This window comes from Rhinolophus sinicus, chromosome 5 (assembly GCF_057876585.1).
Source record: "Rhinolophus sinicus isolate RSI-liver-muscle chromosome 5, RSI-T2T, whole genome shotgun sequence".
NCBI lineage: Eukaryota > Metazoa > Chordata > Mammalia > Chiroptera > Rhinolophidae > Rhinolophus > Rhinolophus sinicus.
In genome coordinates this window covers 10371440-10432387 of record NC_142505.1, presented here as the reverse complement: position 1 = coordinate 10432387, position 60948 = coordinate 10371440, and the positions used below count along the sequence as shown (strand labels likewise).

Below are 60948 nucleotides of genomic sequence, written 5' to 3'. Positions count from 1 at the left end.
ATGGGTCAGAGACAGCAGACTTTGTTACTCATTGCGTAGCAATAGGTGTGAGCTCCATGTTTATGTCAGTTCCCCCTTGCCCCCATGTCCCAAGGGGTCAACATGAAGCAGCCCAGGTACATCCTGTACACCCAATGGGTTTGCATCATAGCTAAGAATCCCTGGTCTTTTAAGGGGGCTGTTCGCAAGCCTACTCAACCTTACCTCTGAGGGACACATTATCCTTATTTTCCTAGACAGACTACACATCTGCCCTCTGCTCCATAAGGATAAATCAGCTCTATCTTGAAGGCTGTTTGGTATGCAAACATCCTTCTAAAGATAGTCTGGAACAAAGGGTGTCATTGCCTTTACTCAGAAGATCAGCAGACACACAAAAGACCCATGGAGAATTATCTCCCCACAATTAGGAGAATTAGGAGTAGCCTTGCTACCAGCACAAATCATAAGTTTTCCCAGCAAAAGTATATTCTATAGCTTACGCAGATAGCAGACCTGCAGAACTACACAGACTTTGTAAGAGGACAAAAAATTACTGGCTTTCCTTTTTACATATCTTCTTAAAAAAAAAAAAGGTTAAATAGATAACATAGACACTTAGTACAAAAGTAAAAGCTATAGGAGAGTAGACAGTGAAAAGTAGGTCCCTTTCCCTGTCCCCAAACCACTCAGCCTCTCTCCCTAAAAGAAACCAGCTTATTTTTAATTTTCTGGGGATTTTATATCTATCTATATACTTATCTATCTCTATCATCTGTCTATCCATCCATCTAACCAAACACACACACAAGAAAGGGTTGGGGTGTATGTATACTCATGTCTTTCCTCTCCCTAAAATTCTTGTCTACTTCTCCACACATCCCCACCCACTGGAAACAATCAAAATGAAGACAGAGGAAAAATCTAAAACCAAAAACACTTCCGTTTCATCCAGTGACTTTCAAAACTCCTGCATTCCTGTATTCATTGGAATAAAGGAATAATTCACTGGTGACCACGCACTGAACTCATACATTATTATAAGATAAAGAATGATTACAGCAGGACAAATAAATGCACTATAGGAAATCAGAGGAGGGATAAATTACTCAGGAGCTAGGGGGACTGCTGGGAGGATGGATGGCAGATGTGACGCCCAAGCTGGACTTGATGAAAGGAGAGGATGAGGTCTTGTGGACATGTCTGAGCTGACGGGAGTGGGAAGCGGAGGAGCAGACAGGTATTCAGGAGGAAGAAAGACGTGAGCGAATGTACAGAGGCAGGAAGGCAAAGCGTACACTAGGGAAACAAGGAATAGTCTGTGGAGCTGGGGCGGAAGGGATACGAGGAACACAAGGAGGGAAGGAGGAGTCATTCCCGGTGAGGGCCTCAAATGTGGGGCTGCTGCCACTTATGGTTTTCCTGGGGATCTTGTCTGGTCCCACTGCTGCAAGACAACAAGGGTGCAGAACCCACGTGCAACAACTCATGCACCATTTAGAACTCCTTTTTGCTGGCATCTATTTCCTTCCTTCCTAGCAAGCAAAACATGCTGAACCAAACTTGACCTCCCAAGACCAGGCGTCCAATTGTAGCTCACCATTCACGTCAAATGTTAGTGCTCCGGACCCTGGAAGGCCCTGCACGTTCCTTCAAGTCCTCTTTCATGTATTCTCGACAGAAATAAAATTCTTACATCTGACTTAGCTTCCAATATACCCTATAGATGTTACTCTGCTATGTAAGTATTGCCTAGTACACCTAAGGCCATAGGTGAAAACAAAATTGTGACATAAAACAAATACAGTTCTTTACTCTATATGACGTAATAGAAAATGGTCACTGTTTTAAAGGTCTTTGATTTCATCTGACATTATAGTTTTGGTTTATTTTGTTCCTATAAGTTGGAGAAGTCTGATGCCTTCTCTTTGAGTAGTCCAGTATGTAAGAGGTAAATATTTTTATAGGGTGAATCCTTAACAAACGAAAAATAAAAACCATAAACCCATAAAACAGTGTGGGTTTGTTTCTCCAAAGGCAGACCTTGAGATAAGGATTCGAGGGCAAGCGGTTTATTTGGGAGAAAAGCCAGGGAGCACAGGTAGGCGAGTGAAGAATGGAGAACGAAGGGTGTGTTTTCGAGCAGATGGCTCCTGTGGGTGGCTGGGGCTGAACTGCACTGGGCAACTCTGGGCATCCGAGGAGAATCCACCCGAGCTTCCTGTCTGATGGGTGAGGCAGCTGGCTGAGGACTGCTGGCCGAAGGCGGGTAGTTCTCTGGTTACTTCTGGCTGCTGTGTCTGTGGGGAGCGAGGGCTGCTGCCACTAGAGGCGCCCTCAGGTGAGGCGTGACGCTGGCTGTTGGAAGTCGGGTTAGGTGCAGCTGCTACAAGTGTCGTTACAGGGCCGGGGGAGTCCTTTGGCTCGTAAGGATAACCTTCCAACTTCCACTACAATTCAGGAGACGAATAATTGAGAGAGAAATATTTTTGGCAAGCAAGAATTAGATGGTATTTGTTGGAATTATGCAATTTGTACTACCTTCTTTGATATCAATTTGTAAAAAGTTAAGAAGAGAAGCTTTTTCAAGATATTTTTATATGGTGTTAAGCAATACAAATTGGAAAATTTGGATTTTTCTATTAAAGCATTTGTCACTTTAATGGGATTTTTAACTATCAAAATCAAAACAATAAATGCATGTAGTCTGTTCGATGGGCTATGGATGGGATATGGTGACCAATCTTTTTTCCTACCTGAGTAGTTCTGAAAAATGAAATGCATGCTGAAATTGAAATGTGCATTTAAAGGGGTCAGGGTCTCACCTGAGGTTTCAGTCCCAATGTCAGCTAGGGCTGCGGTCATCTGAAGGCTGGACTCGGACTGCAGGACCAACTTCCAAGGTGGCTCTCTCACATGGCTGTTGGCAGGAGGCCTCAGCTCCTCACATGTGGACCTCTTCATAGGCCTGCTTACATGTCCTCCTGACGTGGCAGCTGGTGTCCAGCAGGGGGAGGAATCAGAAAGAGAGCAAGCCGGAAGCTGTAACACCTTCCCAAGTCACATGCCATCATTTCTGCTTTGTCCTACTTGTTAGAAGCAAGTCACTAAGTCCAGCCCACAGTCAAGGGGAAGGGAATTCGGTTCCATCTTTTGAAGGGAGGGTCAAAGAAGTTGACATTTTAAATCACAGCAGTGCAGCAAGCCCAGGGATCAGGTGACTCGGCCACCTTTCCCTCACATACCAGAGAATTCACATCCAGACCTTCCTATGGCAGGTGTTCGTGGTGTGTGCCTAACACTAATGTTTAAGACACAGATCCTAATGCTGTACATCTACAGTAAATGGAGGAATCAAAGTGTGGTGGAAGTATAGATGATTCTGCTTCTCCTGAAAGTAGGATCTGACGTGTTAGTACATTGATCCTGTTTGGCTAGCAGCCCTGTTCATTCAGAGAACCTCTCCAGCATTATTTAGTTATAGCAATACAACCAACTGAACTCATAGGAGTGTCCTGAGCCTGAGCAATCCCAGTCCTGAGAGATGGGGATATAGAAGTGTATATTGGGGTGACCAGGAGGGGAGGATACCGAGGGGGGCCTGTAAACAGTGATTCAGGACGGTCACTCCAAAATGAATCACTTCTCAACACTTTTCTTGAAGAACTGATATTTAAACCTATCAGTCATTAGACATACTTATATTTAATGGGTTTATATGTCATAGTAACTGTCACTATTGGTTGTGTGTTTTGAGGGGGTGGGGGAGACATGGTAGAAAAGTATACTCCCAGCTTACACTGTGGAAATAGTTTACTTCAAGCTGTTCCACTCAACCAACTCCATTCTCATGACATTCCAAACCAGCACAAAACATGGTAAAGATAAAGCACCTGATCAATGCTGACTGAATTAAAAAAAAATAATCTGGCCATGAGGCAAAGCATCACCCCTGGCCAGCAGAGAACTTGCCGTCTCTGCCTGGCACGGTTCATTCCACCTCCCCCACCACCACCCCAATCAGCATGCCCTGTCCTTCCAGGCCTCTGTTTACAGTGTTCATGGAGAGTGGGCACTTATCCCAGACACCAAAAAGACTCTGGAAGGTTTGCTTCCTACATTCCCATTTTCTCACCATGTAGCAGAAGGGTGGATTCAAACACACCCAAATAAAGGCGTGACTTTTTAAACTCAGTATTCTACTAAACGGAACTCTCTGAAAATACACTTTTCCGTTGCCACATTACCATGATAATTCATGTTCACAATAGTGACCTTGAAGGTCTATCAGATTCTGAGGAACCTAATGAATAATTAAGAGAATGAAATGGTTTTCAATACGATTTCATGCTTAGTGCGTTTTGTATTCTAACACTTTTGATGGATGGTCACAGGTGATTGTCTAATTCCCCAGTCACGTGAGTAAACAGAGGATTTGCTATCTTTCAATGGTCCTGCCGTGGTTAAGTTATTTGGGAGCATCTTAACCCAAAATCTGAGGTGTGCTGCAAATCCTCATCCAACCCCAGGCTAGACAAGCATGCTGCCACGTGAGCCGCTGCCACGTGAGCCGCTGCCACGTGAGCCGCAGCCACAGGGAGCTGCTGGGTAGCTGGAACCACTCAGAACCCATCCTCCGCCTTCGCGATTCAAAAGAAAACAATTGTTGGAATTAAGGACAATTATAAATAAAAACATATTGTGAAATATTGTTCTTAAACTTGAGGAACCATTTGGCCGTTGTCCATTCTAACATGCTTAAAGAACCTGACACAAGATAGATTTCAAAAAGTATCCTCTTCCAGGTGCCACCTCATATCTCAGTGAAGCCTTACTCCTGTCGCTTTCTCTTTCTGCTCGTGTTATTCTTAGATGCAAAGCCCTACTTGGAGAAAACTCAAAATCACAAAAACTTACAGTGGAAACAAATCATGTCCAATCCCTATATTTGGCAGTTGAAACACTAAGATCCCGAAAGGTGATATGACTTGCCCAAACCTATATAGCAAGTTAGTTAGAGAGCCCCAGTGAGAATCTGTATTTCCCAATTCCAAGGAAAGCTGTGCGAAAGCTAGTAACTTCTAACGAAAGCTCTTACCTATCACGGCCAAAGAAACTGAAAAGAAGCACTGGGAAATGGTATTTTGATAAACGCAATTGACTAGTAAGGTAGAAGTACCATGTGTTCTATTTTAAATATCTGAACTGAGAGGCTTTAAGTAGCTATAAGCAGAAAATTAAAGCACACATGGCACTGTCTATAGGATCTCAAAGCATTGGGGACATACGATTTAGTAATTTAGATCTTTTCATGAGTACTCTTCCAGGCTTTGGTTTGTCTTCGGCATGGAGGCCATGTCCACAAGAGAGTGTGGGCAGCTGGAGCCAACTCTTTCAAGGTTATGACAGATGCAGGAAAGGCGATTATTTGGTGCAATAATTAAACCCTTACCATTCACCTACCAACCCACTAACCCACATACACGTGTATATACACAGCTGAAGCATTTGAAAATAAATGGTAGACTCATGCCATTTCTTGCCTAAATATTTCAACATGCATCTCCTATGAATAAGCAAGGGCATTTTTGTAATTGGTGAGAAATTCTATTTAGAAACCAAGATTGGGGGCAAGGTGTGTTCACTTATACTAGGGTGACACGTTGGTTCTAGGCCCTTTCAGTGGACAGATCTAGGAAAGACATATATATTTTTAACAGATGAGTTCATATGGATATTCTCAATCCAAATTTAATCTCCCAGTGTTTTAATGTCTTTGATTTAACATTTATTTTTGCATGTCTTTCCTCTTACACCGAAAATCTTAGTTTGTAATAATATAATATTTTTTTCCTAATCCAGAATTACATATTTGTGTTCTTCTGGTTCAGAATTATTATGTTAACAATAAGTTTAAGATTTCTTTCTATTCATTTATCCTTAGATCATATTCCACAAAGGATGTAAAACGAGAACACTGATTCTGTTCTCTGTGTAGCTATGTTACCACATTTGAAATAAAATAAGTCCATTTGTCCCAATTTATTTTCCATTTTAGGAGTTTATTTTTGTCTTGATTTTAACTTTTTGAATATGTAAAACATTTACATGATCCCGTGTAAAAACTGTAGGGAAAGGTAACCAAACTCACGGAAATTTCACTTCCATCCGTCTTCCTTCACTTAATTCCTCCACCTCCTATAGGTAACCATTTTCATTGCTTCTTTTTGAAAATAAAAGCAAATACCTAAATACATTATGTCTTTTTTTCTTAAATACAAAATACTGCATATCGTATGTACTGCTATATACTAGCTTTTATAAAAAAAAATCTAAATGTATATTCTAGAGATGATTTCAGTTCACAGACATTTTACTTTGTTTTTTTTATGACTTTCTGGTCTCCAATTCGTGTATATACTACAGTTTATTTGCTCGCTTTGCTGTTGGTGGACATTTAGGTTGTTTCTAATCTTTAGCTACTACAAACAATGTTGTGTTGCACACACTTGTGTGAATTTTCGGGGATGTATGTTCAGGGTGGATTCTTAACAGTGGGATTGCTGGTTATACATAATTTTGCTAAAATTTTCTAAATCTACTTGCACAGGGTCTGTCCTATTTTTGTGCTTCCACTCTCAGTCTTAATATTCCAGGGTATTTTATCAAACTTTTAGATTCAGGAGAGTTTTAATTTGCATTTCTCTTATTAAAAGGGAAAGTGAGCATCATTTCACATGTGTGAGGGGCGACTTACGTTTCTTTTTCTCTGTTCTCACAGTTCTCTCTGTTCATGACTCTTGTCCATATTTCTATCGTTTGGGGGCTCATTTTGTACAAGTTTTTATGTGTAAGATAACTTGCAAATGTTCTCTCCCCATTTGTCATTTGTCTTTTTGACTTGCATATGGTGTTTCATTTTGTTTGTTTATTTTTAGGTGGTAAAATTTATCAATATTTTTCCAATTTTATTCCTGGATTTTGAGAGGCTTTCTTCACTTCCAGGTTATAAAGTAATTTACCTGTGCAATACTTCTTTGGTTTTACACTTTACATTTGGGTCTCTGATCCACTTGGAGTTTATTTCCATGTGAGATTTAGATTCAGTTTCACCCTTTTCCAAGTGACTTTCTATTTGTCACAACACCGCTTATTATTAAAAGCCCTTTTTTTCTCTCAGACAGAAATAACCTGATTTAGTTTTAGACACTGACTTGCTATAATGCAGCATACAGAAACTAAGGAACAACTAACCATCTGGGGAGAAATGAGATCCACAAATAGACACTTTTACTCTACTGTGGAACACACCCACTCCTTCACAATTTGGAATAGAGAGGAACAATGCTGAGAAAAGTGTATACGCATTGTCCTCCACTGGCCTCTCCACATCCAGGGTGTGCCCTGTTGCTTCCTCTGTCCCACCTATACCCCCGTAAAAGGCCTTCCTAAACCTTTTTCTTTTATGCCCTTTGGCTTTCAAGTGTGCCATGTTCGTCCTGCCAGAGGCTGCCTGACACCAACAGAATTACAATCACATATCAATCTATGAGCAAAAAGGCAGGCAACAAGGCCCTACCCCAAATTAGAGAGTTTACAGAGGAAAGCCAAAAAAAAAAAAAAAAAAGAAAAACCCCAAAAAAACAATAAACAAAAAGAAAAAAAAACAACACGGTCAATGAGGTCACACCTCATCTAGAAATCCAGACTGGTGTTATTTCTCTTGATTATCTCCCTTAGTCACTATGCAAGGCTCTAGTCTCATTTGTGATTGTTTTCGCAAATCAAGCCCATCCTCAAAGGTTTAAAGTTGAAATCCTTCTAGCACATCAAAGATCGAGTTCCCTGCCTTCAAAGACAATTCCATTGAAAGCATTCCTGAAATGTTTTAAGCTGGCATTGCTTTGAAGTCAGACACCAGCACGTGCAGACTCTGGTCTGTTGGCTTAAAAAACAAAAACACTATTCCCATTTCTTACAGCCAAGCCCAGAGTGTTACTTCTTGGGTATATTTCTTTACTCTAATATTTCTATACTTAGCTTTTAAAAGTCTCTAGCGAAGTTATCTAAGTACCTCTACCTGTTGTTGTAAGTTGCTTAGTTGACCAGTGGGAAACTTCCATTGGAGGTTTATTATTCTACTGCTGTGTCATGCTCAGAGTTATGACTTAGGTTTGTTTCCGTGAATACTAAACTTGGGAATAAATTTTAGCTGTCTCATTATGATATAATGTAAAAATGAAAGGCTCTATTTCCCATTTTATAAGGGGGACTCTACCCAGTGCCCTGTTTTGAGCAGCAGTGACAGTGGGAGAGAGCAGACAGAATGCATTCCTGCCTGGTACCTGTCCTGTTCCTTTTATGATCTCATCTTACAGCAAGTGTCTGATTTGGAATCTATCTTTGAGTTAAAGGATTAATATAACAATGTTATGGTGGAAGGGGCATTAAAAGTCATCTAATCTGGCCTCCATAGTTTACAGGGAGGAAGCTGTACCTCTACAAGGATGTTCAGAGAGCCATGGTCATGCCGAGTTAGAGGTTTCCAGTATGAACAGGTAAGAGTGTTTACTTCCAGCTCAGCTCTAAAAGGGGAAATTGGTACCTGGTCTCAAGTATTGCAGAGTTACCCCCGGGGGTACAATGTCTGGGAGGTAGGGACTTGCTTGTTGTGAAAGGTGGGAAAGAGGGAAAGTACTCTCCCTTCCCAAAGGAGAAAATTTTCTCTCACCTTCCAATTGTCAAAGTCTAGAATTCTGCCATTAGAGCATCATTCCTTCAACTATTGGGCCCAGTCCAGGAGACTGGACTACGCAGCATTCAAACATAGTCAAACCCCTCTACTGTCTAATTCCAAATTACTTTTCAGCCATCGCCCCTTGGGCTCTGGAAGGAGACAGAATACGGAGTTTTGGATTCTGATGCAATCACTTACCAGCAGTGTGACATGTGCATAGACTTAACTTTTCTGGGTCTCAGGTTCTTCATTCATAATTGGGGATAATAACAGCTCAGAACTCAGGGATTAAACAAGCTTAATACATGAACAGTGACTAGCATAGCTGTGGCTTCAATGACTACTTTCAACAAAGACTCATATTTCTGCATTTCAAAACTTAGTACAAAGCTATAGTAATCAAGATAGTGTGGTACTGGCAAAAGAATAGACAGATCAATGCAATAGGAGAATCTAGAGATATACACTTACATTTATGGTCAACTGATTTTTGGCACAGGAGCCAATGGGGGAAAGAACAGTTTTTTCAACAAATGGTGCTGGGACAAATAGATATATGAAAAATAATGAAGATGGACCCCTACCTCATACTATATACAAAAATGAACTAAAAATGGACCAAAGACATAATGTAAGAGCTACAATAACGAAATTCTTAGAGACGTACGAGGAAAACTAAAGTTTTATGACCTTGAATTACAAATGGCTTCCTAGGTATGACACTAAAAGCACAAGCAACAAAGAAAATATAGACAAATGAGTATTCATAAAAATTAAAACATTTTTGGCTGCAAATGATATCATCAACAAAGCTCTCATCCAGAATGGGGAATTTGCAAGTCATTTATCTGATAAGAGACTTACATCCAGAATTTATAAAGAACTCTTGCAAATCAACATAAAAAAGACAAATAACTCAATTTAAAATTAGACAAAGAATTTGAACAGATATTTCTTCACAGAAGTTATACAAATAGCTAATGAGCACATGAAAATATGCTCCATGTCATGAGTACTTAGAAAAACACTAATCAATACCATTATGAGATACTATTTCACATCCAGCAAGGTGGCTATAATGAAAAAGAAGGTCAATAACAAGTGTTTCCAAGGACGTGGAGAAACTGGAACCCCTATGAAATTCTGGTGGGGAATGTAAATAAAATACCGTGCCTGCTTTGGAGAATGCATTTTGCTATTCTTCAAAATGTTCAACACAGAGTTATTATGTGACCCAGAAATTCCACTCCTAAGTATATACCCAAGAGAACTGAAAGCCATACATCCACATAAAAATGTGTACATGAGTGTTCATAGCAGCATTATTCATCATAGCCAAAAAGAAAAAGAAAAAGAAAAAAACACAGCCCAAATGTCCACCATCTGTCAAATGGAAAAAAAAAATGTGGTATGTCCATACAATGGGATGTTATTTAGCCATAAAAAGGAGTCAAGTATTGATACATGATACAAAATGGATAAATACTAAGTTAAGGAAACAGACACAAAAGGCCAAATATTGTGTGATTGCATTTAAAGGAAATATCCCGAAAAGGTACATCTATAGAGACAAAAAAAAAAAGATTAGTGGTTGACTAAGGCTGGCAGGAGGCAGCATTCCTAATGGTTTCTTTTGGAGATGATGAAAATGTTCTGAAATTAGGAGTAGTGACAGACTCATAACATGGTGACTATACTAAACATCATTGACTTGGATACTTTTAAAGGATGAAGTTTATGGCATGTAGTTCATCTGTTAATAAATCTCTTTCAAAAGAAGAATGCACACTCTATATTACAGTATCTGATGCTGATGTCTACCTATACAACTAGTCTCTCATTCACTCCATTTAGTTAGGTGTGAACCCTGTTATGTGTTGCACACACACATTCCATATCAAGGTCCCTTTCACCCATATAGATACATAGCGTTCTGTGACTAACACGTACACCCACGTGAGAATAAAGACTATCACAAGAGTAGTTCAGTTGAGAGGTGAGAGGATGTGGAATTCACCAAGTGCAATAGAACCGGAGTAAGAGGCAGGGAGGCGTCAGGAATACCACAGGTAGGTAAAAGGACATTAATGGGTGCAAGATAAGACAAATAACAGCGAGTTGAAGGGAAACTGCTTTGTAAATTGAGAAAAACCATAGAGTTACTGAGCAAAATCATAAGGATATCAAAAAAGACATCGGGTGTCTCTTTTGGAGTGGTTATCAAAAGAAGCAACAGGAAATCAAACTTAAAAAAAATAAGCTGCAGTAACTTAAACTTCTTTTGTAAATCATAAAGAATCACAGGAAAACACATAATCAGAAATTATTTTGAAGAAGTCGAAAAACAACTTCAATGAAAAGTAAGACTGGCATCAAAAGGTTTCTGGTTAGTGATCAGGGCAGGACTTAGGGAAAAGTACACATGCAAGAAATAATTATCATAAGTCAGCTGTGTGCTACGTTGCTTCAGCTTCTTTTACTTCCCGTCTGATAAGATATGTGCATTAAGTTGTGCATATTAACATTAATATAATAAATGAGCAATGTACTATCTCCGAAAGAAGCCAACAGCCTCAAATGTACTATGAAAGTGTATTTATAATAACGGACACCTGTGTTAATCTCCTTTCACAAGGAATACAATAGCGTCTTCCTTGAAGCAGCACCTTTTGATAAAGTGAATAATAAAGCGCTCACCACATCATTTATTTCGTATTCCTCTGATGTACCAGTAAGTGTGTGTCCCTTTCAATTAATATTCTATTACTTGTACAAAACCATTTGCCAGTAAATGTATTTTGGAGGGCAGTAAAATTAGATGGAATAATGGATGCAAAATTTGGACAACATTTAAGATAGAAACACTACTCATAACACCTTTCAAAGATTTTATTCAACTCTAACCAATCCAAGTCTACAAATAAAGAATGAAAAACACTGTGTGTCCTACTCTGTCCTCACTTTCATGGAACTTAAACAATTGCACAGCAGAAAAACTTACATAAGAGGATTAAAAGAACAAAAGGGTACATGAGCATATGCCATAAAGAGGTGATGCAAAACTTTACAGAATTCCTCCCCTAAGAACAACGGCTGTGTTCAATTGTGAAGCGTGTGTCTACATCACGCCGAAAGGGGCACCATTCATGTGTTAGCTACAGTAGATTGGTAATTTATTACAATTTTTTGGAAGATGGGAGTAAAGTGTCTTAAGAAAGAAGTGGGTGTTTCTTCTAACTATCAGAGAAGCCACTGGGACGAGAGGCAGCGTGAGCAAAGCCATTTGATGCAGGCCAGGTAATGAACTCCTTGAGAACAGAGCTTTTCTCTTACTCAGCTTTATGCAAACAGGCTTATTGAAGTCTTACGTTCTAAGAGTTATAACTGAGTTATAAACAGGAAAACATTATTTTACTTTTCCAATCATGCTTCAAGCATCCTATGTCAGACCTTCCTTGCCTGATCCTTAACCTCAGGGGCAGGGTCTATCTCGTTCCAGTTCCTTTTAGTGATTGGTACTTAGTCCAATCCAGTTCAAAACCTAATGTCACCCCGACTCAAATCACTTCTTCCCTTCCACCGCACAGCCTACAGCTAGCTTGCTGCTGCAAGACTGCATTGTATGTCTTCTGGTTCAACTCCTCCGTTGGAAGTTGGAAGCAGTCCAGGAGAGAGAAAAGAAGGTGGCATTTCTTATAGAATAGGCTTCCTTTTTAAAGAAGATCTAAATTAATGGAAAGACATCCCATGTTCTTGGGTCTGAAGATTTAATACTGTAAAGATGGCAACATCCCCAAATTGATCTATAGACTCAATGTAATCACTGTCAGAATCCCAGCTGCCTTTTTTTTTTTTTTTTGCAGAAACTGATAAGTTGATCCTAAAATTCATATGGAAATGCAAGGGATTCATAATAGCCAACTATCATGCCAAAGAAGAACAGAGTTGGAGGGCTCACACTTCCTGATTTCTAAACTTCCTGCAAATACAGTATTCAAGAGAGTGTGATACTGACATAAAGATAGACATATAGATCAATGGAATAGAATTGAGAGTCCAGAAACAAACCATTACAGTTATAGTCAATTGATGTGAATTCCAAGACAATTCAATGGGGGAAAAGAACAGTCTTTTCAATAAATGGTACTCAGACAACGGGATATTCACAAGCAAAAGAATGAAGTTGGACCCCTACTTAACACCATATATAAAAATTAACTCAAAATAAATCATAGGTTTAAATGTAATCATTTGGGGGTGATGCAAATATTCTAAAAGTAGATAATGATGATGGTTATACAACTGCACGAATACACAAAAAAACCATTGGCTACTACACTTTAAATGGGTAGATTTTATGGTTTGTGAATTACATCTCAATAAGATGACTTAAAAAGGATTTAAATGAGTTACTAGAAAAAAAATAGAGTTGGATATTTATATAATCTACAAAGGCCTTTCTAAGCATGTTAGCAAGGTAAAATTATAACAAAAATGATTTATATATTTGATTTTGAATTATTTTTAAAGTCCCAGAACTCCAGAAAAGCTGATCCCCCATCTCCTCAGATAGAAGTTGGTTCATAGATAAGCATGACACTTAATATGGGTCAATGAGATACAAACAACAGTTTGCTGTGGGTTTTTGAGCAGTTTCTAGAAGTATCAACTCTTTTCCCTGACCTTCATCACATCTGGATATGAGGCCCAGACCTTCACATCCATCTCTAATATATCTCAAGCTGACACCAGGGAAGGGTAGAAAAAAAGAGGATTACAGGGAAATGAAGCCAGCACCACCAGATTTAGTCAGCTCCAAAGCCCCTCTTCTTCTGGACTCAAAGCTATAAACTTATAACTTTCATTATTATTTCAGCAGGATTGAAAGGGGTTTTCTGGAATTTACCACCACAGGTAGATTTCCTCTACCTCCCCGTCCCCCTGCAAAAAAAAGCGGGGGGAGTACAAATAGAAAATGGCTTTAATTTTCTCCCTCTGTCTTTAAAATATTCTGTTGGGTCTCCTTTCCCCACCCCTAGACAACACTTGGGCAGACATTGTAGTTTTTTTGAATGGGGATAGAATTCAGAGGGTGAAAGCTTGAATGGGAAAAAGAATTACATTTTTATTTTCACTGACCTCTAACTGAAAGTTACCATTACCTACATCAGAAAATGTTGTGATGGTGGCCCCCTGGGTTGAAGACACCAGTGAACTACAAATGCTTCTCATGAAAGAGCTGGGATTGGATGCTTGCCACAATGGAAGGCATGACTGCCAGCCAATGTCAGTCAAATGAGAACTAGTGACACAAATGATTCCAGCATGGTGCAAAGCTCTGCTTTTTTCCTTTACTCTTTCCTATCCCTGCTCTGACCATGGAAGAGCCAGAAGACGTTCATGCGCATTCACTTCCCACTGCTGGAACAGGCGGTGACTAGTCAGACTCCATACCTGCCATAAACAACTAGTCCTACCTCTGACGTTACTCCATGGGCCGCAGCCCCTGAATTTTTTTCCTTGTGTGAGTTATGTTCACAAATACCGGTTTGCGCTAGACAAAAGAATTAATTGCGTTAACAGCCTGAGGCACCAGAAATAAAGGATGTTACTTTGGTCACTGACTTTTATATTTTTTTCAGGAAACAAAGTAGAAGCTTCAGATTAATTCCATGAGGCGTAATGATCACAGACTCTGTAACACTATTTAAATTAGAAAGGTTTCTAATATCACACATGGAGAGACTTCTAGTGACCTGGACTGAAGACCAGACACAGAAGCATATCGCTCTCAGCATCATGAAAATCACGGCCAAAGCAAAAAATCTGTTTACAATGTTGAAAGAAAATGCTGAACCTGATGACAATATTAAATTTACTGCTAGCTCTGGGTGGTTTAAACGATTCAAGAAGTGTTATTCATGACATAATGTGCAAATGGGTGATGAGGCTGTGAGTGCTGATATGAAGGCAGCTGAAAAATTTTTGGAAACACTAGATAAGCTGATTATGAAGGAAAATTACTTGCCAGAGCAAATATTCAATATAAATAAAAATTCCCTATTCTGAAAATGTATGTGTGAAAGGATTTTCATCCTTAAGGAGGCCAAGTCAGTGCCAGGTTTCAAGGCTTCTAAGGACAGGACAACAGTCTTGTTTGGGGGCAACGTTGCAGCCTAGAGATTGAAATCCTTTGTGATCTGGTACAGGAAGAACCCCAGGGCTTTCAAGCCTATCCATAAGTACGTACTGTGAGTGGATTGTAGAAACAATAAGAAGTCATGGACGACCCAGCTCCTCTTCCAAAATGGCCTCCTGAATTGCTATGCCAGCGAAATGGAGAAGTACTATTTGGAGAATGACACCTTTCTAGATTTTGCTTATCATTGATGATGTTCCCGGACATCCTCCTTTTATTGGCCATCTTCATCCCAATATCAAAGTGGTGTTTCTCCCTCCAAACATTACTTCTTTGATCCACCCAATGGAATAAGGAATTGTAGCAGTTTTTAAGACCTGCTATCTGAGGACCTTTGCCCAGGCTATTGCTGCAACTGAGGAAGACACTGATGTAATTCTGGAAGGATTACAACATCTATGGCTGCATCAAGAACCTGGCTTGGGCTTGGGGTGATGTCACCAAGTAGTGTGTGAATGGCATCTGGAAGAAGACACTCAAGAGGTTCGGCCATGGCTTCAAAGGGTTTGCCAAGGATGAGGAGGTTGCAAAAATCAGCAAGGCTGTGGTTGAGATGGCAAACAACTTGAACCTGGGTGTGGATGGGATGACACTGAGGAGCTCCTAGCGGGGGTTCCTGAGGAACTGACTAATGAGGGGGTGTTGGAACTGGAGCAGGAACGTGTAGCTGAAGGAGAGGCAAGGGAAAAGGAAACTGCAGGAGGAGAAAAAGAAGAAATCCGAGGAAATTCACAGGGAAGGGGTTAGCAGAAGCTTTTGCAGATCTCAACAAGTGCCTTAAAATGTTTGAAAATATGGATCCTAACACTGAAAGGTTTTCGTTAATAGAGAGGAATGTCCATGGTGTATTATCTGCTTCCAAGCAAATCTATGATGAAAAAGAGAAGCAAACCACCAAGGACTTACTTCTGAAAGAGTGACACCTCCTCAAGAGCCCTGGGCAGGTCCTTCAGGAGGTGTTCCAGAAGAAAGTATTGTGATCTTAGGTAATGACAGCTCCATGGTGTTACTGCCCACGCGACCTTCCAGAGGGACAAGAGGTGGAGGTGGAGACAGTGAGACTGGTGATCCTGATCCTGTGTAGGTCAAGGCAAAAGTGTGTGTCTGGGTCCTAGTTTTTAACAAAAAAATTTAAAAAGGCAAAAATAAAAAATTAATAGCAAAAAGCTTATAGAATAAGGATGTGAAGAAGAGAAATATTTTTGTACAGCTCAACAATGTGTTTGTGTTTTAAGATAAGAGTTATTATAAGAGTTGAAAGTTAAAAAATTTTAAAGTTTATAAAATAAAAAAGTTCAGTATGCAAAGATTAATTATTGAAGAAAGAAAAATATTTTTAAATAAATTTACTGTACCTAAGTGTACAGTGTTTATAAAGTCTACAACATGGTACAGTGATGGGGAACCGATTACTATATGAAATGTTTACTTTCATATTTTTCAGCTGGGGGCGATTTAATTATACAATTATCAAGAGGTTCTAGCATGGGCTTTTAGTGTTGGATATTTATTGTGTGTTTTTTTGTTTGTTTGTTTTCAATACATTTTTATTATAATAACTCCAAAGAAGCAAGAGCATGCATAGATGACAAAAAATTATATTAATGTAACTTAATTCATTTATATGTTGAAAACATTATAATTTAAAACACTACTATAATTCTGTCATAGCTTCAGGGTTTTTAATTCAAATCTTGATTTGTATGCTGTTTGAAGTGCAAACATTGGTTTTGGAATTAAACCTACATTTCAAGTGCTAAAGAATAATTCAAAAAGAAGTATTTGATGTCTCATTGTTTTCTTTCTCTCAAGAGGGAAAGTATTCCGCTGGAATAAAGGCTAAATTGCAGTGATAATTTAAACACTTGGAAAAGAAGAGATTAAGAACTGCAGTTATATTGAGAATGAAACATCTGATTCTGGATTTGGGGGACTGAATTGTTAACTAAACCTGGCAATCACTCTTCTGTAAATTATTAAAATGGTTAAAATTAATATGAGACCTAAATTTTATCTTGCTTTGGAATTTAGCCAGTATTCTACATATTTTATCTATAGTGATAATTGTTTTCATTTGTTTTCAACCAGATAAAGATAATTAAAGTTATGCTGACAAGATACTCAAGAGGAGGGAAAAAAAATGCTATCTCTATATATCTCTTTATCTATCTATCATAATCAAAGCAAATTTTTAGTTTATTTTGAAATGAAATTCTATGGCCTAGATCTGGAGATCATTCCTAATTCCCTAATAGGTTGGAAGATTTATGATTAAGAATGTACAATTTTTAGCAGATTGGTAGTATTTTTACATAATGTTTATATGACTGGACCAACTTGATTTCCAAGTTTTCAATTAGAGTGAAAAATAATCCATCTGCTCTAATCCTCAAAAGTGAAACTGGGCAAAGAAAGTGGATTCAGCATTCTTACAGTTCAATGGCCCAATGGTGTATAACTGATTTACAAATGTAAATGATAGCTGAGGTCTCAGTCACTCTAATTTACTGGTTACAACATTGTTTGGATAGGCTGATTGGCAATAGGAAGAGAGTCTCCAGCTGGTGGAGTTGCATTGTGGCTCTAAAGTTTACCTTGGCTGGTAGCTCAGTGGTTATTGCTCCACACTAAGAAGGCTGACCAAACCAGCCTTGTCAGGTTCACAGCCAGTCACATTGCTAACTCCTTTCAAATGCCCTACAATAGAGGTAAATCTGTCACTACTGTTAGAAACACAACTCCAAGAGAATGCCTTAACAGTGGGGGGGAGGGGAATAGCGTTTTATCAACCCACTATCACCTCCTGGCACAGCCACCGCCAGGCTAGGGCACAAGATAAAAGAAACAGAAAAAAGTCCTCTTCGTTCTCACTACCATCTCTCTGTAGAATTCTTGGCAAGCAATAGAACCTCTCTATTCCCTATTTGCTATTTGTATGATGAAAAATAACCTCAACTGTTAAGAGTGATGGAAAGATCAATTGGCTTAATCACGTAGCATTTTTAATTCTTTGCAGGTATTATTTAAACCTGAGCTGGCGCTCAGTCAATAAAAAGGGTTTATTTGGTTCCCGCAGTATATACATTACAATATAGTCCTAAGGACTTCTGGGATTCATAAAGGAAGTAGAGGACACATCTCTGCTCTCAAGGAATCATTATATTCCAGCTGAGATAGGACGAACAACCCAGCATACTTACAAAAATATAACCAACGGTAGCCACTGGCAAGGATGCTGATGTTCCTCGAATGGTCCATGACCAGATTCAGATGTGGTGAGAGGGAAGATCTGCTAGACGCAGGGAAGGAGAACTAGGCTTATCGGATGAGTTCACTACTGAGAGTTTAATTATTTTGGTAAATCATTTTTGCGTAATCTCATGCTACTATGTAATTTTTATTGGAAAGGTTTTATTATACTGAAAAAATAAACTTTTATGACAAAAAAATGATAGATTCAATCTAGTGATGTGTTAATTATCACTAAAATTGTCACTTTTGTTTCCATCTGTTTCCCCAAGAAAAGAATATCCACCTGTACATAAATGATGGTCTAAATGACACTGATGAGTTACGATACAAAAGTAGCAGATACCGTGTTTCCCTGACAATAAGACTGGGTCTCATATTAATTTTTGCTCCATTAGGACTTATTTTCAGGGGATGTCTTATTTTTTCATGTACAACAATCTACATTTATTCAAATACAGTCATGTCATCTTCTGGAACATCATCATAATGTACTAAATGCATCCGTTTGGCTGAGATCTTAACTGGGGCTTATTTTCCAGGTAGGTTTTATTTTCAGGGAAACATGGTAGCAATATACATACTGCACATGCTACTGAACCTGAGAGATACACAATAACAGCTTATTTCCCCCACCGGCAGCTGAAGAAATTACATTAAATCAGAGATTACATTAAGAAGACTAGTAGCTAAGCAACACCTTCAAATTTCGAAAGAGAAAAACCCTACATTTAGCTATTAAATGTATATTCATCAGCACAGCTAAAAAAAAATGAAAAAAAAAAGTCTTCATAAACTGATTTGCGCAGCATCTACTAAAGTAAAATAAAAATCCGGAGCAGGTTATGTCCAACTGAAATTCTTGAAGCTCAGACTGCTACAGACCTGCAAATCCTATTGTCTGTACCACGTCTGCCTGAATTGCCCTCTCCATTACTTTCTACCAGAATGTCCCTTTTAGAAAATTTGTTTTGTAATCTGTAAATATATGTGGGTATGTTTACTTTATGATCACCATTATGATATGTGCTGCATACTTCAACTTAAAAGAAAACAAGCCTTATTTGAGACAAATGTTCATGAATTATTACCATATTTACTTATCTAATAACCAGGTCTCTATCTTTCAAATGCTTCAATGTGCTTATCTACATACCCGGGTACCTACCTGTACAGAAAGCTTTCATATCTCTGTCATCCATTTCTTTGTGTCATTTTAGTTTACTTACGTTTATTCACTTTTCCCTAGGAAACCTTCATTTCTTTGCCTGCCATCTCCTTTGTAACTCTCCTACTCTGAGGTAGAGTAGGCAATGGTGTGTTGGCAAACCAGCTCTCAAAAGAAAGAATCCCTGATGTGAAGTGATTGTCAATTTCTGTAGTGTAAATACTCCCAATGTCCAAGGTCCAAGGGTTAACATCCAGCTCACAAAATGCTTGAAAATTTAACAACAGACTCTCATTGGAAGAGCCAGCTCCAGCCACATACATAAACAACAAGATCATTGCTGGTTTTGCACCAACTTACAACCGCCTTTTCACTAACTGCTCATTCATTCTTCCCACCACAAACTTCTTCCAGCTGCGGGCACAGACACTCATAACATATTTCAGTGTGGAATCAATGATGGTGAAAATTGTTCCTTCTGTGCATCCCTGTACGGCTAAAGCTAAATAAGCCAATTTGCTGAATTACTTAGAACCAAGCATGTATTGCATCACAAACAGATATTTCCCACTTGTCAGAAAATGTAATAGAGCCAAGGCACCAATTGCTGTTTGTTGTCTGCCACAAGTGCAGACTAAACAGAATGGATATTCAATAAACTGTATTAAACTGAAGGATGCATTTCCAAAATGGTGAGGGGGTGAATAAACAGTCGACATTAATGTCAGAGGGAATTATGGGTATGAACACTTTTTGTCTGCTACTGTATAAACCTGCACCTGCTACAAATGTTCAGTGATATAAATAATGACTATATAGATGGGTTTTGCTCTGGGAAGTTCAAACACAGAAAGGCAACTGACATTTTCAATGTCAACATTTTGGAGGGCAGTACTTTTCCTGATCTATGAAGCTGGTTATTATTTCAGCATGCACTGATCAGATGAAAACCACCAGAAGGAAAAAAAAAAAAGTTAAAAGAGCTGAAATATGGTGGGAAATATCCTTTTTAGAAACACTGATTCTACTGAAAATAAAAATCCAGGTCTCTTCTATTGTAATCAAATGAAATACGAGGTGGCAAAAAGGGACACCGTAAAAATTCTCACCCCAAATCATCATAACTTCAAATTTTCTGGCGCCAGCGGACACGACTGGAAACTAAATGCTAGCCCTCTGACCACTTCCTTTCCTCTCCCTTCTGTCCCCAGTTCCACTGGCATTTGAGCTTGAAATTGGACCATCATTTCTACAACTTTCTTCTCTAAGTCTGGATTTCCTAAGGAGTTATGAAAAGTATTAGGACATCAGAATGGCAGCTGGTACAAGCTTGGGGATGATTTCAGGGTCATGACTATCTGAGTTTTGATCTTATGTTGATGGGGGAGATTGCAATTAAAGGAGTCAGTCACAACCACGTTTTCTAATGAAAACTTTCATCAGAAAGTCTCCTCTCACAACACACCACTGCAAAAGAGGAAAGTAAGCTGGAAGGTAGGTATATAAGAGGTACAAGAAGGTAGGTGCATCAGAGAAAAAGAAAGATCACAAGCGACATAGAGTGAGAGTTGCATAATGTCTCCTCCTCTGTCACCACAGTTTGTAGTGGTTTCAACAGTAGGAAGAGAGGTATGTGAGTAAGTAAGAATGGAGGGGTTGTGTGTGCTGGAGAGAAGTGGGTGTGGCTATAGAGGCTTGCGCTGATGGAAATGTTCTACTTCTCTATTATATCAATGTTAATATTTTGGTTGTGATATTGTGCTGTAGTTTTGTACAATGTTACCACAGGGGAAACCTGGTAAAGGATCCATAGGCTCATTCCATATTATTCTTACAACTACATGTGAATTTGTAATTATCTCAAAATAAAAAGCTACAGTAAAAACTATTTATGAAAAAAATCTTGAACTCAATAAATCAGCTACATAATTTACTATATGAAATAGTGGCATTACACATTGGTGGGGTAAAGGGTTATCACTATATGATACGAGGGTGATTAAATTATCTGCTGCTACATAACAAATTACCTCAAAATACAGTGGCTTAAAAACAATGACCATTTTCTTTTCTCACAGTTCTGTGGGTCAGGAATTTAAGCTCATCTGGGTAGATTTTGACTCACCTGGTGTTGGTTGGTGTCATTCACTCAATCAGGTGGGGGAAGGTGGGCCTGGAAATTCTAAGAAGGCTTTGTTCACAAGTCTGGTGCTTCAGTGCTCTCCACATGGCCTCTCTGTCCAAGTGGCTAGCAGAGCTTCCTCACAGCATGGTGGTGTCATGATCTTGCCAGGACAGCTGACTTTCAAGAGAAAGTATATGAATTAGTCAACATTGAAGCTACAGATCTCTTAAGTTCCAGCCTTGGAAATCACACAATATCACTCTATCACATTCTCTTGGGCCAAACAAATTACAGCTCAGACTGAAGGGGAGGAAAAACAGACTCCAACTCTCAATGGGAGAAGTGGCAAAGAATCTGTGGCCATCTTACTGCACTATAGGGGGTGATTAATTAACTCTTTGAAAAAATACTTTCCTTTGTGGGTAGTATTTTTCCTTAATTACATAATCAATTTTTTAAAACAGATATTGAGCTATTCAGGTTTTCTTTTTTATCTTGTCAGTTTGGGCAGGTTGTGTTCTCCAAATATTTTGTCTATTTCATCTAAGTTGTCAAATGTATTTGCATAAAGCTGTTTATAATACTGCCAAACCATCATTCTAATGTTGTTAGGCTCTGTAGTGATACCCTCTTCTCCAAACATGTTATTGTTCATTTGTGCTTTCTTTTTTTAATTTCTTTTCTTTTCTCTCTCTCTCTCTCTTTTTTTAATCAGTTAGCTGGGAGTTTGTCAAATTTATTACTCTCAAAGAATCAACTTTTGGCTCATATTTTATGGATTTGCTTTTTCTACACATCAATATGCTCTGGAGGGCTTTCCATATTAGTACAGATAGATTTACCTCATTTTTCTTAATTGCTGCCACAGTATTTCATGTTATGGGCATGCCAGAATTTATTTGTTCATGGGCATTCTTGTTGATTTCCTTTCTTTCTTCCTTTTTTCTTTTTGCTATTAGAATACTGAAGAAGACATTCTTTTATGTGTCTCTTTGTGCACACGAGACAGACCAGACTCCCAGAAGTTAAATTGCTGGACCAGAGAGTACATTAATTTTACATTTTTAAATAGGTAACTCCCCAGCTGTTTCCAAATGGCTGTATCACTTGGCACTCCCATCCACTGGGGAGAAACAGTCCTTGTTGATTCAAGTTCTTGCCAATTTTTACTGCCATGAATTTTCTCATTTATGTCATCATAGTTTGAATTTGCATTCCCTTGATCACAGATAAGTGTGAGCATCTGTGGCTGTTTATGAGACTTTTCTCCTCTGAGAAGGATTTTTTTATATCTATTTTCTATTTTTTTATTCAAGTTTTCTTTATATGTTGAAGATATTAAACCTTGGTTTGTTTCATATTTTTGTATTGTGTTTTTTGTGTCTTGTTTCCACAAGGATGTTGTCAATTTGGACCTGGTTAAATTAATTTATTTTCCTTTGTGGCCTGGAATTTGTATCTTGCTGAAGAAGGCCTTTTATCTGATTCTGAGAGTTCAATCGACACTCATTGGCTACTCGGAGTCTTCTGTCTTCAGAGGGCAGCTCTACCACTGAGTGCTAGAATCCAGCCCCTAGGGAACCATGCTCTTCTTCCCCAACCCCAGGACGGTAGAGCGTTCAATCCCTCATGCTTTTTACTCCAGACCTTAACAATCTGTCCCCATGTCAATCCCCTACCCTCACCCCGCCTTCACACCTTGAAAACAACTTGGAACCACAGAATGTCAGATAGAATGTTGGGAATCATCTAGTCTCACACTCTCATTTTCACAGATAAGGAGGATAAGCCCTAGACCTTCCTGTCCGACATGGGTAGCCATTAGCCACGTGTGGGTTTTTTAATTTAATTAAAATTAAAAATTCAGTCACACTAGCCAAATTTCTAATGCTTCTTAGCTACATGGTTTGTGGCTACGATATTTAGAATATTTCCATCACTGCAGGAAGTTCTAGTGGACAAGGCTGCTCTAGAGCTTTCTTACTTAAAGGGTGGTTTGCTGACTGGGAACTGGTTAGAAAGAGAGAATCTCTATTAATGAACAGAGCACCAGGTCCAACCTCAGAACTACAGAGTTGGAATCTGCACTTTAACAAGCTCCCCAGAAGTTTGCATGCACACTAGAGTCTGAGAAGCCTTAATCGTGTGATTTCCTCCTGCCACCCCGCCGACCCAAGGTTATATAGGTCACTGATGTCTGTTATGCAGGGTCTCAGCTCCCGCTCCCCGCACCAGAACGCACGAAATAGTGAGGCCAAAAGGGAACACCAATGGAGCCATGGATGGGGGTTCATACCACTGTAGTCTCGCTGGCAGCTGGTCAAGACACAAAAGCAAACATCCATCAGTACCTCAACAGGGGGTCTTCCTCCGTCCCAATCTCGCTGGCACAGCCAGGCGAGACGCAGGAGGTAGGAGCCACACGATTCACAATATGCCATCCACGCTTGCTAGCCACAATCCGCCATCGGCTTCTCTGCCAATCACCCACCAACGAACCCCCTAGCGTAGCCATGACAGTTATATTAGTGGTTAATGGCTAACTGGTAACAGCTGATGGCCACCCAGCCACAGCGGATGGCCATCTGATTACAGCGGATGGTCATCTAACAACCGAGCCAGCACCTTTCCACGTGAGGCCGAGAGCCTGGAAACTGCTCTCTGGGACTCTCTCCCCACAGTGTCCATCCAGGCCCTTCCCTTGACCTAGCTACCATGTCCTTTGTATTACCTCCCTGCCACACTTGCTTTTTCACTTTAATTACAGCACTTTATAAGCATTTAGAGGGCAGCCAAGCCACCAAAACCCTCAGAAAACCCTCCGTGCCCTTCCCCTCAATCTGGTTTGTAAATTCTTCGTTGGCAGATTGGTGATAAAGGCCCAGACCTCTGTGACGGCTGTGGTTTTGTTCAGCAGTTTCCCAGGGGAATCACTGTTGGGCGACTAGAAATCAAAGCCAACCTTGAAACCAATGGGGCACCAGTCATCAACCTATGGTACACTTGATCTTGATGAGATAATGGCAGAACATTCAGTTCTCTGGGCTGCACAGCCATGGAGTAGAGCAGGCAGAGCACATAATATATTTGCTTTGTTAAGTATCACAATTGACTATCTTATTGGAGAGTTCAGAGTAGGCTCTGGTGATCTGCCAACATAAGCACTGTTCACTCAAGGTAATTGGTTACTAGGTCACCAAAAGGAAGTGGATTTGGAAATGGGGCACTGATCTCTCTCTCTCTCCCCTTACTTACCTCCCTCACACTCGCTCTTCTCTCTTTCTCTCTCTCTCTCTCTCTCTCTCTCTCTCTCTCTCTCTCTCTCTCTCTCTCTCACTGTGCAGTCGCCATAGGCATCTCTAAGAGCAAGCTCCAGTTCCACAAAGATCTCTGAAGGTGCATGCATGCCAGCCCAACTTTCTGAAGGGGCTGAAGGAGTTGCCACCACATCCTTGGGTTCGTTTCAGTATCACTGGGTTTGGACTGTACCCCAAACAGTAGAGTCCCCAACAATGGCTTGAAGGAGGTGCCCTCAATATAGATATGATCTGAGAGGTGGAGATTGTAGAGGGTCAGTTTCTGCAGACATACTACAAGTCTCTGGCAACACCATGAATTTCTCAAAGAGTGTTTTTATATGCCCCAGTCTTCCCTAAAATATTTATAAGTTGGATCAAATACCATAAAAATATTTATTAGTTATTACTACGCTTAAGGGAGTGGCTTTTTTCCCTAAATCACAGATCACCATCCCTATGCCCAAGGAATTTCTGGTGTAGTTGGAAGAATATTCAATAATGTCATTAAAAAAGCCATAACAACAACAACAAAGCCATAACAATTATACAAGCCTGAGAAGCTGAGGGCCAGATGGGTGATAAAGATAAGTCTGAATTACCCAGGCTCAGAGGAGACAGAGGGTGTAGTGAGGGAGGAGAGTTAGGGAAGGAGAGCAATGAACTGCGTTTAAAATAAAGAGTAATGCATAATTACGCAAAATCACGACTCCTATTTCAGTCCTTTGTTTCTCAGCGCCTGGAGCAGAGTGGGCAAATAGTAGGCACACAGTAAACAGATGGATGAATGGCAGGGGGTGGTATAATTACAAAAGCAGGCGGTAGGTACCTGATGGCTAAAAGATTTCAAAATAGGTCAAGAAACGTCGACATTTACATTAGTGATCGCCCCTCAAGAACTCTTAAGTGCTTAAACATTGACTCTTTACACCTCCCCCGTGTATCTAGAGCGCGGGGTGGATGGAAGTTGCTGGTTTTGACCACTACTGTAACCCCAGCGTCTAGAGCAGTGAATATCGATTGAATGACGGTTCCTGTGAGTCGCCCTCTCCCCTTGGCTACCCAGGGGGCGGACGGCCATATATCACCTCCATTACAGCATTTCCATTCGCCATTGCAGCATCTATATTATCTTGGCTCTTCCAGGGCAAGGTCGCGCCCCAGCCCCAGGGTACTAGCAGGTACCTGCCCGGTGCCCAGCACCTGACAGTCAATCCCAGCGGATGATGCATTAAGGCAGTCATTACTGAAATCAGTTACTACATAACTCCGCCGGGTGAGTCTCACCAGCTCCTCCAGGGTGACAGCCCCGCCCAGCGCCCACAAAAGAGCGGTCGGGCGGATGACGCATGCGTGGCTGGGGTTGGGGGGGTGGGGTGTGTGTGTAAGACTGACCGGGCACGCGCAAGCGCGCGGCCGGGCTGCGGGGTCGTGCGAGTGGGCGGGTGACGCATGCGCGGGCAGCCGCGGCCTTAAGGGCGGCGGCGGCCCAGACGGCCCAGTCGGCCTGTCAGCCGGCTACGAGGCACAGCCCGGCGCTTGCGCAGCTCGGCGGCCATGGCGGCGGAGGAGGAGGACACTGGCGAAAGGTGAGTGCGGCCGGGACGGCGTTGGGCTCGGATACGCGCCTTCCACGCGGGCAGGATCCAAGTCTGGGTCCGGGCGGGCAGCGCCGGTTACTCGTAACCCCTCTGACCGCTCCCTCGTCCGGCCCCGCCGCAGGTTCGCGCGGCGCCCCAAGAAGCCCCGGCCCGCTCTGTCCTGGGAGGACGCCCGTCGGCGCCGGGGCGCGGGAGGTGTCTGACCCCCGCGCGGAGGGGTAGCCGCACTGTTGTGTAAGCGGCTCCGCGGGGAGGCGGCGAGGGGGGCCCGGCACCCGGAGCCGGGCTCGTCGTCCGCCAAGTGTCTCTTTCGGTGCCGCGGCGGCCCCGGACCCCGTCCCTGCGCTGGTGCGGCGGGGAGGCGGTGACCGCCGTCCCTGCACCTGACTCGAGTCACGGGCAACTGCCACTTTGTCCGGCACTTTGTCCACTTCCGAGCGTGGCTTCGGTCTTCAGGTCCGCGCTGTACTCCGTCCAGCCTGGGACCGGAACGAAAGTGCCGCCTGGGCCGTGCCTCTCACAGCCCGGAGGAAGGGGCGGCGCCTGCTTCGGGCGCTGGTGGACGGGGAGCCCGCACTCACCCTGGGAGCCGCGGGACGCGACGGGGAAGCCAGGGAGGGAGCCGCCCGTCGCGAGGGAAAGGGACTGGAGAGTGGGTCTGTGGCTTTGGGTTTCAGAAAATGTTTCATCTACAGATTCTTTAGAGACAGCGAGTTAACACGCTGTGGATAACAAGTTCAGAATTAATAATCTTTCAAATGGAGATCTCCCTTTGCTTTCAACTGTCCTGGGTTATTACTGGAAAACGGTGTGTATGAGTTTGTGCCTCAAAAAACATACATGCAGAAAAGTTGATGGAAGTTGGAGGACAGATATCTAAGGTGAAGCTTTTTGATATACACATATACCAAGTTTCAATTATTCTTTTCTACCTATAAGTTCATGCCCTTGTCGGTAGACAAATTACTAGTGAATAAGTGGAAAAATTAAATTGCTATGAACATTATTCCCTAACTTCTCAAGGCTAGTTATTTATGTTGGAGAGTAAATAAACGTTTGACTTCATCTATGTGTGTTTGGTATTTTGATAACAATTCTGCTTCAAATGTCTGGATAAATTTGCATGTGAGACATACTCTAAAAGATTTTATGGAGTACCAGGAAGACGGGTATTTGGAAAGATGCGGGAGGATTGTGAAATTTTACAAAACAAGATTGTCCCTTGAGTTTTGTTGATATGATGAATGGGTCCATTGTTTTGGTTTGTTTTTAAACTTCTTTGTTGAGGTGAGATGCTGACTGTCACGTGGACACAAGTGGGAACCTAACTGGTAGCTTGTTACCATCTGGCTTGTCACAACATTTTTGGCTCTTTCTGAGACGGTTTTTAGGTGGACTCTTTGGTCTCCCTATTGTTGTGGGGCTGTAGTGTCCATGTATAACGAAGAATTTGTGGCTTTGGGTGATGGCTGGAGGTCACTGGGGACAGACTATAAAAAATTCTTAGCAGCTGGTTAGCCATAGCCCCATGACAGAGGTGGGCCTTCTTGGTACTCTTGGCAATATACTTGAGCAGGGTCCTGTGTCCAAACGTATGGCCCCTGAACTGGACCAAGCAGGACAGCAAATACCTGCTCCTGCTGGGTGTTCTCTAAACATTCTCATATTAAACCTACAGTTGACCGAATGTGCTGTTCCCATTTTTCAGTTGGACCTGCAACTGGAAGGTGACTGGCACCCCACTAGTTAGTAGCAGGGCTAAATTGGAGCCCCAAGTGTCTGGATTTAGTCTAAGGCGTTTTCCCCATATCTCTGCTGCGTCTCACTAGGATTGGAACTCACTTGGGATGTTTGGTCCTTGTTTCTTTAGCTTTCTCTACTGATACTTTCTTATTTACTACTTGCATTGACACAGAGCTCTCTTTTAAAAAAATTGTGTTTGGTTAATCAACAGTTGGACTCTCCCAACAGCCAAGTGGATTGTGGGAAAACAGAACTCATGAATCAAGTTCCCTGTCCTTAAGACCTGTCGAGTTTAAATGGAGAGATGACACTAACAAAGGAAACAATTAGGAAAAGTCTGAGGAAGGTTTTTTGGAGCATATGATTCTTCTCTTTTCCTTTGTGATTCTCTCAGTGAAGATATGCATGCCTGGGAGCCATTGGCTTTCAACATCTGACCCTTTTCAGTTGCAATACAGTTGAGAAAGCTAAGTTGAACAAAAGTAGGGTAGACTTCCGTGAATTGCTGCAAGGGTGTCCCAGAGAATAATTAAGTATCAGTTGAATATAGAGGAAAGCTGTCCCAGAATTGCTCAGTTGCAGAGTACACCATAAAATAGGTGGTTTGCTGTGGTGTGCTGGAGTTAGCCTGCACTGGCAGCCATTACTAAATTTTCAGGAATTTTGCCACCCATTGGCAGCTGGAAATCAGCCATGATGGTAGTATTTACACCATGGAAATCATCAAATGCCGTAACTAAGAGGATTTTTTTCTCCTCTTCCCCTCCAGTGGGTTTATCAGCCCCTACTGGATTTACTTTAGACTTTGACTATAGTTCTTGTGTGCCAAATGTTTGCACCTGATTCCGCAAATGTAGTATGTCCAGACCAGGACCTTATTTGTACCCTTCTCCTGAACCAAACAATACGAAAAGCACGATTCTTCCCTTTGACTTCCCTGTTTTTATTAGGGTATTTTCAGTGGGGTTCTTCTGGTCATCCAGATTCAGAACTGTGGCATGATCTATTGAGTCCCCCCTTCATTTCCCTGAATACCATATCTGTTACCAAGTCCAATAGATTCTAAGAACAATATCACCTTTCCATTTCTACTGTCACCTGGGAGCCACCTGCTTCAGACCCTCCTTATTCTCTTTTCTGGATTATTTCAGGTTTTGGTAACACTGCTCTCAACATAGCTTATTTCATTAGTTATTTTTATGTCCCCAAGAGGCACAATCTTGTTTTCAGCACAGCTACTCACAGTAGCTTTGTGATATATTTTCAACCTGACTTCAAAGCCCTTTGCAGGCCGTGTGGCTTCCGTTTATCCTTGGAGTCCTATTTCCTCTCTGTGCACTGGGTGCCAAATTGCATCTTTCATTGTTTCCTAAACATTCCTTGCTCACCTCCATTTCCTTATGGCTTGGTTCACATTCTTTTCTCTGACCCAAAACAGTGGTCTCCCTTCTTTAAAGGTCCTTGGTATTTTCGTAAACTTTCTTTATGGCACTTCTGCCATGTTTTGTAGTATAGTTATTTGTGTATTTGTTTTGTCAGCTCATTGAGAACAAAGCTTTCGTTTTACTCAAATGTCTGGTAGAACTGAAAGGAACTTTATAAGTAGTAAGCTTCAATGAATTTTTATTGAAGTAAATACTTCAGTATTGTAAATTGATGCTGGCACAAACGTTAAGATCAGAAACCTAGTAGTTGATTATGTCTTTTGCAGCTGTGTGACTTAAATTTTTTCATGCTAAGATATTCAAAGAACATCAAAAGTTAATATTTATAAAAACTCAAAGTTTGAGTTTGACTAGGACAACAGTTAGGACATGAACTTAAATTATATTGGGGAGGTTGAGAATATGATTCTATTTGTTGACCTTGGATGAGCCAACCCATGCTTCACTGTTTTATTACCTGTTCTCCAAAATGCCAATCACAGACCAGCAAATGCAGATTTCAGTCCTGTGACAAAGAACTTAATTAACAAAAGATTGTAAAGTTCCAGGGATGGTTCATTTAATGGTCCATTTAATAAAAACAACACCAGATAATACATATCAGAATTACAAACCTCTCTGAATGAGACCGTAAAGATTTGACTTACATTATTTATAATAGTGGTTCAGAAACATTACATTGTTAGGTTTTTAGTCTAACCTCATGGCTCTGTAATTCTCCACTCCTGATTGTGAATCAAAACAAAATTGTGTGGAAAGATGATTTTATTTAAAAATGTTCAGTTTGAGAACTGGGATTTTTAGTTTTTATTTTCTTTATCTAGTAGATGAACTTTAGAACTAACAGGAAATGTCATTTGGATTGGTTAAGCATTTTAAATTACAATGTAAATTTAAAATTATACGTGTAGCTTTCTTTAAGTATGTTTGATGCTTTGTTTACTGTATGAGAGAAGGTAGGAAACAATTGGGGAAAAAATATTACCAGCACATGGCTATGTCTATAACACTGATTCTCCAACTCTGGGTCTTTAAAAGTTAGTTGCAGGTCAGAAATGAAAAATAGTTAAAATAATGATAATTAACATGTTAAAATATATTAGAGGGCTAGTGTTGTTTTTGATCTAATGATTAGTGATAATTTGAATCATTTACGTATCAATTTATTTAGAATGGGATCTTAATCGTTTAAATTATGGTCATATGAGACTTTTTTTTTTTCTTTTCCAAGAGTAGGATTTAGAAAGTCAGTTCCCAAGAAAGAAGGCTTTTATTTTCCCAAGTGTTATAATGTCCAATTAGGAAGTTTTCAATCATTCATTGGTTGAGGAATTATTTCAGAGAACTGTATCTCTAATTAATTTGGATTTTTATAGTAAAAATCAAAATCTTATAGTTTCTCTAACAGAGATTACTGTGCTTAGAGTAGCTTATAGAGAGCAGTAATAACCGCAATTTTTCTCTCTTGACAGTACCAGTATAGGGATGGAGGTCATTTTAAACAAAATTGTAATTTAATGAAATCCTCTTTACTTATAACCTAATTAGAAACTTTAAGTGGCCAAGAGTGTGTGGAAATTGGCCAGATTTCTGTATATTTTGTTCAGAATACTTTGAAACCTCTTTCACTGTTTCACAATGTTTATAGATTGTGCAATTCAGGTTTAGTAATACTATAGATAGTCAGATGTCTTAGGGAGAGGAGAAAACAAGGATTACCAGGAAACTTAAATGTTGATAGTACAGGACATAGGACATAAGTACGATGTTATGATACTTTTTTTTTTTTTTTTTTTAAAGATTAGGTAGAAAGTTTAGGGAAATTTTTTGGTGTTTTGTCTCTCAAACTCAGGATACTAAAAATCATATTCTTAAATTAATAAACTGTATTAATATGCATCTTATTTGACTTTCCCTAGAATTGCCATATCTAGAAAAGCTTTTAAAGCTTTTCTTGCTCAGAAGTCTGCTCATTAGAAAGGTCCTTTCTTTGTATTTATTATAGAAATTATAAAGCAAGATTCCTTTTATTTGGATGTTTGATTAGATGCTTTAGGGCTTGGATCCTCAACTGTTCTAATAAGATGAGCTCGCAACTGATGGGATTGTGTAGAAAAGCTTTGGTGCACATCGGTAAGCCTTCTGTTGTAGACAGGTAGAGTCCCTGTGGAGAGTGGCTTTCTTTCTCTTTCTGTCTTTCTTTTTTTTTTCCGAAGTACAATTGACATGCAACATAATATTAGTTTCAGGTGTACAACATATTGATTTGACATTTGTATACATGTAAAATGGTCACCACTAAGTCTATTTACCACATGTCACCATACATAGTTACAAGAAATTATTTTCTTGTGATGAGGACTTTTAAGATTTACTTTCTTAGCAACTTTCATATTTGCAAACGTTATAGAAAATAATTTATATATCTGAAACAATACGTTCATACCATTTGATTGGTTAATAAGACACAAGGAGAAGATATGATTATCGTAACATAATTTATGACAATGAAAACAGTCTGATTTTCAGCACCAAAAGACTATTTGAAACTACACTAAGGTACTTGCAAATGATGGAAAACCATGCAGCCATTAAAAGTTGTGTTTTATAAATTTATAATGCAATGACATGTAAAAAATAAATTGCTGTGAAGATTTTGTATAAACAACATATTTTAACTATGATGGTGAAATACATTCCTAGATAGCAAATTGTTAAGAAGTTACCCAAATTCTAACAGTTGTTATGTCCAGATGTTACATTTTAGATTTTTCATTACAGTAAATTTTTTCAAGTTGTAAAAAAAAAAAAATTTCAATACAATATTATTTACTGTAGTCATGGTATTGTACATTACATTCTCATGACTTACTTTTTTTATAACTGGAAGTTTGTACCTCTTGATCCCGTCACCCATTTCGCCCAACTCTCCTCCCCTTTGGCAACCACCAATCTATTCTCTGTGTCTACCGTGTTTCCCTGAAAATAAGACCTAGCCGGACCATCAGCTCTAATGCGTCTTTTGGAGCAAAAATTAATACACGAATTGGTCTTATTTTAATATAGTATAAGACAGGGTCTCATATAACATAATATAATATAATTATATAGTATAATGTAATATAATACCGGGTCTTGTATTAATTTTTGCTCCAAAAGACACATTACAGCTGATGGTCTGGCTAGGTCTTATCTTCAGGGAAACATGGTATAAGATTGGTTTTGTTTGTTTTGTTTTTTATACTTCACATATAAGTGAAATCATACAGTATTTTTCTTTCTATTTCTGACTTATTTCACTTAGCGTAATACCCTCAGGTTCTACCACATTGTTGTGAATGGCAAGATTTCATTCTTTGCTAATTAAGGCTGGGTGTAGTTATTTCATTGGATGTAATCTGCCACATCTTTTTTATCTATCTGTGGTTGGACTCTCTCTTGGCTGTTGTAAATAATTCTGCAATTAACATCTTTCACATGCTTGTTGGCCATCTTTATGTTTTCTTTGGAAAAATGTCTGTTCAGATCCTCTCCCCATTTTGTGATTGGAAATTTTGTTACCAAGGTGTATGAGTTCTTTATGTATTTTACATATTAACCCCTTATTGGGTATATGATTTGCAGATATCTTCTCCCAGTGAATGGCTTTTCTTTACACTGTGCCCGACACTGAGATCACTTCTGAAATTAGGGCTTCAGCAGTGGATGATGGTGTTTATTGATTATCTGCTTAAATAAAATAGGGAAATTAAGTTTTGCTTTTTATTTTCTAAAGCTAGGAGGAGGCATCCCTGTATCTTGTTTACTGTTTTATAGATGAGCCACATGAATTTAATTTTCACTTTGGATTTTGTGACCTCAGAAGAACGGCTGCAGAAAGCTTCAGTCTGGTGTCCTTAGTTCTAGTTTTCCACACACTGAGCCTAGAAATGCAGAACAACACTGAATGACACGGCAGATCATGTGGGAAGGGCAGAGCACCTCTTTGAAGATGAGGTTAATTTCTCCAAAGATAGGAGGTGAGTTTGGATGGGTGTTTTAGGGGTTGAAGCAATAAAGATGGCAAGCTAGGGTGTGGGAACTTGTGAACAAAGGGAATCCGCTAAAGGATGGAAAACATAGACCCCTGCCTTTTACTCCTTACAGATGTCCCGTTGAGCCTATTATGTGCATAGTGCTCAACCCTGTAGATTATCTCTAAGAAAGAAGTAGAAGATGCATTTCTATAAGATACTTTTATCATCTGCTTAAAGGCAAAACTGAAACATCAGGACTTAGGTGACGAGATATATTTTTACAGTTCCATTAAGAATGAAGATAAAATATTTTACTATGTTTTGTTAAATACAGATTTTTCAGTTTAAATATACTTTAGAAAAGTTCCACTTTGAAAAAAATTGTCTGCTTTGAAGAAAATGTTGTTGTGAAAATCTGAAGAGTGTTACGTAGTGACTCTTGTGGTTGAAGAGCCCTCTTTTTTAATGTAATGTCTAGACTTGCAAATGTACAAACATTATTTTGCCTCTTCTCTTTGCGTTATGCCCATCACTAGGAGGAAGAATGCATGGGCAGGACATCCTGTCCTTTGAAAGTTGGTTTTGTCATGAGTTGTAGACATAATTCCTATTTTACAGGCCGGTATATAACATTTTAAACTCTAGTGCCTTGTACATTGTAGGTGTTCAGAGAATGTAGTTTTTTTTAAGACTGGACAAAGATTGCGTTTGTGTTTTCTTTTCCTCAACGTGTCTATGATGTCAATTGGAGCAATAGTAGATTATAGTTCATTTCACTCTAATTTTTTTTCTTTTTTTTTGTACTGACCTCTGATTCCCTCTGGCAAAGAACTGTGCTATGATTTGAGGCTTATTTAAGAAAATTGATGAGATTGAGTTGTAACTAACTTTTTGGTACTAGCTCTTATTTTTGTGACCAAACGTAAAACTTGATGACCATCTCTGGTCAAGGACAAAAGAGCCCAGCTTAATAATGGTTAACTTTTAAAATTTTAAGTTCTAAGGATCATGAAATTCTTTTAATTGCTTGTTAATGGCTTTTTCCCAACAATTGAAAACTTGTTGAATGAATTGAAAAATTCATTGCTGAAGCCTTGAATTGATTTTCCTTGATAATTTGTAAATAGTTTTGTATATCTACAAATAGGCTAATATTGATAATGTTTTATATTATGTTTATATTATACTTTGATGATAAATTATATAATATTTTGGGGGATGCCTAAAGGTCTTATCCTGTTAAAGCAAAAGGTTTGAAACTGGCAGCAGAGAGCGCTAGAGCAGAGCCTCGTTGTAATGTAGGCTGTTATGTATCTTCTCTTTTGTGCAGGTCTAAGGAATGTGATTTTATCCTGCAGGGATGACAGCTCCTCATACATTTCTAGGAAGGTCGTCACCTGAGAAAAAAGGGCTTTGATCTCTATTTGTGTCACTTAATTTACTAGCTGTATACTCTTGAACCTGGTGCTTAACATTCCTGAACCTCAGTTTTCACATCTATAAAATGGGGATAACTTGAACTGAGGATACCCTGGATTATGTGTGACTTAACCATTCAGCAAACATTTATTGAGTGCCTGTTACACATAATGCTCAGAGAAATTCTACAGGGAAGGGAAGTAGGATGAGCCTACAAAGCTTAGAAAAAGCTGGATGCTGGATCAGCCCGTCTAAAACTTAGCACATTTCTCTACTCACACCTATTATTCATGCTTTCTCTGTTATTAGTGGCACCTAAGACAGAAACCTAGGAATCCTCTATTATACCTTCTTTATATTAAACCGATTATCAAATTTAGCCTGTTGTACTTTTTTTGCTATAAAATTTTATGAAATGCTTGAAGTGCTCATGTGTTGAATTTTGACATATGCATACATCTGTGTCATCCAATCACCTCTTAAGATAGAGAACTTCATTATCATTCCAGAAAATTCTCTCATTACTCACGTGAGCCACTTGTAATTCATTGCAACCAATACATTCCAGATAAAGCAATAAAAGGAATAACTTTTTTCATTCATATCATCAATGTGTATTAATATGCCAGGTGTTGGGATGGGAACTGAGAAGGCACTGGGAAGCACAAAGCCCTTACCCTCAAGTTCTTACAGTTGGAAAAGGATACTGATGAATAAAAAAGAAATTGGTAACACAACTTGAGAAGAAAATAGAGCTTGAGTGTAGAGTGCCATGCCGCCATCTTGATGAGATGAAAGGGAAAGTGAAATCTAATTAGAGGTTGGTGAGAGATGTAATGAATCATGAAAAGAAGGGGAGAAACATATTCCAAGGATATTCAGAGCTGAGAATCAAGAGAACAGGGAATATTGTATGGCTTGAAGAAAAAGGAAATGAGAACTGACCAAAGTGATACCAGAGTGTCAAAAGTGAAAGGCGGAGAAAAGCTGAGTGTTCCATTGTAGGTCATCTAGAAGTCGCCTTTTTGAGGCAAGGAGCGATGCAAAGTGACAGACAATTCTTTGTCAGTTCCTGTCTCTGAATTCCCTCTGAACCTTAGTGAAAACTCTCATTTTACAAATTCCTAGTTAATTCCACATCATTTTAGTGAATTATTGTCGTCATCAGTGTAATGTCAACTACCATTTATTGAATGTCTCTATGTACATTATTTTGGAATGCACTCCATGTTATGTATTTATTTGTGGTAGTGGTCCCCAAAGATAATGTCCGTGTTGTAATCCTTGGAACCTGTGACTGTTACTTCATATGGCAAAGGCTTCGCGGACTTTTAACTGACTGAGTTAAAACTTGTGAGATGGTCCGACTTATCTGAGTGGGCCCTACACGCATTCACTAGTGTTCTTACAAGTGAAAGGCGGAGGGAGGTTACACACAGAAGAGGAGAAGACACATGCAGAGAGAAGGCAGTGTGGGGACGGACGCGGATAACTGCAGTGGCCCTGCCGCAGGATCAGGAGGACCAGCAGCCCCCAGCACCCCCAGAAGCGAGGAATGGATTGTCCCCTGGAGCCTCGACTGGGAGCAGGGCCCTGCCGGCTCCTTCATGTCAGCCTTCTGGTCTCCAGAACTGTGACAGAAGAAGTTTCGGTTGTTTTAAGCCACCAAGTTTGTGGTAATTTGTTACAGCAGCCACTGAAACAGTGCACTTCTTATCTCAGCACACATTATGCACTTCCTGTGTACATGGACTCATGCCCTTTCCTTCACTGCAAGTGTTTGAACTACACTCCCTTTGAAATAATCCTGTTCATCTATGAAGAGCAAGCTCAAAAGCCACTTCCTGATCCCCTCAAAAAGAAGTCATCACTCTCTCTCTGTTTGGTCGCTGAGATGTCCCAAGTGATTCGAATAGTTCCTCATAGTAAGTGCTCAATAAATACTTGTGGAGTGAATTACTTCTGACACGTATTACCGTTGTTGAGTCACCTGTTGTTTCCTCTATTAGATTTTTTTCTTATTTTTTAGCCGAGATACAAGTGCATCCAACACTGTAAGTTTAAGGTGTGCAACATGGTCCTTTGATCCACTTACATATTGCAGTATGGTTACCACCCATGACTCTAGCTGACACTTCTCTCATATCACATATGGTGTCTTTTTTGCGACGAGAACATTTAAGACCTCGTCTCAGCGACCTTGAAGTGTAAAACACAGAATTATATGGTAGTTCCGCGCTTCCAGGGAAGGAAAGGGCATGTGTCCATGCACAGGCGAGGTGCATGATGTGTGGTCTGAGGGTAACAATTGCATTGTTTCAGTGGCTGCTGTAACAAATTGCCACAAACTTGGTGACGTAAAACAACAGAAGTGGGTGGACTGTGATCACTGTGCTGGGCATTAGCTCTCCAGAACTTACTCATCTGCTAGTTTGAAGTGTGTACCCTTCAGCCTGTTTTATTTTAAATATTCCTCGGCCTCCTCTTCTTGTCTTCGTTTCTATTGCCAAAGCCTTGGTTCAGGCCCATGCCTCTCATCTGGAAGCGGCAGTAGTTGGTCTCTCTTCTTCTACATCCTTTTCTCTTTCACCTGAGAGTTCTCACTTTAAATAATACTGGTCATGTGCTGAGCCCTTGCTCACGGTCAGATGGCTGCCACAGCTCTGCTTTATCCAGATTGTCACAGTAAGTCTGTGGTGCTAATGCCAGGCCAGGAGGCGAAGACCCATCCTCGCCTTGCTTAGCTACTAGCAAAGGGTGTCAGTTCCAGCCTCTGCACACCTTTCCTCACCTGTCCTTGGCCTGCTTCCTCTTTCTCTTTGTTCAGCTGTCTTCTGCCAGGTATCTGGGTCATTCTTTTTATCTACTGTTTGCTAGAACCCAAAGCTTTTCCATTAACTGTTAACCAGTTCACCCTAGGCAGATAGTACATGGGCCAGTCCCCTGCATTTGTATTAGGGGTATGTCCTGCTCATAACCATGAGACTTGAGGTCTTTTGATAAGTATCGATCTCATATTTTAATAAGATTTCAACCCGCATAGTGGGCCCGTTTTATACCTGCTATGAACCTACTCATGGTCTTTACTTTTTTGCACTTCTGCCCTGATGAGAGGCTGCCTGGCAGTGGGCTGGGGAATGCCTATTTTGTCTATTCTTGTTCTGCCCATTTGTAATCGCTTGATTTTTTGGAATCTGCCTGTCCCGGAAGATAAGATGGGCTTTGCTCTCTACTTGCAGGTTCACAGGCTGAAGCCGAATATCCCAGTGCTTGACCACAGTGCTTCGTGCCTCTTAGGTGACTGTTGTCACTTACCGCTTCGCCATCACAGTGTGTGTCCTGTTCTGCTTTCTTCTCTCTATAACCGGTGGGAGTTGAGAAGAGCATTGCCTTACCTGTTTGTGTTTTGTTTTTGATGCCCTAGGTCAGGATGGCTAACGGGTTGGCTTCCCACGTGGTGCCCCACGTCCACGTCACACCTTAAAGAAGCTGAAGAGAACATTTTAAAATGTAAGGCTTTCTTCTTATAAGTTAACTGAGCTGTTTGCTAAACTAGGTCCAATATTCGCATTGTCCTGAAACTGAAGATAAGATTCTGTGTCGCATTAGTCGTTGGCAAAAGAACTTTTCTATGTCATCTGCCAGTGCATAAATGTGGGGAGGCAGGGCCCTCAAACTTTTTGTTCTTGGTTCCCTCTTCTACACATAAATTAGTAAGAACCTTAAAGAGCTTTGTTTATAGGTTATAGCTGTCAGTATTTACCACGTTACAAATTAAAACTGAATCATTTAAAATGTTAATTTATTTTAAAATAATAGTAATAAACCCATTACAGGTTAAAATACATGTCATGTTTTCTAAAAGTAACTAGTTTCCAAACACCTGTAGTGAGAAGAGTAGCATTGTTTACATGTTAGCAAATCTCTTTAATGTGCTGCTTAATGTAAAGCAGCTGGATTCTCATACCTGCGTCTGCATTGAGACTGTCGGTAAGCAGTCACCTCTTACGTGATCCCTGGAAGAGTCTGCTGTATACTCATCGAAGAATGAGAGTGAAAGGCAAATAAAGTCTTAGTATTATCAAAATAGTTTTGACCTTGTAGTACTCCTGAAAGGGTTCATGGGTTCCCAGAGGTCCCTAGACTACTCTTTGAGAACAGGTTCTAGGTGTTCCAGGGCAGGTAACCTTTGTAGAGTGGAACAGATACTGGACCGGAACAAGGTAACCTGGTGTAGGCCCAGGTCTGCCGTCAGGTGGGTACAGGATCTTGGGCAAGGGGCTTGTCTCAGCTTCCTGTATTTTACCCGTAAAGCCCGGGGGTAGGGTGATGAATTCCTTCTGGTTCTGGTATTCTTGGATTCTCTAATTCTGCATTTGTAGCGGTGTGGAAACCTTGTCTCTTGTTTGTTTGTAATGGGCATTGAAATTTAGCCAAACTAGTAGTGTCAGGGTGTTCCAGGTATCTGGGTATACTTCTAAGCAATGGTGTTTATTGTGCGGTTTGAGTCTGCGGAAACCATTCAGAGGAGAGGGCTAAGCAGTGCCGCTGGCCCTGATTCCTGATTATTGTGTGTCTGCGCGGGTGTCGGTTTTCATCCCCTCCTACCACACAGGAGCTTTCTTGTGATTTGAATGATTCGGGAGTAAGTGATCAGAACTGGATATACCCATAGGATGGGACAGTGAGTCATCTTACATGGATTTAGGATGAAAATAAATTTCTACTCGCTGTATATACTTGGGTAACCTTGTTCTTCACAAAGCTGGGAAAGCTGTCGTTGTGCTTTACTAAAATAAAATTCTGACAAACTGCTGAGCTCGAATGTGTGGGGGGTGGAGGGCATGGCTCCTCCCTGTGCCTCCAGGCCAGTGGGGTCTGCATCAGCGCTGTGGAGTTGAACCCCAACTTCGCGTTCATGGTGCGTGTTATCCCCTCAGTGGGGTGGATGGCACTGGAAGGGGCTGATACCCTGCATCTGAGATGCCTAAAGTGCTGCTCGGCTTTGAGCGTGATGAGAACCTGCTGAGGAAGGTGGAGGGCACCGCTCAGAGTCTGGGTCTGTTTCCCATCAGCCGGGGCCCCAGCGTGCTGCTGGCTGCTGGGGAAAGTGAGACTTGGTTCCAGGCTTCAGTTTTTCATTCCGTGACCATGTGTACCTTTGTTTATGGATGTCCTGTTTGCTAATGCTGTCACCTGTATCCCCAACCCTTGACCAGTGACACAGTAAACACACAGTGTGCTTGAGTTCGGTATTTTTTTCTCATGAAAGGTTCAATAACAACCAAATTCTTGTCAGGAGCCATAAAAGGGTGCTAGATGCTCAGTTCATGCATTTAACAAACATTGATTCCCTGCTGCTTGTTCTAGGGATGCAAATAGGAGAGAGAATTGGCCCCTGGGCCAATGTCAGATGTGGAAGCAAGTGACTGATGCAGTGGGGTGAGCGCTGTAATGGAGGTCGCAGATGGTTTTGTGGGAATATGCAGACATCTGTGTCCATGGTGCTGACGTGGTTTAGTTCGGCATTAATGCTGGATCGTCTCCTGTTCTAAACTGGTGGCATTTCCCTCCACTTGGTGGCCTGGGCTCTGTTAATATGCCTCATGAATGCTGGGTTTTGTCCTTGCTGCCACTATGTGGGTACAAAACCTGAGATTATTTCTTCTGTTCAAAGGCAGAAACTCCCAGTTCGCCAGTGTTTGTCCACTGCAGGTGACTATATACAAATAATGAAGGGGTACATCTGAAGTGTAGCTTTTGGTTAATCATCTGATGTGAATGAATTTCAAATTAGTTTCATCTTCAGTGTATTTAGGGGGGAGATTTAAAGTATTTAGTCCCACAGCATTGAAGGCAAGTAAGAGTTTTTGTCTACAAACTTGTGATTATTTGCATTTTCTAGGGAGCTTATTGCACTTGAGCTCACACTACCTGGTCTCTCATCCATACTCTGCCTCCTTTTTTCTCGTAAATTCTGAAGTGATTTAAGATTGCAGTTACGTGTGCAATACAGATACTGTTAATCCTTCCCTAGATTCGTGATTCACTTTTTAGAGAAAAATCTTTCTTTGAGTCTGAACTTCAGTCTTCAATGCTTTAATCTTCAAATGTTAGACAAAGTCAGGGTGGCATTCATTTTTGTCTGCAGAGCCAGAGACCTACACATAACGGATTCAGTGAACACTGAGTTCCCCTCCAGTTCTAGGAGTGTAATACCCTCATTTGATAGATGTGGAAAGACGTCCAAAGAGCTTACATGACCTGACAAAACACCTTGGCCACAGGTACTTGAGACTTGTCTGGGATGGATCTTGTGACTTAAGTGTAAAATACGGTAACTAAGAATTGTTTCAATGAAATATGTACTTTTTTGTTTTAGGGATGACAAAGGCTAAAATCATATGAACAGACACCAGATGATTTCTAGATTCTTAATTTTTGATTGCTCTGAGAATTTCCGATCAGAAGTAGTGACGCTGAGCAGAGTTTATCTTTTATGTTTTTATTAGGTGTCCCCTGCGCGTACAAAAAAGAACCTGTTCGTATATCTAATGGAAATAAAATATGGACACTGAAGTTCTCTCACGATATTCCCCATAAGACTCCGCTTGTCCTCCTCCATGGTTTTGGAGGAGGCCTTGGACTCTGGGCACTGAATTTTGGAGACCTTTGCACCAACAGACCCGTCTATGCTTTTGACCTGCTGGGCTTTGGGCGAAGTAGCAGGCCCAGGTTTGACAGTGACGCCGAAGAAGTGGAGAATCAGTTCGTGGAATCCATTGAAGAGTGGAGGTGCGCCCTCGGCCTGGACAAAGTCATCCTGCTTGGACACAACCTGGGTGGGTTCTTGGCTGCTGCTTACTCACTGAAGTACCCGTCCAGGTAAGTGCTCATGACAGAAACAGGCACCCAAGTGCTACTCTCTAGCTCCCGTCTTTGCTGGTAGCTGGTATCTGAGCCTTACAAGAAAGATTCTGCTAAAGGACCCTATTGACCAAATAGTCACAACTGAGGGCCAATTTAGTAGCCGAAATAATGCAGTCAGATTTTCCTAGTATTACACATTTTCCTTTTATACATGGATAGAAAGCCTGAGGAAGGACTTTCTAGTCTGTTTAACTGAGAATGCATACAATTGAAACCACAAAACTGTGGTGGTAGTATTGCTTACTATTATTATTATTGTTAGATCTATGGATTCAGCAGGTCTTTCCTAACCTTTCCAGGTTAGAGTGAGCTGTGATAGGAAACCGGAGGTTGGAGATGAGAAGACCTAAATGCTAGCGCTATCTTTTGGCTTAACCTCTGAGCTTTAGTTTCTTCATCTCTAAACCACAGAAAATGCACCTGCATAGTGTATCCTACAGGGTTTTTGATTATGCTGTGCCCTAACCCACATTGTTACAGAATTCTTTTTCAGAGTCATTGAACTGGTAGTTGTTTGCTTCAGAATCTTGGTAGGATCTACCCCTTTCTTTACCTTTTCTTGTGCTATTTCTTATTATGTTGCTACTCTGAGAGGAGGTCACATTACAGTGCTAAGAAAATAGAAAATCTCAGTTTTGTTTTGTTCATCTTTTGGAAAAAAAACAAAAAAGATCAGCACATTTGTGTTGCCAATGTATTTTTCTATTGGACTAATTTCTAAATCCACAGTTACAACCACCTGTGACATGGAGGTCTGTGGCTGAGACCTGGGAGGGTGGTCGTTTTCAGAGAGCGTCACACCATGAGGCGGCCCTTTGCGTAACTCTAGGTGGGCCGTTGGGACAGAATTTGACATGTGGAGCAGCAGCCTGTGTCCCTGAGGTTTCCTCCCTCTGGAACAGCCCACTTTTTCCTTATAGAGTCTTTACCTAAACTTCAGCATTTACACATGAGTTTTCTGGAGAGTTCATACTCCTGTCTATGCTAGAGGGTAATACTCTTGTCAACTGTTCTTGCAAAAGAAATCCAAATTTTCTTCTCATTGGCTTTTTGGGACTCCTGGCTTTAATCGTGTCCTCCTCTCAATGACCAACACCTACCAAGTAAGAGAAAGAAGTGGAGACTTTTCTGGTATAAGACAACAGGGAGGTTGGGCTGCCTTTGTTTCTTATCAGCTGTTTGGTATATCTATCGTGTGGTAGTTATCCCTTGGAGATGTCACAGTTGTGAAATAGTTAAAGAAATAAAGGATTTAGTTGATTCAGAAGGGAATGACCACTTCAAAATCATCTATGAGAGAGAATAGCAACATATTTTGAATGATACGGGAGGCAGAACAGGTACCATGTTTCCCCGAAAATAAGGTCTACCCGGACCATCATCCCTGATGCGTCTTTTGGACCAAAAATTAATATAAGACCCAGTCTTATTTTAATATAATATAAGACATATAAATATAATATAATATAATATAATATAATATAATATAATATAATATAATATAATATAATATTAGTATTATATTATACCGGGTCTTATATTAATTTTTGCTCTAAAAAACATCAGAGCTGATGGTCCGGCTAGGTATTATTTTCGGGGAAGCACAGTATCTAAAACAAAGCCAGTGATCCCTGCCTTTGACTGACTACATTTATAGAAAGTGATTTATGAATGTTTGTGCCTAATGCTAGAAATTAAAGTACTGTGTCAGGACCAAGAACCACTAAGTATTAGCAATCAATGGATATGCGAACGCTTGAAATAATTTACATGTTTAAATTGGCCGATTGCTACCAAATACTGAGTGGAAATCTACAGAGCTTGTTGGATGGTCAAGCTTATAGTCTTAACTGCATGACTGAGATTATTAAACAAAAGTTAATTTTGAAATAAAGAGGTTCTCTGGACTCTCAGATATCCCAAATCATGAATGAAGTTCGGTTGGAACACTGCTTGGCACATGGTGGGTGCCCAATGTTAAATGAATGAAACCAGGAGGCCACTAGTCTGCTGTGGCTCTCCTGCATAAGCAAACCCCAATCTAAGCCTGTGAATGCCTCACGGTTATGAAATCCAAACGCAAGGACAGCCAATCGCATGCAGCCAGTCTTTCCCGGCTCCTGTGTGTGGAGCACTCCTAACCACTTCTGCTTTGGTGCTGCCTGCTTCCGATCGACTTGTGCTCAAACTCGTAAAATTTTAAATATGCTTCAGTTGATCTTTCACTCGTATCAACTAAGCAAGTATGGAACTACCACTCTAAATGTCTCTTATCCAACTTTCACTTGACCCTTTTTTAAAAAAGATTTTTATTTTTTAGGGTAGTTTTGAGTTTACAACAAAATTGAGAGGAGGATATAGACGTTTCCCTATAAGCCCTTCCCCTACCATAGCCTGCCCCACAAGTACCATTTTTTTTATGCTGTCATGAGATTAACATAAATTGTTGCATTTCAGAAAGATTTTGCAGGAAGGCGTGGGTGAGAGGATGGAAAAAAGGGTCTAATAGATACCAAATGAGATTCAGTTAATTTCCTTTAGTCACTGTGTATCTTCTCTCTCCTCTCCTCCCTCCCTCCTTCTCCGCCCTCTTTCCCTCTCTTAATGGGCTTTAAGAATGTTAGTTTTTCTTTGCCTCCTCAGGTATAACAAACATTTCTTTTCTTCTTTTTTTTTTTCCTTAAGTAAAACAACAGCTCCTTAATTTCTGTTGTTTCTATGCATGGAGGAAACGTTTTACTTGTTGAGACTTAATGTCCCAATCCATACCTATTTCTGTCTTTGTCTTAATCTGCCTCCCCATTCTTCTGTTCTTTGTTTATTTTTTAAGACGTGAATTACTTTATTTTTGAGGAGAAGAGTGAAAGTGCCTTGTTTAATGTACTTGTTTTGGAAGGATTCTTCTGCTAGAGAACAAATAAAAAGTGATCAATTTTTCTCTGAGTTTTGGTACATTAGGTCGGGTCGGCCTGGGTGCTTTATCTTGACAAGCAGCAGAGTGCCTCTGTCCATGAAAGTTGTTCTATAGCCTAACTGGTGGCAGTGACCCCGTATTTTCCCCAGATTCTTGATACTGATTAAAAATGGAGTATTCAGCAATTGTGATACTTTATGTGAAAGTATCTGGATGATTCTTTTATTGAAATATTGGTGATGAATGAAATACTCTCACATTAAATTCCAGCAGATTGGTTGTTTAAATAATGTTGAGTGACTGGCTGCCAGTAGGCTCACAGTGCATTGGGGGAAGACACACCAATTAAATAGCCCCGTGAGTAGCATGACGGTGGTGACGAGGGCTGTGAAGGGGAGGAGGGCAGTACTGTGAGAACTCTTAATGAGGACCTGACCCAGTCTTGGGGTCCAGTATGGTACCCTAAAGAAGTGCAATGTGAGTTGAGGTTGAGGTCTCAAGGGGAGTAGCAGGAGAGCATTCTGGGAAGTGGGGACAGGAACTGCAAAGGCCCTCTGCTGGGTTGCTGCCCGGCCGTTCTGGAAAAGCCATTGGCTGGTGGGCAGAGACGTTAGGAGCTGGTTAATAGATTACTCCACCGGGGGCACAGCCCCTGCCTGTGTTCCTTCCCCCCAAATGACCATAGTTCACTCAGTTCTCTTAGCATGCGTGTAATAGTTAGAGATGCCATCTGTAATTTCATTTGCAGATTAGCACACTGTGTCACAAACAGTAGGGCCACTCACTGTGTGAGGTGTCTCGGGCTGCATTCTGTAAAACCTTCTCCATCAAGCAGTGTCTGATCGCCTTAAGGTGGGAATGGAGGGAGAGCCGAGTAAGCCAGCAATAATAGCCAAAGATGCCCTCTCCTTTCTTTTATCTGTGTGCTCAGTTTTTTCTTTAGTGTTCCTTTCCTGCTGGCCTTGGCTGCTCAGGTCCCCACACAAAGACTCTGTGTGTTTTATAAATACCTGTTACAAACTCAGGAAAAGGACCCTAAGAAGCTTGTATTAACTTAGAAAGTGTTTAGCAAAGAGAAGCCATTCCAAGTTACAGCAGACTAGGTGACACTTGTCTTCTCCACTGAAAGGTTTTCAGATCATCAGACCTTTGACCTTGCCTGCCTCTGTCCCCTGACTATGCAGAGCTGGGCTGAGCATTTCTTGTTAGGCCCTCTTGAGAAGAAAGGCTGGTGTACTGATCTGAAGTTGGAGGTATTTAGTTTGTCCTCTGGACCTGTCCCATTCTCCCCGAGTGGCTTGGAACCAACGGGAAATTCCTGGTGTTCACTTCATCTTGAGAATAGCTCATTTGTGCACACGTAGCGTTCTTTCTGGTCCTTTGTTGTTCCTTTCCGTGTTGCATGATGGGGCCTGTAATTCTTTTGTGCATTTTGGTTCTGGGTCTGATCATTCTTGTTTTATTGTATCTGGCTGGTGGCTGCACTTAAAACTCACATGAAAATCAGGTGTACATGTCCTCGTTAGCATTTAGATTCCGCTGTCTCCACGTGTTAGAGCTGTTGTGTCGTCCACCGCTTTGCCCTTTGCGCGGCAGGCTGCTGCCATCTCAAGACCAACGCTAATGGCTGACCGGGACACGAGTGCCTCTGTGTGTGTCCCAGCTGATGTGCTGTTCTCTTGTTCCGGCTCTACTGGTTCTTTGTTTTTCCTGTAGTTTGAACCAGCCTCTGATTCTTGACGAAGATGTCTGCTAGGATGACTCACACATGCTGTCTGGCTAGGCCTGTTCCTTAACCCGAGATGTGAGCAATCCCATCAGGCCGTCCTAGGGTCTGAGTTACTGTAATAGTTTAGATGAACATTAAAAGCAAATAACTTCTATCAAATGAGGAGATAATCTGTTCACTAGAAAAGGAGGTGAAACGATAGGGAGCTTGATCTGGTGCAAAATTATAACTAAATAACTAAAACCTGTGATCAGGCTTGCCTAAAGAATAAACGTTAAATTACTCACTGCTCACATGGTTCCAGCCGCTGTCTTTCGTAGGCTCCCTGGAATAAATTCTTCTCTAGTGGTCTTCCTATTTTTACTACTATAACTAGCTAACATTTACTTGATGTTTATTATTTAATAGCCACCAACCTAAGTGCTTTGCATGGTCTATCTCATTTAAAATCCTTACAACCAAATTAACACATTATTTTCTGAGGTCTTTCACATGTAGTAGAAGCAGGTGATACATAACTACAGTTTAGACGTTGTTGTAGAGCTTTTAAAAAATTGTTTCAAAAGTTTTTGACCATCACCCTCAGTAAGAATTGTGTGTGTTCCTGTGGGTGTGTGTGGGTGTGAGAGAGAGAAACAGATTTGTAGAATGATACTCATGCTTGTTACATATTTTTCTATTCCAAATTATAGTTTTATTTTTCAAAAATCAGACTGACTCTGGTTCTGAATGGATTTTATTACCACTAATGAGTAATGATCTGCAAGATTAATATAAGAAATAAGTGTGGTGTCCTAATGCCATTTTGGGGACCTGAAAATCCAGACTGGACTGACTCCTTTGCTTACCCTATGATTATACTTTATAAAATTTCACATCCTTATAGACAAGGGCTGAGTGGAGAAACATAGCACTCCCAATGTTTACTGAGCATCTGCCTTGCGCTCCATGCTAGGATGAAGACACAGGATTGAACAGTTGTTGGGGCAATTTACTCTCTTTGGGAAAAAAAAAAAGGTCATCTGCTCTAGTATATATATTTTGTATAATTTGTTAAATTGGCATTTTTACCTGGGGACAATATTTTGAAGATCCATGTTAAACAAGGCAAGCCAAAAGTAAGGCAAAAACAAAATAATCACTCAACTAGAGATACAGGAGTGTTTTCCTCCCTCTCAAGTCGTCCTGTGTCCTTCCCCTTTGTGGGTTAGCAGGTCAGTAAGAGCCTAGAGCAGACCGGGCAAGATCCCATAACAAATGTATAACAAAAATGTAATCGTCTTTTATGGTAGAGTATGTTGTAATAAGGAATTCATTTTTCTCTTTAGGAAGTAAGTCAGTAGTGAATAACACTGGCTGTTTCCTGACGTGAGTCCTTGCTGTTTTCAACTAGGTGGCTATTTCGTAAATTCTACTCGTACCTCTGACACGCCTGTCTCTTCCCCCTTCCTCACATCTCAATGTGTGCTGTAATAAGAGCAATTCAGGAGGAAATCAAAATATTAGAGAGCGTCTCCGCCATTCCAGACAAAACAGACTCATTTCCGTCCTCCTTCCCATCCATACACTATTAGAAAACAGTCTCATAGTGGTTACCAGAGGGTAAGGGGGTGATAGAGGAGGGTAAAAGGGATCAAATGTGTGGTGATGGAAGGAGAACTGACTCTAGGTGGTGAAAGTACAATGTGATATATAGATGATGTATTAGAGAATTGTACACCTGAAGCCTATAACTTTACTAACCATTGTCACCCCAATAAACTTTAAAAAACAAAAACCTTTTAAGCAGTGAAGGCACGCTAAGTCTATGGAAATCTCCTGTATCACGTATCTCCACATAGATTCATAGTTATATTCTACAAATCTCCTCGGTGCCGTGAAGTCTAGAGTATAGTCTTAGGACTGGCCTAGAGTTGATAAGAGTTAAACTTTACTAATGTGCTTATTTTCTGTTGCTTGGCCTGTTCTTAGGAGAGAGAGCCTTCTGCCAAATGGCTTGGCATCGGTTACTATGGTGTACTGGAATCAGGAAATACGGGTGTTAGCCCTAGTCTCCATTAACTAGCTTTATGTCCTGGAGCAGGTCACCTAAGGCAGCTCAGCTTCCTTCTCATCTGGGAGGTGAAAGAGTGGACTGAGCCTTCTCCAAGGGCCTTTGGAGCTCTGTTTGAGGAAATGCAGGCAAAACATAGGGCTCATTACTAACAGCCTTACGGTTGCTGGCAAAAATAATGCAACATTTTATATCCGGAATAATAGCCACTTATGCCCATGGTCTGGTTTCTTTACCTTTCTGTTTCAATTATGACTCAGGAAAGGGGCTTGAGAATCATTGTCAGATCCCCCTTCGGAGACTCTTGCTGGCATTTGTTGGCTGTTTGGGTTGAATATCGTCTTGTGTCAGGAGGACCTTTCTGCCCTGTCTAGGATCTGTCTGATGATAATACCGTGATGCAGCCCCTTAGAAGCACTGCGGATGGGTCTGGCTTTCCCTTTTCAGGGAGTGGGTTCGTGAGATGGAAAAATTAAAACTATTAGTGATAGGAAACAGTTTTATATGAGGTTGGACTGAAGCTTTTCTACCTCTTCGCTCAGCCAGGAAGACAATTAGGAAAGGATTAGGAAGCGGCGAAGGCCGGTTTCACATGCTGTCGAGGGCAGAGCAGATGTGTGCCTGTCCCACGCTCGACTCGAACTGGCGGCAGGTTTCAGCCCGTATTACTACACGATCCTGATGTTTGTACAAAGTTCATTTAAAGTCCTTTTGAACCCATCGAAAGTCCTAACACCTCTTAGAATGATTGGTTCATAGAAGATAACTATTGTTGGTGTCTGAAGCTATTTTACGAGTGTGCTATTAATCTTCAGTCGCTTCTGCAGTGTCAGCCTTGAGATAGATGGAGCCATTCGATTTTTCTGGGTGGTCAGTGATCTATATCATCTGCCAGAGTGCAGCTTAAACAACGACAGCAAATGCCATTTCTCAAGAATGGTCACACAGTTACAGGTACCCTTAGATATAATAAAAATGAAGCCCTTTTCCCACCATACATCTCTGAAATCCTACCAGATCTCAAAAGTTTACCTGTGATACGAGCATGATGGGACCTGTTCAGCCATTAGTCTGCTCTTTAATGTGAAGGTTTTGGAAGGTGGTTCATTCAACCTTCACTTTATAAATCGTGTTAATTCTTGAGAGTCCTACGGTGAAGCTGCCAAATGAACTTAAATCTTTTCTTTCCCCGATAGGGTTAATCATCTCATTTTAGTGGAGCCTTGGGGTTTTCCTGAGCGACCAGACCTTGCTGATCAAGACAGACCAATTCCAGTTTGGATCAGAGCCTTGGGAGCAGCACTGACTCCCTTCAACCCGTTAGCTGGCCTCAGGATTGCAGGGCCCTTTGGTGAGTGCTTACATCTGTGTCCTTGGAAAGCAAAACGTTTCTAGAGTAACAGTCGAGGAGTGTCAACTGATCACCATTGCTCATCAAAATCTTCAAAAAAAACTGAACCTTACTTTTTCTCCTCCTCCTCTAAAAAGTACCAGTCCGTGCATAAGATGAATGAAACCAGGCTCCTCTCCTCAGAGAGGAGTCTTCCTGCTGTAAACATGACAGGTAGTTAGCAAAGCTGAGAAGGCGGGAAATGCTGCGGATGGGATCAGTCAGCCAGGGCCTGGGCGGAAGTGCCAAGCTGACCTGTTGGTGAGCATTAGAGGGCGTTTGTCCAGTGGATGGCATCCAGCTGCAGATCCCAGGGCCTGACTTGGCCGGCGGCGGGGGTAGCACGCGCCATCACACTCACAGATTTCCTTTCTTGCCCCATAATGTCAGAGTGTTAAGAAGATAAAGTCGTCCTGTTCCATAGTGATTCTGGGGACCCCTGATTTGTCTTCCTAGTCATATTTTCAGGGACCAGTGTTTGGTGTCTGATTTAAGTTCACTTGCCTCTCCACTCCTCTGTTTCAGGCCCAAAGCCACAGGAATTCCCTTCCCTCATTGTCACAGATGGGGATGGTCTGGACTTTGCGTTGTCCTCTTATAACCTCATCAGTTAGCAATGCTTTGAGCTGCAAGTAACTGAAAACCAAAGTGCTTTAAACCATAGGGCATGTTATCGTTTCCTTCGCCAGCATTTTGGAGGCGGGTGGTTTCAGCGTTTGTCCCAGTAGCTAGTTCATTGGTGTTAGGGTTTGGGCCTCGAACTGCGATTCTCTTGACCTTTTCCCTCACAGTTGTTTCATGGCTGCTATAACATGGAGCATCATCTCCCAAAGCAGCTCTCGGAGCAACACGAAGGACAAGTACAGACACTGGTCTTCTCTTCACAATGCTCTTTGTCAGGGAAGGAAGTCTTCTCCGAAGGTCCCAGAGGCCTCCCCTTATCTCTCTGCCCACCCCTAGTTCTTCACCAGCAAAAGTATACGTTTCTGTGACTGCTAATCCTGGTTTGTTTCCAGTGGCTGGAGTGAGGGGACTGCTTTCCTGGGCACACTGCCGCCTAATTGAGACACCAGACTCAGGTTCTGTTAGCAAGAGAAGAAGAGAGGCTTGGGGGGTGGGTGAGCGGCTGGCAGTGACTGCTGCATAGGTGACCGTGATTTCGCTCCCCTCTGCCCGGGCCTGGCCTTTCCTTGTCCTAATGCCCTCCTTTGGGATGGAGACAGTGGGACTGGAGGAATCAGAAGAGGGCACAGGGCTTGAACTGGTGACACAGTACACTCCCTCCACGCTCTCATAGATAGCCTTCTCCTACCCCCGTCTTTTCACCCCGCCAGAGTAGAGCCATTCTTTCTTAGGGGCCTGGACTTCCTTTGAACTATTTAAGAGCTTCATTTAGTCTGTGTAGTCCTGAAATATAAATGGATTTTACTTGACCACAGTTACACAAGTACCAATTATGGGGAAAAGGAATTAGGAGACAATGGTGATGGAGGGGGGATACCTGCCATTATTGCTGGCATGTGGTGGTGGTGGGGAGTGATGTAGAATATCAGCTGCATCACAGAAAGTCTTGGTGGAGCTGTATAGACCCTTCAGAAACAGGAAGGAAGGCCACTATTGAGGTAAGACCTTGTTAGAGCAGGAGGCAGTGATAGCAGAAAGGGAAAGTGGCCAGGCCTGGGGACCCAGGAAGGAAAAGAGTGACCAGACCGTGTCTCCTGCTCTTCATCCTCTTTCCTTTGGGGGCCTTGCGCCTGCCTCTGGCCCCTGTGACCGTAGGAACCACGGTGGGTTGCTCAGCAGGGAGTACTGCCAGTGGCCCACGCAGAAACTCTGAGCTAAGTTTTCACAGAAATATGTACATCTCAGTACTTTCCTTAGATGCTAATGTGTTTTAATTATGGGAGAAATACAAGTTAATAAGTTAATTTTATGTTCGAGCTGCTCTCTTTACCGGCCATGTTTAAAATAATTTATTTTCTTAGAAAACTAACTTACATGTTTTTGAACTAAAGCACATCTGTAAGTCAGTATGAGACACTCTTTAATTCTTATTTTAAGCTTTCCCTGGGGAACTTGAGAAGAGCAGCTTCTAGGATATGTGCTGTTTTCCACCTAAAACACATATGTATTTGAATACATGTGTATATGTATGCACATAATACTCAATATATAAGCAAACACTAAAACGTTCTATATTAGTCTATAAGTTCATTATCATTTAAAACATACATGTAATTTCAAACATTCACTCTCTGTTAAATAGGTTTAAGTCTAGTACAGCGTTTAAGGCCTGATTTCAAACGGAAGTATTCTTCAATGTTTGAAGACGATACTGTGACAGAATACATCTACCACTGTAATGTACAGACTCCAAGGTAAGGCTATCCTTCTGAATTGACTGTTTTTATTTTAGACTTTTCTTTTCTGAAAATACGTGAATAGCCTCGGAGATTTTTATCAGTAGTTAAATGACTAAATTTAAAAGGACAAATAGGTAATTAACTAATACTTCTTAATTTACTCATCTATTCATGGAATACCTACTGTGTAAAACATTGTACTGGATTCTGAAGGGAGATGAAAAAACATAACATATTTTCTTCCCCTAAAGTGCTTATGGATGAGTTGAGGAAGTTGAGGCCTTGGGCATCTCTAGGAGGTAGAGAGAGTTGAGAGATAAGTCTTTCCTTCCTTCCTTCCTTCCTTCCTTCCTTCCTTCCTTCCTTCCTTCCTTCCTTCCTTCCTTCTTTTCTTCCATTTCTTCCCTTTCTTTTTTCTAACTGTGACTCACGGGTGTTGTGTAAGGAAGCAGTGGAGAAAACAGAGCCTGGAGACGGGGGAGCTCGGAGGAGCCTGAAAGGCAAGCCCCTCGAGTTGCTGGGGGAGGATCAAGAAGGGAGTGTGAGGGTTAGAACACCAGTTCTCTGCTGCTTTCTGTACCAGAATTACTGGCGGAGCTTGTCAGAAATGTGGTTCTCGAGCCCTGCGTCTGAGACTTGCTTTCGTAGTGCTGGGCTGCATCTACACCAAATGCTTCAGCTGATTCTCATATAGGGGGACCATGGCCCACACTTTAAAACATAGAAGTGGTACCTCATCCTTCCTAAGACCCAGCCTTGGGTGAGAGGCTGAGAGGTTAGATACAGACACAGCCTCCCTAACTTTCCTCCCCCGCCCTCCCACTTTTGGCAGAGAATCTGTGCACCTGCTTTATTAAAGATTGAGGCCGTGGAAGCTATGGAGGTGTAGCTGGAGCCTCAGTCTTTTTCGTAAAGTGTGTCAGAGGCTCTCTGCCAAGGGTGAGGGAGGCGGGAGCGCTCTGGGGTCCTCAGGAGACTGCTGTGTTGTGACTCATAGGCAGCTGGGTCTGGTGGATCAGGTCTACACATTTTATTGACTTGTTCCAGCAGTTGTTACTGGTCTGTCCCAGGTGCCACATGGTCTTATTCTTCACCCACTCACATTTCGTGATGACTTGTGCCTGGGTAGCCTTTCTTGTGTTGGAACTTGAATTTTTCATAAAAGGCAATTCAGAATTATGCCCAGGGCTGCAAGGGAAGAAGAAACGACAGCACAGTGGACCCATCTTGGGAGCTTGCACAGTGTTCTCTGTTCTTTTATGTGATGGTCAGTTGGTGTGGCCACAAGAGAAGACATGGGACAGGCTCAAAACAACAGTTTATTATAGTCACAGGTCCTAGAGAGGGGTGATCACTGAATGCCGAGGGGTCACACGGGAAGTGCCAGATTTGGGCAGGTGGCAGGACACGGGCTAGGGCAAAGTCTAGGTCAGCGCCTTTATTGGGATCTGCAGGAAAGGCGAGGCAGGGTGAACAGTGTGGGATTGGCTAGTTGAATAATTTTGGTGGGCTCGAAGATACAGGGTTGTCTCTTTCTGCCCTGTACCTGGCGCTGGGATGACCAAGGCACAGGACCGGTGCCTCCTGGGAAGTGTGGGCCAGCGTTACAGGCTTGGGATTGGTTGGCTTCCACCTCAAAGGCATGCTCCTGGTTGAGTCCTTTGCCATCTCGAAGAATTGGCTAGCTCCAGGACTCAGTCTCTCTCCAGCCAGAAAGGCTTTTTTAAGATGTCAAACATCATAATATGCAGAAAATAAAAAAATTATAAACAATACACAAAGAAGTCTTAATCTGAATTTCTTCTTATCTTGGTATTGGCTTTGCCATTGCAGATAAAAAGCTAGTGCCATGAACCTCCTGTGGAAAAGCAGTGAAAAACCATATTTTAACTATCTCCACAGGAAATTTAGTCATCTAATGATAGGGAGTTAGGGTTGCATGTTTTGATTTAGAAGCGGACTTTTTAAAAAAAATCAGCTAGAGTTTTGAGCATCCTTGTTTATTTACCTAACAAAAGCATGTGTCTTCTGTAGGGTATATCACAAGTATATGTCTTCTGTGGGGTCTGTAAATTATTTTCTGTTTAAGCTGAGGTTTTACTTACCTGTGGGAGAAGCTACATATGAGTCTGTTTTGATAGAGGTGGGAATGTGGTAGGTAGGACTTCACCCCCAGAAGTCTTTATGTGATTTCCCCCTTTTCCTTAAAGCGGTGAGACAGCGTTCAAAAATATGACTATTCCCTACGGATGGGCAAAAAGGCCCATGCTCCAACGGATCGGTAAAATGCACCCTGACATTCCAGTTTCCGTCATCTACGGCGCCCGGTCCTGCATCGATGGCAACTCAGGCACCAGCATCCAGTCATTACGGCCGCATTCGTACGTGAAGACCATAGTAAGTGTGGGGCTTATTTTGGGTTGTAGATAAAGTCTGTCCTGTTACTTTGTCCTCAGTGAGATTTCATGTCATCCCTGTGCCTTCACATCCCTGACTGAGCTGTACCTGCAGCCTCAGTCAGAAGCCTGATGGGACTTGAGATGGTGGTAGGGTTGGACCCACACAAATCTTCGTGTCCACACAATGAATTGCCTTCCTTAGGGGCCTTGCCTGTCCCTGGAGCCATAACATCTTCGAGGTGGGAGAGACTGACAGAGGGGCAGGCCCGAGAGCACCTCGGCGGACTCCCACCTCACAAAGCAGCACATTCTCCCTCTGTTCAGTTCATCTGCTGGCACTGTCATTAGTGCTCAGTTTAGAATGTTTCTTTATTTTTTGCATGTTAAAATTTTAGTAAAGTCCAATAGATAGTTTCTTTGTTCTCAGATTTTTTATTTGATGGAAATATCTAATAGCTAGTTACCACAGAAGAATGTTACTTATTCTTTTATGTTTTATTTCTATACAGCTGTTCTCACTTTCATTGCCAAGTATCTTTGCTTCTGTCCTTGTGCTGTATTAAAGGCCTTTACTCACCGACCACCTGACTGCTTTTCCTTCCCCAGGCCATTCTCGGGGCAGGGCATTATGTGTATGCAGATCAACCAGAAGACTTCAACCAGAAAGTGAAGGAGATCTGTGACTCTGTGGACTGAACGGGACATGGGAAAACCTGCTGTCTGACGAATTCCTCGGCCATAAAATAATTCAGTCTGCGGTGAAGAGTAAGGAATATGAGAGAAGCAGGCAGTGTCCTTGACTGCACTTTGCACATGTTTTCTTTGTGAAGCTGCTTGCACATTTAAACCAGTTAGTGCTTTCTAGAGCAATGCCTTTCTTTTCTCCTACACAAAGTCGAAACATGCAAGAGTCTCCAAATTAATAGCTTTAATAAAAGGTGGTTTGTCCCTCTGCTGTACTGAAACATGGTAATTTTTCAACTGAATTTTTTTAAATTACTATCTAACTTTGCTATGTCACGTACTTTTATGTTTCAGTGTATAGTGCCTATTTTAAAAAGTGACTTCTGAGTCTATTATTTTATATACTGTAAAGGTGCACTTTATTTTCTTTGTCTGCCTGTATTTACCTTGTCTAATAACTGATACAGGGCATCAAAATTCACTGTTTTTATGTAAAAATTTGTCGCTTGTTTAGCATACTTTACTTCATTTTTGAAATGGAGCGGTGAGACAGCGTTTTGGTTAAAAAGATAGGAATTGATCACTAGCATTAATTTTTCTGATTTTCCTCTGTTCTCTACTTAAGGCTGCAAAGCCATGTTCAGCATTTTAAATGTGATCCATCCTGACATATCTGCAGCAGCATAGCTCCTTGGAACCTTGTGTGTGTGATATAATTCTACACTTCTAGTGAGACGTGGTATTAATACTTAAGTGATTCATGTACTGAAAAGCCTTAACTAAAAGTCTGTCCTTCCCCTCCCCCCATTAATATATTCTTTTCTATGAGCCAGGATGCAGCAAAAGGAATAGATTTCCTCACTGAAGACTGTTACCTTCTAATAAGCCAAATCATGTATTTTCATTAACATCTAACTTATAGATGGGTGCTAAAACTGGATTATATTTTAACCACTAAAATATAAAAATAGCTTGTGCTATTACGTCTCATGGCACCAGAAATGAGCTAACACTTGGGTTTTTTGGGGTTTTTTAAAGAGGTTTATGTTGATTAAATAATATACGTGGTTGAAGTCATACTACAAAAATTCTGTAAGGTTGACTGAACCATTTGACAATGAGTACCATCAGTGTAGCACTTTTTTGCTATTTTAAAAATGAGGTAAACTTTAAAAATGTGAATAAGCTCTATGTGGTAACTGGCTGCTGAAAAGACCCCCTGAAAATTGAATGGGATTGTCACCAATAAGGCATTTTTGCCTTGTGTTTTGCTAATGTTGCTTGTCTAGGAGAAAGGTGGTTATGTAAATAAAAAAAGTGAACTTAGAGCAATAATGGTTTAATGGTTTTGACTGCTGCATTTTAAAAATGGTTAATCAGGGAATTTCTAGTGGTTAAGAGATGTAAGGTTGTATTACTGTTGACTAACTGCCAAAAATACCGAATGTTCTATTTTCAACATCTCCCCTACAGACGAATAGGCAGATTATACAAATTACACTGAAGCCTGACAGATAGCTTTCCAGTGAATGTCTCACTTGTCAGATGAAGTAGGTCAGTGCAGAAGGAAACACGAGAGCCAAGGCGTTGTCAGATTTCTGTGTTATCAGATTTCTCTACCTTAAGAACAAAAGAAGCCTTTATTTTTTAGTGTCTTGGGTGGCCAGATTCAAACTCTATACAGATAATTTGGGTCAGGTTTTTGTGTGACAGGTTGTCCAGTCTCTCTTAATTATTCTTTGCTGGACTAATGACAGTTTTCACTTGTACAGGAGGGTTTTTGAAAGTTAAATTTTACCTCGGCCTATAGTGTATGTGATTTTGTGAAGAGGGAGCTAGCAGAGAAAGTCACAATCCTGAAATTCCTCAAAACACAGGGGGTGCTAAATGTTTTTTTAATCTATTACAATATTTGATCTTTGCTAAATTATGCACAATGTACTTTGACTTGATTTTACAGAATAAATTTCATTGTGATAGTTGCAACAAGACAGCTGCTGTATATTTTCTTGAGTTTCAAGTATGGCCCGGTCTGTTTATGCTGTTATAGGACCACGGACCCAGTGAGTGTTCAGTGACACTGGGTGGCATTCAGAGGGGCCATGACCGTCATACGTGGCTTTATCTGTGTTCACATATCCCTTAGTACGATGTCTGTTTTCTTCTGAAACTTAATTTTTAAAAAAAATTTCTGTCTAGATTTGGTTTCAGAATATTATCTAGGAAACACTTTTGGACTGTTGCCATTTAAATATATATATTTTTAATATATTTATGTTTATATTTGAAGGGCATACTAGATGCAATAAAACAAGATTTTTTTTTTTTTTCTGTATAAAGGTATTGGAAAGAATAAACAACAATAGCCAGAAGAACCCTAGGAAAGAACAGTAGGGAAGGAGGGATAACCCTACTAAATATTATAACTTACTATAAACAATATCGAGAAAGTCCAGGAATTTAATATACGATAAAGGAAGCACCTTATTAATAATGGAGGAAAAGACTTAACCATGTTTGTCTCAACATCATTTTTTAACTATATGGAAGAAAAAGTCGAATCAATTTCTTACAGTGTACACAAGGATAAAATCTGAATGGATCAGAGATCCAATTGTAAAAATGAGACCTAAATAACTAGATGAAAACAGGAGAATTCCTTTATAAACTCAGAGTGGGGAAAACTTTCCTGTGACTGGAAATCCAGAAGTAATAAAGGAAACGTTTATATCTTTAACTGAAAATAAGAGTTTTGGGTGACCGAAAAAAGCAAAGTTAAAAAGTAAATACAGTACATAGAAAATAAAATGCAGATTGCCCTTAAATATATGCGGATATGCATAAGATAAATGCAGATTTAAACTCTTGAGACATCATTTCTTACCTGTCAGATTGGGAAAAATCTGCCACTTTATTGTTGGTGAGACAGTGGGGCACTCTAAAAAGTACAAATTCCTATGGATGGAATTGTTAATAATTAGCAAAATTAAATATGAGTTTATCCTTCAGCCAAGCAGTCTCACTTGTAAGAATCTATCTGAAAAGCACTGGCAAAAATATGAAATGGTGTATACGCAAAGATCTCATCACAGCACTATTTACAAGTATAACAGCTAAAGATGGGGCGCCACCCAAATCTCCATTGAGAAGTGATGGATGGAAGAAACTGGTACATCCATACAATGGAATACTGCCTCGCTGCAAAAAGAAATGAAGACTTTCTGTGTCCTCTTCTGGAGTTACCTCCAGAGAGAGGAAGTAAAGAATAGGCTTTATGGTGCGCTCCCTGTTGTGTAAGAAAGGAGGAGACAAATGAAAAAAACAAAGATGAATTTTCTTCTATTTTTTAAAAACAGAATGGAAGGATTATTATACCAATAACTAATAAATCAGTTCCCTTGGGAGTGGTGGTAGGGAGCTGGACAGGGATGGCAACTAGGCCTGTATCTTATACTTTATACTTTGAGACTCCGTCAGTGTTTTCTATTAAAAAAACCCTAAAATCTCTAAAACTTAACTGCCTATCAAATTGGGGTATAACCAAACTTAGAAGAATTAATACTTCAAGTGACTTTAAAGCCCAGCATTTTGTCTGACCTTTCCTAATGAACTATATCTTACCAACCAAAGAATTATAAAGAAATCTTAAACTGCACTCGATATTTTTATTTTTGGCAATGATATGAGTGTTGTCATTTTGAAACTGTATTTATATATGATAAAGCAAATACTTATTATGTTAGTGGAATTCAGAGCCAAGACTTTTAGCACAAGAGAAAAGAGATAAAAGACTAAAACCAAGTAAAAACGCTGTAATTATGTTGGAAATACCAGTAATCTATATTTCTCTGTCTGAAAGACACATACTGCATAGCTTTGTCCATCGCAAAGGTCTATAAGCAGCCTCAACCAGGGTAAGGCCCACCCAGGTACCAAGACTGTCCCACTGGAAGGGGCAGAAAGAGGACAACATGAGTCTGGACCATCTTGTGTCTGAAAGCAAGGAAGCGATCAGAGTTGTGTCGTGTCAGAAGGACCCAGGAGGCATCTAGAAGGGACTCCCTTCAGCCAAAGATGGAACAATTTGATCACCAAAACGAATAGTGGATTGAAACATGAAATATATAAAAACCCTTGAGGTCATGATGACAGTTTAAAAGAAAACAGCTATCGGTCACTTTTGGAAGTTACTAGAGCACCAACCCATTATTTTGAAAATTTCTAACTGGAAAACTGAAGCATTTATTCTGACTACTTTGTGTATCAAGTTCCCCTGATAGTTGAAAGTTCTTCGCTTAAGAGTCGTAGTCAAATGTCAGAGAAATGATAGGATTCAGAAATTACAATTTTGTCAGTTGCGGTGAAATAATGGATCTAGGCTGCTCAAATGATGGATCTGTTAGGTGAAAAGTTGATGGGAAATGTTTTATTGGATGATTCAAGTTAACACCTAACTGATCAATCTCAGCATTACTGAAAAAGAACCAACCAGAAGTTCCGTGCCTCTGACGTGTTATGGTAGCAAGACCCCAACACCAGCCATGATGAATTACTGCCCCAAACAAACAAAATTGAACCGGAATCGAGTCAAGCCTCTACATCCAATGATCAGTTTGTGAAAACACGGGAAATTGAGGAACAGGTTAGCATGCTAAATCCAGGATGTGGGACATTCCACAGGACACATAAATCAGTCTCTTCAACAAATGGAAGGTGTGAAATAAGGACAGTGATGGTGGGAGTTAAAGATTGGAAAAATTTAAATGACTTGTTTGGATCCTGATTTGAACAAAACAAACTTAGACATTTTTTGAGACAATTGGAGAAAAATTTAAGACTCATTGAGTATCAGATGATACTAAGGAATTAATAATTTGGTTGGGTAAAATAATGGTATAATGACTACATTTGTTGTTTGTGTAAAGCTCTTACCTGTTAGAGATACATACTAAAGTATTCATGGTTGAAATTATGACTGGGATTTACCTGAAAATATTCCAGGAATAAAAAAGGCAGGGGGCTAGAAGTAGATAAAATGAACAGACTGTTGTTATGTTGAATTGAGTGATAGATACATAGGGGCTTATTATTTTATTTCCTCTACTTTTATGCATGCTTAAGAATTTCCATAATAGGAATTTAAAGATGAAAGAAGATGGGGAGTGACTGGAGGCTGCCGGTAGGGACGAGCTTTGGTGGGGAGTAAAGAAGAAGCAAACAAGTGGCTGATAGTAGCTGGAGGGGGATCTTAGGAGTAACCCAGCAGAGCGGGGGGAAATGGTGATGCTGCAAGAGAATGGCTGGGGTGATGCATTAGCTCGGCTGAGGGCAAATAGGAAATCTCGTACACTCTTGGTGGGAATGTCAGCACTTACTAGCCCTGTGACTTACAATGGATGGTAAAATGGTAAGTGCTTTGCACCATTTGACACAGCAGTTTTGCTTCCAGTTTTCAATGCCACAAACACCCACACTAAAGTGCAGAGACATGTATAAGATGGAAATATTG

The 60948-nt window shown here is 40.7% G+C and overlaps 1 protein-coding gene and 1 long non-coding RNA gene across 3 annotated transcripts; one reads left to right on the top strand and one right to left on the bottom strand.

Moving 5' to 3' along the window:
* Nucleotides 1–2046: 2046 nt before the first annotated feature.
* Nucleotides 2047–26096, bottom strand: LOC141567170 (uncharacterized). Its single transcript, XR_016021266.1, has 3 exons — nt 25842–26096; nt 21458–21634; nt 2047–2975 (listed from the first exon to the last, which is right to left on the bottom strand). It is a non-coding gene; the product is annotated as an uncharacterized LOC141567170 (long non-coding RNA).
* On the top strand, nt 26081–57430 carry ABHD5 (abhydrolase domain containing 5, lysophosphatidic acid acyltransferase). 2 transcript variants are annotated; one of them, XM_019724109.3, is made up of 7 exons: nt 26187–26342; nt 38402–38487; nt 41490–41862; nt 49800–49954; nt 52260–52371; nt 54567–54753; nt 55362–57430. In XM_019724109.3, the coding sequence occupies exons 1-7, from the start codon at nt 26311–26313 to the stop codon at nt 55449–55451; spliced, it is 1035 nt and encodes a 344-aa protein (XP_019579668.1). In that variant the 5' UTR covers nt 26187–26310; the 3' UTR covers nt 55452–57430. The 2 variants fall into 2 exon arrangements, with proteins under 2 accessions (XP_019579666.1, XP_019579668.1); XM_019724107.3 differs by lacking the exon at nt 38402–38487 and having other exon boundaries at nt 26081–26342.
* Nucleotides 57431–60948: the final 3518 nt, after the last annotated feature.

Bases quoted from the DNA above. Each gene is read 5' to 3' on its own strand.
- ABHD5 (XM_019724107.3), top strand. From the start codon at position 26,096: ATGACGCATGCGTGGCTGGGGTTGGGGGGGTGGGGTGTGTGTGTAAGA. The intron at 41,863-49,799 runs GTAAGTGCTCAT...TTTCCCCGATAG, and splicing joins TCACTGAAGTACCCGTCCAG to GGTTAATCATCTCATTTTAG. The intron at 49,955-52,259 runs GTGAGTGCTTAC...TCTGTTAAATAG, and splicing joins CAGGATTGCAGGGCCCTTTG to GTTTAAGTCTAGTACAGCGT.